The sequence below is a fragment of the Zingiber officinale genome, chromosome 1B (assembly GCF_018446385.1).
Source record: "Zingiber officinale cultivar Zhangliang chromosome 1B, Zo_v1.1, whole genome shotgun sequence".
Classification (NCBI taxonomy): domain Eukaryota; kingdom Viridiplantae; phylum Streptophyta; class Magnoliopsida; order Zingiberales; family Zingiberaceae; genus Zingiber; species Zingiber officinale.
In genome coordinates this window covers 140,259,979-140,331,212 of record NC_055986.1, presented here as the reverse complement: position 1 = coordinate 140,331,212, position 71,234 = coordinate 140,259,979, and the positions used below count along the sequence as shown (strand labels likewise).

Genomic DNA, 71,234 nt, shown 5'->3' with positions numbered 1-71,234 from the left:
TTTACATTATTTATTTTATCGTCTGCAGATATAGTCATACCTTATTAAGTAAATTTGTATGCTTTTATTTTTTACATTAAAAGCACATAATTATTCTCGGATTATAAAATACTAAAGTTATCCATCGACTTTATGTGACTATCATTGGACATTCTCTTTTCCTTAAACCATCGCAATCGTGCCTGACCGCAAGCTCGCAGTTAAACCATCGCAAGTTCTTCTCTTTTCCTTTCCTTTTCTCCATTTTTTTCCTTTTCTTTTTACCGTGAATCTTTTTTCAAGGGTGTTTTTGTTTCTGGATAAAACTTTTAAGTACAACGACTATCGTTCCCCATTAAGCTATATATCATATCTATTTTCAACATCAAACCATGCATTGATGATCTACAAGCGTAGAGCTAGCCACACACCATATATCACAGCAAAGGGAGTTCGACAGATCAGCAGTGCATGAACTCTAGTTTTATACTGCATATATAGATCATTGAACTACTCTTCTTCATACTTGTGTGGCATTGGAGACTTGGGTGGAGTACTGGAGAGCACCGGCAAACTAATGACAGAGAACCTCCCTCCTTCCTCATCATCGACTTCCTCTTTATCAGCTATCTGATTCTGACTCAACTGCCTGATCTCCCTTCTTTTCCCCCAAAGAACCATATACAGCCCTACAACTATCAACACTGATCCTATTGCACTGCCAAAGGAGTACTGATCTCAGATCATAGCCACACTTCAAATTGCACAAATTATATTGCAATATTAATTAATTAACCTTCCCGCGTAGAGCTTCTCATCGAGGATCGCCCAACCGAGGACTGCCACAAGGATCAGTAATAGTGGGCTAAACATGGAGACGAACAGAGGACCTCTTCTCGCTATGCACCATGACATGAGTGACACGGCCAATCCGGAGCCAATCAAACCCTGGAAGAGAGAATGATTCAATTGAGCAGTTTTGGTCTGATTTATTTAGGTTGTGAATGTTAATTTATGGATTAGCGTTTGCTTAATTAATTACAGCGTAGATGGATGCGGCGAGCCTGATGTCCCAACCCATCGCCCAGGCCGAGGCTTTCCTCTCTGTGATAGCTGCCAAAACCAGGCACTGCACGCCGGCCATGAAGCACATCATGGCCGAGCTGGTGTAGGGATAAGAGAAGCTCTCACTCATCTTCGCCTGCGCATATATATATATCTCATGCATGGTTAGCATAGATAGCAGATTGAAAAGTCATATCATTGTTTCTCTCTCGTACATGGATTATGAACCAACTCGACCCGGCCAAGCAACTGGCGATGACCAAGGCAGCACCGAGGGCCATGTTCTGGCCGCCGGCACCGACCTCACTGTTCATCTCTGCGGCGTACCTCCAGTGAATGGGAGAGGGTCGCATTCTGATGAGGCCTCCTCTGTAGAAGGTCATCAGCATGGAACCGCCAACGCATATAACCGTTCCTGCGACCTTGGCCTGGCCTGCGAGTGTTCGAATACCCACCGTCTCCATTCTGCACGCTCGAGGACAAAATTTAACCACCCGGTAAACGTAAATCCTTAACGGTTATTAAAAAGTCAATTTTTCTGTAACAGTACCTGAAAGGGACTGCGATGATGAAGGTGATGGCAGGGAGAGTGTTGTTGAGGGCACACGCTATCGCTGGGGTCGATAATTTAAGCCCGAGAAAGTACGGGACTTGGTTCAATGTAGCCCTGTATCCATCATAAACCCATCGTCATATACTTCCTTCTGCATTAATTTGCATATAATTACAAATCTAGTAGAGTAACTAAATATAACTAAATTCATATTTGCATCTAAAACATAATTATTTTGGCGGTGAATCAATCAACCAATATCAATTCATGCACAACATGCATATGCCACCTCTGACTTCACCAGTTACATGCCATGTAGCCTAGATGGCAGACTGTCACCTACAACCTGCAATGCCACTAACTTTAACATGGAATCAGTGGAAACATATCATAAAATCATCCTCTGCTGCAGACTCACCCAAAGATGGAGCAGAGGAGAATCTGGCTGATGACTTTGCCTGTGATCAACTTGAAAGCTTCTCTGCACATATTAAATGCAACGAATTAAACAACTTTAATTCATAAATCTAAGCCGGCTCGAGAAAAAGTACTGGACGACTCATGAGCAACTGCGTCTGGAGCTCGATTAATTAATTAGATAGCGTACCTCTCGAGGAAGAAGGCAATGGGGAAGAGGATGAGAGTGGCGACGACCTGCCGGTAAGCAGTGATGACAAAAGGACTCATGCCGTCGTCCAACGCCAGCTTGGAAAGCACGTTCATACCTGCGTAACCGGCCTGAACAGCGACCATGGCCAAGGTCAGGATGCAGCCCTCGCCACCCATCTTTAGAATGACAGATATAGAAGAGGAGGAATTAACTTAGCAGGCAATCAACTAATTAAGATATCAATGAAACTAACATATATATAATGGAAGCCGATCGAGAAGGGAAGGGGAAGTTGAGTGCAGAGACGAGAAGGGCTGCAACAGAAAAGCACCGAGGACAACGGGATACAGCTCTGTCGTCCTGTGTACGCGGCTGTTGCTGCCTTGTGCTTGTGATATAAGGAAGTATATGGAAGGGTATATAGAGAGTGAGAACATCTCGATCGAAGAATCGATGTTGCATGTATCAGTTGCTTGTTTCGTTGGGATTTTGGCCGGTTTGTGGGTTGTGGCGTTTAATGCTTTTTTGGCTTTTGCTTTTGCTTTGGAGTTAATTGCGGCAGTGAAACGGGTTAAGGCAGGTTGTTTGTATGTCCATCTGGAGTTGCAGAGAGGACAAATAGCTAGATTGAGATAGAAAGGGGGCTAGGTCATTGGTGGGGTGTGAGATTTCTAGCTCACATACCTAGCTAATAGCTTTAATTTGCGAAAGAATTAAACATGCAGTGTCGAGTCGACAACAAGTCTTTGGCGTGATACTTTTATCGAGGCCAAATTATGGGACTATTTCTGCCTGGATTATACTCATAATTGAACTGGAAGAATGAGGGGAAAGAAATCGGCAAGGTGAGAATAGGGAAAGGAAAAAAGGGTGCTGATGATCCTAAAGATGACGCATAACAACAAAGAACTGACGAGGAGATCGAGGAAAGCTAATCTTTCATGTTCATCAGGCAGACAGAATAAATATCGTCAAAATAACCCTTACAATATATCTCTTAGGACTTAGATATAAGACCAAAGAAAAAGAAAGAAAAACAGAGAGAAAGGACTTACAAAATTATACGTAAAATTTCACCATTTTCTCATTTTTAAAAGCTTCATCATTTAAGTGCCGTATTTTGTCGTCATTTTGTCAGCTTTCCTTCCTATCTTTCACACAAATAAATGGAATGAAAATTATACTAGTAAACATGCATATATGCCACGTCATTTCTTGGTGAAGTAAACTATCTATGTTGGTAGCTAAAGTGGACTCATTTTAGGGGAAAAAATTAAAAACGCATTTTTATTTTTATTATTTTTAAAAGGTACTCTCTGTTTAAAATTTATTAAAAGGACATTTCATGATTTTTTTTATTGTGAAAATAAATTTATTTGAGTGTTATTACAACAATTTTGATCAAGTTAGATGCTTAATGTATAATAATTTTAATTAAATTAAAATAATTACATTAATATTAAAATAAAAAGTATTTTTAGATTAAAACATGATTATATTATAAAAGTAGTAGAAAAAGGATAGCGCCCTTTTAATATTTATCAGAATGAGGCAAGAAAACCCTTTTGATGTTTTTCTAAATTTTAGACATACTAAAAATATTTTTGATATTTTTTAAAAATCTATAGAAAAAGTGTTTTTTTTATATTTATAATTGAAATATTCCGAAATGGATGTCCAATGATTTTAAATTTGTGTGCCTGTTATAAATTTTATAATTTTCAAATCTTACTTTTTTTTTTTATAATTTAAGATTTACCCAAACAGAAAAAATCCATCGACATAGTCATACTTGTGGTCTGAGACTTTCCACCTAAGGAAGAGCAAGATACTCTAGTATATATTTAGTGGATTAGGTTTTAACTACTGTAGTGATTGAAGGGATTGAATGATTCTCATTTATTAAATAAGTAGGGGTCATTCAATTCCTCCCATCATTACCTCTGATCTAAGAGAGGATCAAAACAGACGAGACCAGAGGATCTGGTCTATCTAAGGAGACCTTGGAACAATTTATGTGCCTAAGATTTTCTCACAGTTACATTTTGACATGTAGATTCATTATCTCTCCAAAAAAAATAAAATTGATCTTATATTATGTTTAAAAAAATATCTATTAATATCATTTTTATAAGAAAATATCATGATTTAAAATATTAAAAGAAGGTTAAATATTAAATTTTAAAAATAAATTATATAATAATAAATGAATAAATTAAATAGTAAAATATGAAGTAAAGATGTTAAATTAAAATTGGATTGGATTTAAAGTAAATCTAATAAATAAGCATTATATTAGTTAAGTCAGAATTAATTTAAAATTAATTTAACCAAATTATAACCGAATCAATTTAAGATTTAAAGGGATTTTAGCAAAAGCAGAAGTAACAAACCACATCAAATCTGGAAGATCAACAAAATCAAGAATATATGGCTCTGTCTCGTGCCGAAGAAGTAACAAACCACAGCAATAAATGAAGTTTTATTAGTACGGTGTATTCCAAATACGAAAACTATTAATAGAAGTTAATTTCATCATGGAGTTCTTGGCATTTTCCTAACATTAAGGTATTTGTTAAATATTATTTCCTCCGTAATAATGATAAATTATCTTAAAATTTTCATATAAAGTTTTAATTTTACCATCAATCTCTATGTAATAGAATATTTATTTCAACTATCTAATCTACACCAATTCACTTAATTCATTATCAGTATACAATCTTATACAATTATATCGTATTAAACTACATATATACTTGATTTTAAATATTTTATAGCTAATAAAGTGAATTATGTACTTACATATATATATATACACTACATATTCATATATATAAACGATGTTGATCGATCTGTTATAGATAATGATTAATTGGATAGAAATATATTAGATTCTAGTTTAAATGATGCTGAATTTAAAAAAAAAATTATACCACACTATGAACTTTTTATACCTATATTTTGCCACGTACCTAAACAATGTATGCACAAGAATGATACTTAATTTAGGAGGAATTATATTTCATTATGAACTTCTTGTATCTAAATTTTACCATGTACCTAGCTAAAAATTATATATATAGGTAGTGTACTAGATTTGAGTTTAAATTGTACTAAATTTAGCAGGAATTATACCTTCTTTTGGATGAATGATACCTTCTTTTTAACTTTTTGTATCTATATTTTGTAACAATCCCTTGAAATGTGTGCACATGTAGTGAATTAGGTGAATTGGTGTGGATTAGGGAGTTGAAACAAATATTCTCTATCATAGGGACTAACGACAAAGTTAAAATTTTTTGCATGGGGAGTTTAGGGCAATTTGCCCCTAAAATAACAGAGAAGTAGACGCTTCACAACGTCCCAATGTATCTCTAAAAGAGCATGCATAAACTGTGAGAGCTTGTTGCTCGCAAAGTAAATATCAAGACGAATTATACGGAGATGTTGTAAGCCCCCAACCACCTGTTGGAACTTAGTTGCATCAAAAGACGAAGACTCATCATGCAAAGTAAGACGAGAGCCAACAACAATAAGAGTGGATATTGGCTTTGAGTCAAGCATGTTGTGTTTGAAAAGAAGATCAGTAACATACTTTTGCTAGGACAAAGGAAGACTATTTTAGGTTGGACGAACCTCAACACTACAGAAAAAGGAAAGAGCCCCAAAATCCTTAATCACAAATTTTGCATAAGTTTATATACTATGATGTCAATTGAAGAAGCATCACTCTCTGTAATGATTAGATCATCAATATATATAAGAAAATAGATAACAATATCATCCCGAAGATAAAAAAAAATAAAGAGGTGTCAGCTGGAGATGCAACAAAATCAAGAGTGACCAAGAAGGCGCGAAGCTCCAAATACTAGGCACACGAAGCCTGCTTCAGGACATAAAGCGCCTTATGCAAATGACACACATGATCTTGAACTTCAGCATTGCGCATACTCGAAGGTTGCATCATATAAACCTCATCTGCATGATGACCATTAAGAAACACATTGTTGACATCAAATTAGCGAAGACACTATCCGCGATTCACAGCCAAACTAAGAACAATGTGCATTGTTACTGGATTAATAACATGGCTGAATGTATCATGAAAGTCAATACTAGGACGTTGATGAAAACCCTTTGGCAACAAGGCGAGTCTTATACCGATCAATTAAGCCATCAAAATTACGCTTAATGTAAAATACCCACCTGTTACCCACAAGATTTTGATTTGACGAATGTGGGACAAGAGTCCAAGTCTTATTACAGAGAAAAGCATCATACTCTTTGTGCATAGTCTGCGCCCAATTTGGATCTTTAAGTTTCTGCATGATAGAGGAGGGTTCACAGGGTTGTAAAAGGTTAGTATGAAGAATATACTATGGATTGGGTTTGTAGATGACATTTTTGGAGCGAGTTTACATGGAATGCTAGTTTAGGAAAGCGAGATGGGGGTAGAGAGCCAATGGGCTAGAGGATCGGTCGCCACTAGGCAGTGTGGACAGCTCGACAATATGCGACGGTGATGGCAACAGTGAAGAAGTCAGTTACAGGCGGTTATGACAAGTGGCAGGTTGCTGCATCGATGCCGAAGGGTCCCACGAGAGAACTAGTGAGGTAGAGAGTTCAGTGGAATCTAAGGAGGAGGTGATGACAAATGGAAAAACATGCTCCATAAACTTAACATGACGTGATACAAAGGCTCTTTTGAGAGCAACATCATAGCATAGGAAGACACTCTGGGTGAGAGAATAACCAAGGAAGACATAAGAGGTTGACTTGGAATCAAGCTTGTGGCAAGAGTAGGGGCGTAACCACGGAAAGCATAGGCTCCCGAAGACTCAAAGATTCGAAAAATCAAGAATGATGGTGAACAATTTTTCAAAAGAGGACATATAGGAAAGACTAACCTTAAACATGCGGTTAATCAAAGACTGTTGCAGCAAAAGCATAATGCCATAAAGTAAGTGGAATAGACGCTTTGTGCAACAGAGTGAGACCGGTTTCGACTATATGACGATGACAATGTTCAGACTATTTATTGTGTTCAAGAGCGTACGGAGGAGTGGTAACGTGATTGATACCATAAGTAGTAAGAAAGGATAGAAGGGCTAAGAATTTACCTCCATTTTCAATGAAGAGTGTTTTGATAGTCATTAAGAACTAATTTTCAACAAGACTTTTGAACGCAATTAATATAGAGTATATATCTGATTTTTTGCATAAGGGATAAAGTTATGTATACTTCGTAAAATAATCAACGAAGATAACATAATATTTGAGTCCATCAAATGATGATATAGGAGATGTTTAAACATTAGAAAAGATAATATCCAAAGGAACAAGAGATGAAATACTATATTTATGAAATGGTAATTTATGACTTTTATTAATATTGCATGAAGTGAATGAAAAATTAGACAAAGTATCCTCATAAAATGAAAAAAATATCACAGAACACCTAATGACGGATGACCTAGACGACTATACCATAAGGAAATAGATGACGAGACAGACATAGAAAGGGCAAAAGGGGATGATAGCGTAGACACAAATTTCGACCAATAATAGACACTATCTCTGTGAACCCCGCTGACTAGCGTTGCCTCTATACGACGATCCAACACATGAAAATAGGAATCAAAGAAAATATGTAATGAGATTAGTAGCATAAAGTGCAGCGATAGAAATCAATTTTTTTTAACATAAATGACACATATAAAATATTGGAAAAAACTAAAGGCAAAGATGGAGTGGAGAAAGAGAAAGAACCAATGTGGGTAATGGGTAGTCTAGAACCATCATCAATAACAACGTTATCATTCTCAGAGTAAGGCTCATACAACGAAAGAATAGTGAGGTCAGTGGTGACATGATGAGAGACGCCAAAGTCAACCACCCATTCCTAAGAATCAGACGGAGGTGTAAATAAACGACAGTGTGCTCAAATAATGCACTGTACACGGGATGCAGAGCACGCGGCGGAGCTGGCAGAAGCAAGGCTAGCATCAAGACAGTCATATGACCGCACTAGCGAGTAGAGTGACCTTGGACACCACATATTTGATAGTTTCCAAGATAACGATTGGGACCATACACTGCTGGATGTGCAGGCAACCTCGGGGTAAACATGCACGACTGATGGGACATCAACGAAACCTGCTAGCAACTACCATGATAATTTGAATATCGATTGCGAGAATTCTCTATTCGAGCCACAAGAGCAGTCATTGGCGCCAAAGATAGAGATAATGTCGAAACTTTCAACTGGGCCTCATAACTGAGGAGCTAGTCGAATAGCTCATCAAAGGTAATAGGGATGTCACAAACTTACAGAGCTAGCATATGAGATATTGCAGTATTCTTGGCTAAGACTATTCAAGAAACGAATTAAGAGCTCATCAAAGTCAATTTTGACATTCATAAGTGCAAGAGCATCAATGTTTCTTTTGATGTCTTACATATAATCAGTGATAGATCTGTTACCCTGGTGAGGGTTGGTAAGATTTTAACGATGAGTCATAATCTTACCATGTGAGAGAGCAGTGTAGGTTCTCTCCAACGTCTGTCATGCGTCTCTCGATGAAATTGATGAAGAAATAAATTACACAAGAGTAGGAGACATCAAACCTACAATAGCGCTGAGGAGAAGTTGGTCCTGATAGAACCAAAGAATATGATCAGGATTCACCTGAGGGAGCATGGTGCATGTAGGCGTTATCTGCAGAGGGGGTTGGGATATGAGCCATCAACAAATCCTAGTAAGTCATATCGGAATAGAAAAAATGTGAACTGCAAGCACCGGGCAGAATAATAGGAGGTGACGAGTTTCAACGATACCTGAGCATTGACGTTGAGAACCACAAGGCTAGAAGGTGAATCAAGAGCATTTGTGAGAGATAGTTGACGGATAATGTCGTCGGTGGTATCCATTGTAGAAGGCAGCCGGTGAATATTGTGGGCGGCGATTAGGGTTTGAGGAGAAAAAAATTGCTATAAAGTTTACCACTCTGATACCATGTTGATGATATAATACAATACTTTATTAATGATAATATGTGGTATATAAATACAAGTACAACTGTAAAATAAGAAAATACATAAAATAGAAAAGCACATAAAATACTAGGAAATAAATAAATATTTTCTAATAATAATTATTCCCTAATATCCTATTGATCCGGAGAGTAATTAGTAGACGTCACGTGAATAAAAAAGTTGGTGGCCCTGCTGAGATAGTGGTTCCAATAGAGGAGAAGTTGAGTCGATGCTCGACCCCTTAGCTTCCTGGCCCAGCCACCCAGCTCCTCGTCCTCCCTGTTCTTTGGCTTCCTGACTCCTATCCTTCTAGTTCGTTGAGCTCCCGGTTCCTTAGCCTCTCGACTCCTCGATACCTTTACTCGACCTCCCGTCTCCTTGACGACTCGATTGCAGATGCAAGACCATTTCAAGAAAAGGATAATCATTACGTAGATCTCAAATTATTTCGAAAAGAGGATAATCATCGCACAAACCTCGAATTATTTCAGGAAAAAAAACGTGAATAGTCTTGGATTATTTAAGGAATTAAATAATGGTAACATAAACATCGGAAAGAAAGGAAAAAGTCTATTATCTCTCTATAAAAGGTAGTCCTTTCCGGCATCCAAGGTACATGCACACATACGTCTAAACCCTAATATTGTTCTTTTACTCCTTTATCCTCTAACTTGAGTTTCGGAGTGGCGCTAGAAAACCACCTAGATGTCATTCTAACCTTTTTCCCTCCTATTTGTTGTCATTCAGGCTCGCAAAACCACAACATCCTCGTTGTCATCAAGCGATTAGTGATTAAGTTGGCAAGAGAGCCAACTCACCGGTGATTCACTCGTCGATGTTCATGGACAGGATTAAATTAGCGTTGTTTGTGAGAACACTAAGTTAAAGACTTGAACTAGAACATGAAGATGGATGATGCCAAAAGACCTAACGTCATCACTATGGCAACATAGGATTTCGACAAATTACTAATGTCAACGATACAAGCAGTATTAAAGAGGAAACTCTCGCATCCTCCAATGATGAATCCCTTAACTAAACTGCCACCCTAGTTGGTTGAAGAGACACCGGTGCACCATAAGGTACCTTACCCTACGAGTATGTCATAGACTACTTCTCCCATACTGATTGGTAAGTCTGTTGCATGAGAACATTCTGTAGAATCTTCTGGTCATCGGGATTTTCCAAGGGAAAAGGGCCTTGAATCTAGTGGAACGAAAGCCCTTCGAGGCCCTCCATTTTCGAGGGGCATCTTCTAAGATGAGTTGCCAAGACACTATTGGATGTTGCAGTTTGAGGAATATAATAGTATTACAAATCTTGAATATTACATCTATAAATTTGAAAATGGTTCTTTGTTACATCAATATATGGATCGAGTCAAGTGTTGAGTTTTCTTGACCATGCGTGCTTTTAGGTTCGGTGCAGAGATGGTTTAGTAGACTCGCTGCCTCTTCTATCCGAACTTTCGAGTAGTTTAAAGCTATCTTCATGCAGCACTTTGCAACCATTTGAAAAAATAAAAAAGGTAGATCCGCTACCTTAGCGGCACCCCTAGTGTCAACCCCACGGATATGGAGGGAGGTTCATGCAGGTACACAGGTCATAGGCACATGGCGGAGTAAACCTCAGGTCGTCAGTTCCTGAGAATTGACCCCTGGCCATTACGCCAGAAATACCATGCGCCCACCGTCTGCGCTACGATCTTCATGCAACACTTTGCAACCATTTGAAGATACCAAAATATGTTGCATTATTTACACGCCCTCTGGCAGAAATTTAAAGAATATTTGCAATAGTTTAATAGGGTGAGCATGGATGCTTCTCTAATTACCCCAGAAGTACAGATTAGTACTTTCTCACAAAGCTTGATCAATGAAGATTTTTTTTTTTCAATTCTTTGGTGAAAAAACCCCCAACTAATTTCGAAAGATTACAAGTATGAGCACTTAAGTATATTCAAGTCGAGGAAGCTCAGTCCACGAAGAGAAAGGAAGCTCCAACTCCTGCTCTCGTCCCCACTCATTCAGATTCTAAACCAACGGTTAAATTGCTCCTTGGATGATAACATTTGCTGTTTTTCTTATTTTGTTGACTCAAATTATTCATAAATTGAACATAAGCAATATAAGTCATCTTCATTTCTTGGTGCCCTGCATATCTGTATGTTGGCATGTGATTAAGGAAAGCATGGGCTATTAATGTGTGAATTCATAGTGATAAAGAAGATATCTATGGCTGTTGAAAAGAAATTCATTTGAATTGTTTTTCTGTATTTTTACGTGTTGTCTTTATTCATATTTTCTCACTTTAATTGCAGTTATCAGGGGTTGGATCTGTTCCAAATATGACTAATTTTCCTCCATCAGCTGGCATTGAGGTCCGTGGTAATGAAATACCAATCAGAATATATTTTTGAGCAAGACCAAAACTATCTTTCTGCTGAAAATTGTGGTTATCTTTATACTGGTAAGTTCTATTTTCGATAGCACCTACTTAAGTATAAGGCCTTCAAAATTGGTGGAGCTTATATGTTCACTCTCCATAGTACATATGGTTTAGATAGTCAAGATATCCATTACATGGCAATATCTGAATCTAAGGGACGTTTTGAGTATATATATTTTGGTTAATGCCAGTTACCTATTAACTAGGTGTTTTTTTTATTTTTTTATTTTTGTCAGGGTATGCAAGCTGAAAATATGCCCTTCATGTATTATACATTTATACTCCTGGTTATGGATATTCTCAGATTCCTTATAATCAATATACTTCTTATGTTCCTGGGGCTGCCACTGGCCTTGATGGTCAATTTTTAGGAGTTCAACAGTAGTTGAATATCCCCTCCTACCACATTTCTTCACCTTCTTATGTTCCAGTTATTGTCCAACCTGGTTCAGATTTTGTGCCAACTACCTCTCTGGCTCTATTGATTCCTCTTATGTTGGCAATGGCACTCAAAGTGGTACCAGATCTACTAATGCTGGTTCAAAAATGACATCTAGACAGGCATCTGTCAATTCAGTTCAGTTAGCGACTTCAACACCTCTGTTGGTCCTTGCAAATGTTTCACAGTCATCACAAAACAATCAAACAGTACATGGACCTTTAGAAGCTTCAGAAATCAACATTCGATCAAGTATTCTGTCTATGCCGCAGCAAACTGCAACACAGAGCACATATGTTCTTCCCCATCGGGTAGGATAATTCTATTTGACATTTGAGAATGCTGTAATGTTATCTGCATTTCAGTGTCAAGTGTGTGTTTTTGCTTATTTTCTATTGACTGTTCTAATCCTCAATGCAGTTGGTTTTTTTTTTTTGGTGAGACTGCAATTTCTTTTCAAGTTATCATAGTATTTCTATTCTCAGTGCTAATAATGCTACATTTATGTCTACATCATAATATTATTCTTTTCTGTTTTTTGGTTTCTTTTCCTTATTGCTAATTCTGCTTGTTGATTACTCTGTATTATTTTTGTACTAAAATTTCACTTTATCAATGTTTATACTGTTAGGTTGCAAGTTCCAGTCAGATGCAAGCAGCATTTCAGTATTCAAACCGGAGGATAGATCTTCCAACAGTGGTTTAACTGAGTTATTTAGACTTCTGCTGGAAGACGCTTTCACTGTACATGGAAGGTACTTTCCTTACACATGAAAGGCGCCTTCAACTTATCATGGAAAGCGCCTTCTATGGCTATGGAAGCCACCTTCGACCAGGCTGGTTCGAGTCGTTGCCGCGCTAGAGGCGCCTTCCAAATCTATAGAAGGCGCCTTCAGCCTGCATATAAATTTTTCCATGGACTATAAAAAAATATTGGACCTAAAAAAGATGTAATTTGAGTATTCATTTCCTAACAATAGTCTGAGTTGTTAGTGTGTGTAAAAGGCTTCTCTGCCTTCACCGAAAGAGATTCTTAGTGAACTTTCATCTGCTTTAGATTAATAACTACCCCGGTTGTAACCAAATAAATTCCGCGCATCTTTCTTTTAGTTTCATATTGTTTATTTTTATGCTATTGTTGCTAATCTAAGTTGAAAGACGAGAAAGGTATTTTGTTTTAGTATCTCCAGCAACTCAATCCTCTCCAGCCGACCTACCCGACCTACAATTCCAAGTATCATTGAAACTATAAATAAGCATAAATCATTTTGTGATGTTTATTTACTCAACCAGGAACTGAATAACAGAAAGTTAGAAAAAGGAATCAACTTTTGAAGAAATAGCAACAGTCATCAAGAGCATAACAATAACAGACACAATCGCATCCTTTATCATCCAACCAAGAAGCAAACATATGCAGTAATGTAACAGTAAGATTACCAATTAACAACCATGCAACTCGCAGAAATTTAATAGCATCTCAAACAAGGTTTCACCACGAATATTACTCTTCAGAACAACTAAACAAAGTGAACTGATACTAAATTAAAAAGATGAGTTTTTTTTAGCTTGCTATAGATAAACCTTCATCAAGATGCAGGAATCGCTCACTCGCCTTGAGACTTCTGGTAAACGTAGGTGAGGCCGCACTTGCCGCAGTAGTGGCGATCAAAATGATTGGCCATGAAGGTGCCGGCGCCGCACTCGGCGTTGGGGCACTCCTTCCGGAGCCTGGTGACCTTACCGGTGGCGTCATCAACCTTGTAGAACTGGAGCACGGCGAGCTTGACCTTCTTCTTCTTGTGCTTAATCTTCTTGGGCTTGGTGTATGTCTTCTTCTTGCGCTTCTTGGCTCCACCGCGGAGGCGGAGGACGAGGTGGAGAGTCGACTCCTTCTGGATATTGTAATCCGCAAGGGTGCGACCATCCTCGAGCTGCTTTCCGGCAAAGATAAGGCGTTGCTGGTCAGGCGGAATCCCTTCTTTGTCCTGGATCTTTGCTTTGACATTGTCGATGGTGTCTGAAGATTCCACCTCGAGGGTGATCGTCTTCCCCGTGAGGGTCTTTACGAAGATCTGCATCTTCCCGGCGATTGGTGGTCCGGCGGCACCGTCGCTTTGCGTCGGAGCGATAAGATTAGGGCTTGTGGGGAAGGAGAAGATTATATACGCATACGGTTACTTGTACCGTTAAATCATGACCGTAGATATGGAATGAACGTTTGGATTTTTTTTTTTCGAGCCTTTTAAAAAATGGACAAAAATCAAAAGCACACGCATCATTTTCATTAAAAATAAAAATTTTAAATGAAATATTATTTTACTTTTTTAATATAAAATACATTTTAAACTGTAATGAAAATAGGCGGTCTTTTAATTTTAACCTCAAAAGATTTGATATCCACATTTCAAACAATAATCGAAATTTTATATGAAAATTAAAGAAAATTTAGTCATTTTTTAATATAATAAAAATAATACTCAGCAATAAAATGATTTTACAGTTCAATAAAATTTATATAGTATAAATATTATTTGATAACTAATTTATTGATGGATAGATCCTCTAGTCTATAATTTTTGGTCTCCTTTTAATTCTTTTTACAATTTGTACGTCATATCGTGACTAGAATCCAATTAAAATTAATTATAATCTCTCTTAGATTCACTTACTCATCCACGTTATAGTTTGAATCGAGACAGACGACCAGATGCCTCCAACGGTGGGCAAGTCGTTCCTTGCTCGGCGTCATATAGTCTGCCTATCGTCGGTGACTTTCGGCCACTTGCCTAAACCTAAACTATAACTTGGATGAAAAGGTGAACTTACGAACTATTACAGTTAATTTAACTGGATTCCGACCACGATCCTACGTATAAATTACATAAGTGATCAGAAAAAAAAATTAACTATTACATACTAGAGAATCTGAACTCAACTTCTTATTTCAAAAACTTATTATTTATGTACCAATAATAAAGTTTCATTATTGAAAAAACCCAATACACAAAATGAAATTTAACAAATTACTTGAATACATATATACCACCAAAACCATTGAATAATTAGCATAAAATATTATGGGCACGGCAATATATATGATGAGTTAAAAATGTAAAATTTCTAACTACAATCATATAATACCCATTCAATTAATATTGCAATAATAACATATTAAGAATTCTATAAAATATTAGTAAATAAAAATATTCAAATTATTTTCATAAAAGAACATGTACTTCTAAAATATTCATTCAATTCATAGCACCTTCTATGATTCCAAAGCTCTTCACAGTTTAGTTTTTGTTTTTCAAATGTGAACTTTTAAAAGATTGCTTAATGGAAATTGGATGTTTGAGTTCCTCAAAGGTCTTTTACACTTTAATTCTACATGAACTAATGATCATTTCGAGATCTCTTAAACTTTAATTATGCATTAAGTTAGAGTTTTGAAGATTTTATCTACGAGGTTAAAATATCAAATTCATATAAATTAAGATGCAAAAAAATCCCATTTAATTTAAACACATTAAAAGTGACAATTAATACTACTACAAGATCTACCTTAACTATAATTAGCTCTATTATATATTAATTAATTAATTAATCTCCCCGTTTCTTCTTAGACAACATCGATTGCTTCGATAAGTTTCTTGGCGATCGCACTGGCGTAGACCGAAGAACCATCATGAATCTGCAACCGTCAAATATACAATTTAATCCAAAACGATTCTTAATTAACTAATTAATTCATTTGAAGGTTGTAATTAAGAATCAAAACTAATTAAAAATCAATTAGATCGCATATATGTATTAGTATAATCACCTTGGCGTTGAGCATGAAGATGTTCGATCCTCCCACATTCCCGGCGGACAAATGCAACAGCTCCAGGCGGAGCTCGTCGAGTGCCTTGGCGACGGCAAGCAAGCAGTTCGCCCTCCGCCGGCGGGTCACCTTGATGTTGACCTCGTCGTCGACGATGCGCACGTCCACGAACGTCTCTTTCGACTTCCTCTGTATCCACGAGCTCCGGAGCATCCCGCTGCTCGGTCCGCCCTCGGCCATCGGCGCCGCCACCGCCAGCGAGGAACAGCTCTCCACGTCCCCAGCTGCCGTCGCCGCAACCGCCGCCGCAGCCATTTTCTTCCCCCTCTGCCGCTTCTTCTCGGCCAGCATCTTCAGCTCCTCGACGGTCCTCAGCAGCTCGTTGATGTACTCGATCGTGTCCGCCACAATCGACGCCCTGTAAGGCTGCCGGCGGGAGCAACAAAATGGGAGATAAATAAGACAAAAATTAAATGCGCAAAATGATGAATCAAACCTTGGTGGAGTTCGGAATGAGAGATTTGAGGTCCTCAAACTTCTTCCCGAGCCTTTCTCTCCTTTGCTTCTCATTCTTCTGCCCGCCCTGCTTCAACCCCCACGCATGATGCCTCGTCCTGTTCTCCAGCAGCTTCTGCTCTCCATGCCCGGCCTCAAAGACATACGGCACCTGATTAACCAACGCATCGTAATGAACCGGGTGGTGGTGGTAGAACACGGCATTACTAGAGTCCATCACCGGCGGCAACTCCGCGTATAACATATCAGCAGCCGCCGCCGAGCCGGAAAAGCCGTTGATGGGATCGAAGCACGGCGGCTGTAGCAACTGATGTTGGAGGCCGACGGAGGTTTCATTGATGGTCAGGTCACTGCTGTTATCTCCCATGACCATGAGCGGCAAGTAGTCCGAGTGAGCGGACATGGAACCAACGTTGTGGTACATCCTCCGGCCTCTCTGCATCAATAAAGTAATTCTGAACATACAAAAACATAAACACAGGTGTTAATTAATTACAGCACCGATTAATCAAAACCTGTAGCTGAAAAGTGAAGGAGAGAAGAGGAAAGTAGAGGGGAAAGAGGTTATGTAATATAGAAGAGGCAAGAGTGATATGACTTGGAGAGGAAGAGAGGAGGGGTTGGGTTGTGCTTGAAAGGAAGCGTGGAGAGAAAGAGATGCTGGTGTCTTTCCGAGGCTGAGCCATCCAAGTTAGAGAAACTGGGTTGTTTGTTGCTTTCAGATTCCATTGGCTCTTGGAGTGGGACCACCACGCGGTCCTCTGTGGGCCATCCTTCTGTGCAGCAAAATCTTCCGTAGGACTGGCACTCTTCCAGAACTCACAGTCCTGCAGAGTTAATTATTGTCTGATTGGTTTGATTAACTGGTGCTAATTAAGGCACTAATCCTTAATTTGGTCAAAACTACTGGACCACTGCGACGGACACTGAGGACAACAAATGGACGTGGGAGACAGAGAGAGAGAGAGACAGAGAGACAGAGACATCACTTTCTTCTCTGCACACAGCAGCTTCCCTGCATTGCATGCACATGTAGAGTTGCATCATGCAGAAGAATATCATTAATGGGGATAATTAATTAAAAATCCGAAGACGGATAATTATCGAGTGATACATTTCTGTGATGATTATTCTGTTGAATCATGAGGGACGAGAATCAGTATGATTGGGTTTAAAGTGCGAGGCAGAGAGGGTTTCAGTAACTGATGAGAGGACAGTGTAAGTTACAATGTATCGTGGTGGTCCAGAGAGGGCGACGAGTGCATGCAGTGTGTGATGGTTAACAGCTGCAGCAGCAGTAAGAACAACAACAATGCAGTAAAGATGGAAATATTTTTAACTAGTTATGATTCCTTGAACAGGGGATGACTCAACAGTTTGAAATGCCATGGCCTGCTGCTTCATATATTTTACATGCCCAAATGGACGAGAAACAAGACAAGTTGTGGAGAAATCAATATATGTTAAGTTTACATTCTGAATTATTTGGATTAATTTGTTTTTAGGCCTGTTTGACCCTCAAATTAGTGCGTGTGAAAAGTTAGTAACCATTTGATAACTGAAATAACACAGTTCTCAACCTTTTTTTTTTTAAAAAATACTTTGGCTCATGAGTATGATCAATGGCATCACTAATATAGAACACAACAATTGCACAATTAGTCACTAAAACTTTTTACTGTTTATGTTGTTAATGATATATTTTCTTCATTATTTTGAATTGATGAATGATTAGATGTTAAGTTGAACTATTGAATGATTGAGGAAGCAACTGTCATGTGATTTTAACCTATAAGTTTGCAGTTAATGTAATCTTGTGGAAGTTGGCCCATGCCTTAGACGTGCCTTCATCCCATTTTCACCTAAAAATTAGTACTTTTGGGGTCTGATTATTTGGATGAAATACACGAGGGAGAAAAGAAAGTTAAACAAAAATATACATCAATTGTGGAACTCCATGTGTATTTTCTAGGAAAGCAAATGAAGGCCCTACAATCGGCGAATATCCGGAGGTCGTCTTCTAAGTGTGCATAAGCAAGGGAAGAAATTATTGAGGAGACATCCTCTGCTATCTATGTTGGACATTTGATTCACTATTTAAGGATAATAAAAAGGATGAAATGATCTAATCCAATTTTTTGAGCCTTTGCCCAGGATTACTTCATTGTTGTGCTTATGATCCTCTAGGCAAGTTTTATCCTTAGTGTAATGGCTAGAGAAAATGGAGTTTGTTCATAACAAAGTAGAGTTGAGAGTGTTCATCTCCATTTGAAAAGCTTGGCTCATTTCCCTCCCCTTTCTCTAAGTGAACAAGGTCTATGAAATATATTTTCCTCTTCGCTTCACTTTTGTATAATTCCTTTCTCTTACTCCTCTCAACATAAATAGGATCTTATCAATCATACAATCATATTATATGTCACTTGCGCAAGCTAGACTTGCTAGTACAATCAAGGCTAACATTCAGTTTGTTCATCTACTTAGTTTTATTTTAGCAACAACATTCAATCTTCCTATTTCACAATGAGATCTTTCCTCTCACACGCACGACAATCAACGAAGAATCAGTATCACTCAAAATGTTTAAATTGCTTGATATGACACTATCATTCAAACTACAGGTTGTTCAATGTGAGACTCACTACTTTGGAAACATTTACTGTAAAAAGGATTAATCCTTTCTTGCTTTGTTCTTGAATGAGGAAAAATAGGTTTTCTCATTCCTTGAATTCAAAACTTCCATGAAAGGGAATCCTGAGTACTTATTACTCAGTAGTCAGGATAAAATCCTTCACAGAAAATGTTAGCGAAGGGCCCCTTTCTGGACGTTCTGTTCATCTTCCTTAGTTCCTTCACAGATTGCAGTCTCTTTCTTTCTCCACACATAAAATGGGTGGAGAAGAATTATCACCCATTTAGTTCAAACAAACGGTAGACACAGGAACATCTCCTTTAAAATTGTTGAGTTCTGGCATAGACTCTGCTTTACATATAAGTTGGCTTTTGCAGCCTCCCAAATCATTTGATAGCTTTGTGCACAACTGCAGTCATAAGCAAAAAATGATTTACACCTTCTGATTTGAAGCTTCTTACTATATGAACTGCATCTTCTAAACTTCTCTTATTTTTTTCACTAAGTTCAGATTTAATACCTGTCGATATAACATAGAATCTCCTTGTGATCTTCTTAATTCCACGACATACAAAGATGGACTGAGCTCGAACACCTGATAGGTTATCATAATATGAATTTAGTAAGACAATTTCACACTGAAAAGGTGCATAAAATTATGACGACAAAGAAGTTTTACCTGAGCAGCAACTGAAAGTGACTCTGACCTACCGGGGCATTTTGAAGCCTTGAATTTTTCAATTACTTTCAACTGCAAAATTTAGATATATACTACATTGTGTAAACTTCTCTATTAATAGGCTTAGCTACAATCTGCTATCACAAAATGAAGTAGCAATCCACTTACTTTGCCATGCCCTTTTTGGACTTGGAGCCCCATTTCAGTAACAATAACCTCAATCTTTTCATATAATTCATTTGGTGGGCGATTGGACGCAAACCTTATCTTCCTCTCCGAGACATCCTGCAAAGCCAATTCAGCAGAGGAATATGTATAAATATCATTATTCTCCAGGTTGTGATCTTTTTGCTCACTGAATTAAAGTAATGAAACAGAACAAGGTCCTAATCTAATCATCAGAATTACCTCTTTCTCAAAAAATCCTGAAAGATCAAGTGAGGAAGACATCCCAATCAGTTGAAATGCATTGATGTGTGTAGGTGTATTTCCATTGTCATCTGACTCATTGTGCTTAAACAAACAAAAAAACAAAGGTTAATTCACTATCAACCATCAGAAAATACTAGAAGGCACAAAACTAGTACATTAGCCATTTTGAGGGTCACCTCTTTGATTGAACAAGGTGTATCATCAAGACATAAGTCTTCCTCATCATCGATGGGGACAACAGAAGTGTAGTCTTGGTTGAACCAATCGTGTGCTTTGATTCCAGTTACATTTATCCTTGTGATAGGATTTGGATCAAGGATTCTCTTTAGGATGTCTTGAGCACCAGGTGAGAGCCATTTAGGGAACTTTGTTTCTCCCCTAACGATCTGAACCCATTGAGCAACAAAGCCACTATGAGGAACTGAAACAAACATCATTTGATTTCATTGTCAAGCTTGATACACACCTTCTGATAAAGCACAGCAAGATTTCTGTCATCAAATGGCAGGGAGCCTGTTAAAATAACATATAGGATGACACCACAAGACCATATATCTGATCTAGCACCATCGTATCCTCTATTGGAAAGGACCTATAGATGGTTGATTCCACAGGAAAATTGTCAAAAACATTATTTTTTTAGGAAACAAACTTTTAAATATTTCAAAAGTTATGGGTTTTACCTCAGGAGCAATGTAGTTTGGGCTTCCACAGGTTGTGTGCAGCAACCCATCATTCTGAAATGAAGAGAGAACCAAGTTGAAACATAGCAAATTGTTTGGATCAGTTCTTTTGATGAGCCAAGGCAAACAAAATGCATACCCTTAAATGTTGTGGCAAAGCACTGAGACCAAAATCAGATACTTTTATGTTCCCTTTTGCATCAACAAGAACGTTTTCTGGCTGCAACAAGAAAGGGGAATTCAAGTAGGAACTCAAAAAGTTAAGTAAAATTGGGAGATAATAACTTAAACCTTTGCTTAATGATCACCTTTAGGTCTCTGTGGTAGACACCCTTATCATGGCAGTAACTTACGGCATCAATCAGCTGCTGGAAAAGCTTCCTTCCTTCACGTTCTGAGAGCCTTCCCTTCAATGCCTGCATTATCAGTAATGGCTAAATCAACTTACCATGAAGAACCAACCAAGATTAACTTGTGACAAAGTTCTTACAATTCTGTCGAATAATTCGCCTCCATTAACATATTCAAGGACCATGTAAATCTTGGTTTTGCTCGCCGAGACCTGTAAGTTGCCGAAGTATGGAGCTTAATCAGTGAATTCAAGCAGATAGAAAGCCCAAATAGTTATCCTGTCACCCATCTACCAAATAGATAAGGGAGAACAATTCCAGGGCCTCATGAACATCCAAAAAGTTTTTTTTTTTTTTTTTTGTTTTTCTGCAGACCAATCATTCAGCTCACAAGCTGCAATTATTGGTGGAAAAGCATCCTTCTTTTACGAACATATTCTTAAATCTCAAGAAGAACAACAAGAAGAAAAGTATCGAAGACCATGATCACCATCATATTAATGAAGAACTCGGCCTAAACGATCGATTTAGTTTAAGTTACTACCGAATCAAAAGACAGTAAATAATATATCATACCTCATATAATCTGACGACATGGGGATGCTTCAAGAGCTTCAAGGTGGCGATCTCCCTCTTAATCTGTCACGTAGACAAACATCACCTGTCCTTGAGCATAAACATAAACGCAAACATAATAAATGCATAACAACATAGATATACACACTTGTTCCGTGATTTTGAGGGATTGAATGCGGCGGCGGTCGAGTATCTTGATAGCGTAGGGACGGCCGGAATCGACGTGGAGAGCGTACCTGACCTTGCCGAAGTTTCCCTCGCCGAGAATTTTCCCCAGCTCGTACTTCCCCAGCACTCGCATTCCCTCACCTCCTCCTTCCTTCACCATGTCCATCTTTCGTCTCCTCCTCCTCTTCCTTCTTCTTATGCAATCGTGGAGTATGTTATTTCATAATCGTTGAGTTGGAAATGGGGAGCTCTGGATTGGCTATATAGATGCGGATGGAGGCCATGATCTGGCGAGCCAAGCCATGACTTCTTCTCCAGCTCAAAATTGAGACAGGGGGGAAGGATGAAGGAAGCAGGGAAGAGGTCGGTTTGATCGCTAGCTGCGTATTTGTCAATAAACGACTAGTTAGCCGCAATCATTTTATCCGGTCAACCAACGTGACGCGCGTGAATTTATCCGGTCAGAGGCCGCGCTTTATCTTTTTTTTAGAAGTAATTTAGTTGAAATGAATTCAGTCAATATATAAAATAATTGAATTGCAAAGATGAAATTTGTATCAATCACCAATTGTGCTCTTAATTAATTTAATCGGGGCCTACAGGCACCACCAAAAAAAACTGTTTTAAAAGATTGAGCTGTGTGAAGGGGCAACGATGGCTTCTGGAACAACAGAATTAGGGTTCTTAATCTCTTTTAATGCGCCTACAGGGACAATTTTGAATTAGATAAGTTAATGTGATTGATACTCACAACGAACCTCGTGGTCACAGAAGTCTTCATGGCTCCCAAAGCACCAAGAGTCACATTTTTATTGAGGAAAACAAAGACAAAACGAAGCCGTCCCGTTACATGTCCAATAATTGTTATTATTATTATTATTGTGCATGATAATTGTTTAACGTATGATTGTTCTTTATTGATGTCTGGAGTTTTAAAATCACTTTCACTCATCAATGAGACCACGTTGAAAAATAAATCAGTCACATGAGAAAATACGTTAGTGATGGCTTAGACTCAACGAAAAGCAAATGAGCTGTCACGTCCCGAGGGACCCCCTATCGAAAAAATTTTAGTAACATCTTTTCTGTATCGAAGACAATTTGAAATATTACTATAAATCCCTCGGGACCACACAAACCTCGGTCAACACGGTCGGCACAATAATAATAAAAATATTTAAACAATCACGCAGTTTATAATAAATCAACCTCCGACTGATTACATAACAATTGACAACCACATAGTTTATTTAAATAAACCTACTCCACTAATACGATGGAAAACTTAAACCCACAACAAAAATCTAACGCAGTGGAAAACAAAGACAGTAAACCAAAACTCGATATAGAAATCCTCAAGTACAGCCACACATCATAAGTATGTAACAAGGAAACCAAAAAGCCCAAAATATGTGAACCTGTCGTGACTCATGGTGGGGGACTAGCGACTGGAACCTCCTGACAGCATCAACCTGAAATAGCAATAATAACAGGGTGAGTCCAACACTCAGCGGATATCAAGTTGACATGCATAGTAAAAACTAATCAATAGTAACAATTATACGTACAGTCTCCTGGAATAATAATGGAAAATGCAAAACTGAAAGGAATGGGAGAAGCTGTACTCACCAGGACCTCTTATCAGGATAATAATTAAGGTCGTCAGACCGAAAATATCATATCTCCTGTATGCATGTCAATCATATGCATCCACCAAATATGCAGCAAACAAAGTGCAGCAAACACAAGCAATAAATGCAATCCATGCATATGATACAAATGACATGGTCACCTCTGACGCCAGTCAACCATCTCACACACGATTATGAGACAGAGTGGATAGGGCTATGACAACTGTGCACTCTGCCATCACTGCTTCTGATGAGTGACTGAGTGGGCAGGATGCTGTCGGAGTACACCTATCCTCCTACCCCAAATCATAAGTGGGGGAGTTCAATGCTCTCATCTCCCTGAGATAATCCAGAGGAGGGACCCCTGTCGTGCTACCACGCTGCGTCACGCTACCTATGAGTGGACCAACGGAGCACTAACAGAGCAAACTGTCACACACCCTGCCTGATATACCACTAACCCATGAGTGGTTGTGTGTGCAGATCCATGTAACTAGCGATGAGCTCAACAATAATGGGGCTACCAATCGCTCAACATGCAATCATGCAAGATGGTGCATGACACTAAGTATGTAAATCCTGACCATATCTACCTCCATAAAACATGTACAAAAAATAAATGGCTCGATAAGAAGATCTAGGTACACGTATCACATATGGTAAATGTCTAGTCCGGTATATCATAAGACATGGTATGTCATTACCTCCATGAGCATAAATAATCAAGAGTGTAATGGATGCAAAACAGGTAATAAATAAGCATGCTGAAGAAATTAAGCAATGACATACCGATGCAGATATAACATAATTATTACTACTCATTAAAATCCATTATGCATATCAAATGACAATATCTAGAAGATAAGTCAAGGTACCCGCCTCAAAAATGAAGATTGTATCCAAAAGATCTCACGTTAAGATACTCGTCTCGAATCAAAGTCCTATAATACATGATATACAGATTTAGCTAATTACATATAAATTAATCAGCTAAATCAAATCCCTAAGTGGATCCCTAACCTAATTAGGGGAAACCCTAATTGAAGGATTATTAATTAACCTTAATTAATGATCAACTTCAATTAATCACAGCTCCTTACTAATCAGGTCTAGCCCACACTAGCCCTAATGCTTCTCCAATTCGTCCACATAATTAGATTAATTTTAATTATAACTCATCATGATACTCACCAAGATATGTTGTGGTCCCTAGTGGCTCACAGCTAGATTCAGTGCCTGATCAGAGAAGATAACCGGAGCTCTGGATCACGACGAACAATACTCCTAGAGCTGAAATGACAATCCAAAGAAAGTCTTACAATCCAACACTTAAAATAAAGTCAAGGGAAGAAACGACAAAGCCTCAACTTATTCCTAGCAGTCACCCAATTCTGATGTGGTTGCTGGTGGCTGCAACGGTCAGAGCAAAGGTGACGATTGCTGGTCGCTCAACACAGCCGATAGGCATCAGCACACAGGGAACCCGACAACTCTCACGATGATTGCGGTGTCGCTGATCTAGCCTCGTGAAAAAGACAATGGCACAAAGCGATCAGGACTGTGGCACATACGATCAGCGACACAATGAGATCGCAAGAGATTGGCAGTGATCTACGCTAACAAGGACGAGGAATGAAATTTGGTGTAGCGGAAGAACAATGAACCTTCCTGATGAAATCACTGCTGCTTTGTTCAGATCCGGCAGCAAGAGGGGTTGGTCGCCCTAACCCTTTCATCGACCACTCCCTTCCGGTGACGGCGATGCCAAGCGGAGACAGCGGCAGAGGAGATCGAGGACGACAGAGGGAGAGGAAGAAGTGGCAGCCGGTGAAAGAGATGGCGGCCTCGGTGGTGAGGTCGTACTAGCACGAAATCAGCACCGACTTCACAGTGTCCCTCAGCATCGCATCGCCGAATGCTCGCCGAAGCCTCTACCAAGGCCTCCGCTTGAGCAGCCGCTCCCGCACACTCCTCCTCTGGCCGGATCGGAACGGCGGCCGAGCGTCGGCCGTCTACAACGTTACCGAGAGAAAGGGAAGGGGCGAAGGAAGAGAAAGCAGGGGATAGAGGGGAAGAGGAAAAAGGAATCGACGCAAGGGGGAGGCTCGGGCTCGAAGCTTTTGTACTCGTGGGAGAAGAGGCGTCGCGAGAGGGGAGACGAAGGGATCGGCTCGGGGAAGAGGAAGGCGCTGCGCGCCACGTGAGGGAGAGGTGAAGGATTAGGGTTCGGCGACGAAGAGAAGAAAAAGAAAAGGGAAAAAGGAAAAGAAAAAATAAAATTTTTCCTCATTTAAATGGGTAGCTTAAACAGACTTTCCCGTGACATAATAATTGATCCATCTTAAACTCATCATACGAGCTTCAAAAAATTCCCAGAAAATTTTTTTCGAAAAATTCCCTTAAGGTTATATTTAGGTGTCATATTTTACATTAGTCCTCAACTGTTTATCTGATGGGGTGGTAAAGAGGAGCTCGTCCGGTAAAGGTTCGGTAGAGGTCAACTGTCAAAGTGGAGGTTAAAGTTAAGGTGGCTAATGTCAGGGTGTCAAAGGACTCACCTACAGTGGTCAAGCGGAGGTCGACTACAAGGGTCGATCGGGGCAGACAATGTTCGATCGGAAACAAGCTTGGCTGAGCTAATCGCTCGTCTAGCTCGGAACAGTATGGTAAGATCACCAGACGCTTAGTACAGAGCGGTAGAACACTAAGAAACCGGAGCACTTGTCCGATCGGGAGGCAGCAATCTACTATACTCAATCATTGTAAAGAAGATCAGCCGAGGCCGACTAAGCAGAGAAGTCCTCAGCCAAGCGGCTACCCCACTCAGTCGAGTAGCGAGATCATCGTCATATCTCTTAATATCCTTTTGGGAGATAGATGTCGCTGACACAAGGAATGGTTAACAGGCAGATTGTACGGTGGAAGATTCTACTGTCTTGTTAGGGATATGCACGCCCTATTAAGATATGATGTCAGAGGCACTTTTCTGACAGGTTCTTTCATAGGACATATTGGAGAACGTGCTCATGCCTCGAGGAGCATGCACATCGCCCACTAAAACTCTATATAAAGGGGTACATACACCGGCGGAGGTATGCGTTATTCACTGTTTGCGCTTGTCCTACTGTTGCTCCATATTCTTCTACAGTTTCGATGACTGACTTGAGCATCGGAGGGCCAACGCCGGGGACTCTTTCCCTGGCTTAGCACTGACATTGTTTGTTTTGCAGAGCGGGGCGCGGTCTACATCAAGTCAACGTAGCAGCCACATCCCCAGCTAATCACCTTTCCATTTTCGGACAGGATCATATTAGCGTCGTTTGTGAGAACGTAGCCTGCATCTGAAACGAAAAGATGGAGGACGCTGGATGACTTACCACGGTGACACTGACAAAGGAGGAGCTCGACATGTCGATACAAGCCCAAGCGGCAAAAATAGTGGAGCAACAACAACAACAGATGCTGACCAAACGCTAAGTGCATGAGCCTGCAGCATCAGCAGCGGGTCATCAAGCGGGATACGGAGACCGAGCGAATCACATATCCGTTCGAGGATAAAATAAAAAGTCGACTGACACATATGGGAAGGTACCCAATGCGTCGATCCCCTTTCATCGAGCACTGTTGTAGACTCCATCAGAGGAATAGTGCAGAGTGGACAAGGATCGGGGATATTCCTCGGATGACGTGCCCTTCGGGATGCACGGAAAGGGAAAGCACCAAGGAACAATGATTCGCCCGAGCGGATCAATCAACAATTCTTTCAGGGGATTTTGGATGACCCTCTGTCAAGGCATTACGCTCCGCTAACGATCGGAGAATACAACGGAGCTACCAATCCGGATGACCACTTGACCAAGTTTGACAACGTGGTCACACTTCATTAGTACACCGACAGGGTGAAGTGTTGGGTCTTCCTCACCATCCTCTCCGGATTAGAGCGATGATGGTCTAGATGATTGCCGAGTGGATCGATCCATAGTCTCAAAGACTTTCGAGCAGCGCTTTTACACCACTTCGCCAATAGTCATCGCCATCAGAAGACGAGCGTTAATTTGTTCTCATTGAAGAAAAGGCCTAGGGAGGCATTGAGGGCCTACATCCAGCGCTCCAATCAGGTGACCATGGATATTCCATCGGTCTTCTTAAAAGTATTGGTGAACGCCTCCACCGAAGGTCTCACTGAAGGGAAGTTCTTTCGATCACTCATCCAGAAGCCGCTGAGGGATTTCGACCACTTGCTCAGGAGAACCACAGAATACATAAACATGGAGAAAGCCCAAGCGGCCAAAAGAAAGGAGGTGTCTACTGAGCCCATAGCAGCACCCAAGCAGCGATCATCTAGTAGCCATCAACCCCCCAAGGGACCCCGATCGGGAGGAGCATCAGGAGCCAGGATGTATGTCGTGCAACATGTTGCAGCCGATCGGCCAAAAGTTGCAAAAGGCAAGGCATGGACGTCGCTATTCTGCTCCTTCCACCAATCGACGACACGCAACACGCGATTACTACTGTTGGTGCGGTTAGCACTAACAATTTAACCCAGGTTTTGATGAATGACAAATCAGGTTAAGTTAATCTGTTGTTGTCTGACACTTTGATCGAGTGTGCAGGAGAAGTCCAGACAGGTCGACGGGCTGACCGGATGTCTGGCACGAAGCCCAACTAGGTCGACGGGCTGACCGGATAGCTGGCGAGAAGTCCAAGCGGGTCGACGGGCTGACCGGACGCTTGGCGAGAAGTCCAGCTAGGTCGATGGGCTGACCGGATAGCTGGCGAGAAGTCCAGACGGGTCGAAGGGCTGACCGGACGTCTGGCAGGTGAGTAAAGGTAAGTCACTAGAAGGGAGTGACTGTGAGGACACGTTCACGGGAAGGGAACATTAGGCGTCGATCCGGCTTAGATCCATTTCGGATATCTAAGTCGAGATCGTGACTAGATTCCGGTTTCGGAAAGACGGAATCTAAGTCATACTTTTTCATGTCAAACTCATGAACTGTGCTAACACTTTGTTTTGCAGGAAATTTATTATACTTGCCTCGGACTAACCTTGTCTTGCAGGAGAAGGACCTGTTCTGGAGAAAGGTGGTCCGGGCGTCCGGAGGGGATCCGGGCGGCCGGGAGGCAAGTTTTATCCCGATTGCGCGTCGCCACATGGAGCTCACTGGTTGGACCTGCCACGTCTCACCAGGGCGCCTGGAAGGGATCCGGGGCGCCCTGAGCTTCATATAAAAGAAGGGGCAAGGGTAGAGCTTCGATATAAACTGAGAATCCAAGATCTGTTGCTCTGTGCTCTTGCGACGCCACGAAAAGCTCTCCGACTCAGTGCTGGTTTTGTTTTAATTCTATTGTCGGTATTTTCTTTATCTGTCAATTCTTGTACTTAACTCTGTAATATTCGAATTGATAGTGATTGCCCAACGAAAGTACTCACAGAGTACGGACGTTCGAGTAGGAGTCGTCACAGGCTCCGAACGAAGTAAAAAACACCTTGTTCAGTTTGACTAAGTTTTTTATTATTCCGCTGCGCTTAACTCTTATTAATGTAATTTTTTTGAATCGATATTCACCCCCCCTCAATCGAACGATCACGGTCCTACAACTACGACCTGACATTAATAGCTAGCAGACCGGCCTCACAGGGATATCACTACCGATCACCACCTCCCGATCGATGTCATAGGCGCCGATCATTTGGGCGAAGGGATGAAGAAAGAACGACTGATGAACCACGTCATCATCAGCCCCCAGCAAAGGAACAATGCAAGTCTCGCCAGAGCTTCTACAGAGCGAAACAAACCCTCGGCTCTAGAGGAAGAAAACAGGAGTAACGACGCTCGGGGAGAAATTGGAATGATCGCTGGTGGACTGACCGGCGGTGATTCTAACCGAGCGAGGAAATCCCACGCTCGACGACTGGAGATACACGTTATTAGATGCAGCAAGGAGAAGGCCGAAGGACCTGAGATCAGTTTTGACCCTCTAGACTTAGAGGGAGTGGAGATCTCTCACAACAACACCCTGATCATCCAAGCGGTAATAACTAATTATACTATTTATCGAACTTTTGTTGATACAGGAATCTCAGTGAATATCATATTCAAGAAGGCGTTCAACCAGCAGTAAATTGATCGGAGTGAGTTGTAGCCAATGACGACCTCACTCTACAGATTCAAAGGCAACGAAGTGTTGCCGATCGACCAGGCACAGCTAGCCATTTCGCTCGGAGAGGAGCCGCTCAAGAGGACTAGGACCATGAACTTTATTGTGGTGGATGTGCCGTCCGCCTATAACGTCATATTGGGTTGACCGACCCTCAATGATTTTTGAGCGGTGGTGTCCACCTTCTGTCAGAAGATCAAGTTTCCGATGGGCAATGAAGTGGGCGAAGTCAAAGGCAACCAATTGGCCGCTTAGTGATGCTATGTCAAGATGGTCAAATCCGAAGAAAGGGTCCTGCGGAAGACCCCGCACTTGGAGGTGAATGCTATCATGGAAGAATCTCCTACACTGGTCTATGAAGAAAAGGAAGAGGTTCAGATTCACCCCAGCCGGTCAGAGGCAACTACGTTTGTCGTCGCCGACCTGGAAAGCAAGAAGAAGGCATAGCTGGTCACCTACTTTAGGTGAAACCATGATGTGTTTTCCTGGTCAACGCACGAACTCCCGGACATCTCGTTGAGCATAGCTCAACACGAGTTTCATATCTGACCGGACGCTCAGCCGGTGAAGCAGAAGAAGAGAGACTTCAACACAGAACATAATCAAATCATCCGGGTGGAGATAGAAAAATTACTGGAGGCTGGTTACATCTGTGAAGTTCAATTCTTGAGCTGGCTTGCCAATGTCGTGTTGGTCTCCAAGTCGGGCAATAAGTGGCAAGTCTGCATCGACTTCCGTAATCTAAATAAGGCATGCCCGAAAGACTTCTATCCGCTACCCAGGATAGACCAGATGGTGGATTCCAAGGCGGGCTGTGAGTTAATATGCATGTTCGATGTGTACTAAGGAATAAGGATACTACCAAGTGTCGCTCGTCCAAGAGGATCAAGAGAAGGTCAGCTTCATCATGGTCGACGAAACTTATTGCTACAATATCATGTCGTTCGGATTAAAGAATGCCAACGTCACCTACTAGAGGATGATGAACAAAATGTTCCGTCGGTAGATCGACCGTAACATGGAGGTATATGTCGATGACATATTAATAAAATTTCTCCGAACTGTTGATCTTTGTACAAATATCGAAGAAATATACCAAACTTTAAGGGCATATGGGATAAAGTTGAACCTGAACAAGTGCGTGTTTGGAGCGAAGAGTGGTCGCTTCCTCGGATACATCGTCACTGAACAGGGGATCGAGGTGAATCCAAGTAAGGTAAAGGCGCTACAAGACATGCCCTCACCCTGCAGCTTGAAGGAGGCCCAACAGCTGACCGGACTGATGACTGCACTATCAAGATTCATCTCCAAGACATCAGAGCGATCTCATCCATTTTTCAAAGTGCTGCACTGAGCAACAAGATTCTAATGGGACGTAGAATGCGAGAAGGCGCTGGAGGAGCTCAAGGAGTATCTTAACTCCTTACCTGTATTGGCTAAACCGAGTGTTGGCCAGCCGCCCTGGATCTACTTATTGTCCAACGAGTATACGGTTGGCTCGACATTGGTGAGGAAGAACGACCATGAGCAACAGCCTGTATATTTTCTGAGCCATATATTAAAAGATGCAGAGTCCCGCTACACCTGTCTCGAAAAATTAGCATACGGGCTAGTACTCACCGATCGGAGACTCTGTCCATACTTCCTTTTACATCCAATTGTTACGATGACCAATAGCGCCTTGGGAAGGGTCCTTTTTAACCCAGAGGCTTTTGGACGGCTGATCAAATGAATAATCGAGTTGAGTGAAGGACATACAGTATCAAGCCTGAATGGCGATCAAGGCCCAGACCTTAGTTGATTTCATGACCGAGGTCCAGAACGCTGAACCAGATGCAATTTGGAAAATATATGTAGATAGTTCATCCACTCGGCAACGCAGTGAGATCGACATTGTCTTGATTTCATCTTGAGAGGACAAGATGCAATTGCCCATGCGGCTGAGCCATCGGGCGATAAATAATGAAGCTAAATATGAAGCCTTAATAATTGCTTATAAGTAGCTCGACATGTAGGGGCCACTAGAGTGCTCATCCACTTGGATTCTCAGTTGGCGACCCAATAGCTCTTGGGGACGCTCTAATAAACAGTTTCCGACTCAGGCTGTATGACAAAGCTTTCGAGAAGTTGAAAACCTGTTTCCAAGATCCCCCGAGCGGACAACCTAGCTGCGGATGAGTTGGTTAAATTAGCCAGTTCATTATTGTCGATTGTGATAGAGCAGCTGATCAAGCAACTATAACTGGTGGCGCACATCGACATGATAGATGGGATAACCTTTCCAAGCGACTGGAGGACCCCATTGATAGAGTTCCTCCGATCAGGTAGTACTCCAATCGACTGGGAAGAAGCTCGTCTATTGAAAAAGAGGGTCGGATGGTTCACTCTAATCAAAGACCGGTTATACAAAAGAGCTTTCTCGAGGCCGCTGCTCAAGTGTATCAGACCGGAAGACGTGGAATACATCCTTCAAGAAGTGCATCAAGGCTCCTACGGAAGTCATCCGGGCGACAGATCGCTGGCCCGAAAGATCCTGTTGGCGGGATATTTTTGGCCCACATTGCAAGATGATGTTGCTCGGATAGTAGTCATCTGCCTGTCGTGTCTGTTGGTGCAACCTTAGGTCAAGGTTGACCTGGTTGACCTGACTCGAGTTGACCTGACTCGAGTTGACCTGACTCGAGTTGTATTTTGATGTTTGACGAGAATAGAAAAGTTCTATTCTGATGTTTGACGAGAATAGAAAAGTTGTATTATGATGTTTGATAGAATACAAACTTGGGAGATTGTGGGTGCAATCTTAGGTCAAGGTTGACCAGACATCTGGTGAAAAGTCCAAGCAGGGAGCTTGGCACGAGTAAAGTCCAAGTATGGAGACTTGGCACAAGAAAAGTCCAAGTATGGAGACTTGGCACGGAAAAGTCCAAGCAGGGAGCTTGGCATGGGAAAAGTCCAAGTATGGAGACTTGGCACGGAGAAGTCCAAGTATGGAGACTTGGCACGGAAAAGTCCAAGCAGAGAGCTTGGCACGGGAAAAGTCCAAGTATGGAGACTTGGCACGGAAAAGTCCAAGTATGGAAACTTGGCATGGGAAGTCGGAGAGGGCTTGGGAGCTCGTTCTCTGGACCTGATGAAGTCGGAGAGGGCTCAGTGGCTCGTTCTCCGGACTATGTCAGAGAGGGCTCGGTAGCTCGTTCTCTGGACCGGACGAAGTCGGAGAGGGCTCGGTAGCTCGTTCTTCGGACTAGGTCAGAGAGGGCTCGGGAGCTCGTTCTCTAGACCGGACGAAGTCGGAGAGGGCTCGGTAGCTCGTTCTCCGGACTAGGTCAGAGAGGGCTCGGTAGCTCGTTCTCAGGACCAGGTAGGGTTTAGGGCTGGGAGCTCTAAACCTGGATCGGTCTGGTGACCGATCCAGTGATACGCTGGTTGACTGATCGGTCTGGTGACCGATCAGTAACCAAACAGTGTGTTTCTGTGAATTACCTGATCGGTCTGGTGACCGATCAGTAATCATACAGAAGCGAAGAAGATCGGGAGAAGAAAGAGGGGGATCGGTCTGTGGACCGATCCACCTGAGTCCTGATCGGTCCACAGACCGATCAGAGAGTTGGGAAACTCTCTGTGAAGCTTCTGATCGGTCTGGGGACCGATCAGCATAGGGCCTGATCGGTCTCCCGACCGATCAGATCTTCCCTGGACCGATCAGGGTGGAGCCTGATCGGTCCAGGCCTAGCCGTTGAGACACAACGGCTAGATCTTCTTTGTCTTCTTCGCAGGTGCAGGATATAAGACCTCTACAGTAGACGAAGGAAGTACTACTCTTTCTCACAAGACTGCAATCAGAGCTTTGCTGAGCTCTCATTTTCCTGAAGCTTCGTGGAAGCTTCCTTCGGCTGGTTCCTGCTGTTGTAGGTGTTTCGTGAAGTTGCTGCTTCATCCAGTCGACGAGAAGGCAAGGTGTGTTTTTACATTCTTACTGCCTTTGTATTGTGCTGTATCTTTGTAGTCCTATCTTGCTGTTGTAAGAAGTTTGTGACGAGGTTTCTCCACCCAGAAGGAGTTTCTATTAGTCGATTTTCCGGGGTCTTATCCACCGACGGATTGAGAGGATTCGTCCACCTTACGGACACGCCGAGGAGTAGGAGTTTCATCTCCGAACCTCGTTACATCGCTGTACTTGAGGTTTGATTTCTCCATTTACGTTTCTGTTGTTATTTTTCTGCTGCGCTAACTTGATTTGTAGAAAGAAACGCGAATTTGGGGTCGGCTATTCACACCCCCCTCTCTAGCCGCGTCTGAAGGTCCTAACAGTGTCAAAAATATCACAACATCCTACACCGACCAACCGAGGAGAAGAAGGCGTCCATAGTGTCTTATCCTTTTTACCAATAGGGCATGGATATCGTTGGACCATTCCCAATGATGACTGGTTAGTGTAGACTTCTGCTTGTCGCGGTTGATTATTTCTCGAAGTGGTTGGAAGCCGAGTCACTAGCCAAGATAACCAAACACAAGGTCATCAAGTTTATATGACAGAATATCTTGTGTCGGTTCGGCATCCCTCGCCAGCTGGTCTTGGATAACAGCAGGCAGTTTGCCAGACAGAAGCTCAGAGAGTGGCGTGAAGGATATGACATCGAGCAAGCTTTCACCTCAATGGCCTACTCCCAGAGTAATGGCTAGGCGGAAGTTACCAACTAGGAGATCCTCAGAGGTTTATGGGTACAACTCAACTATGTTTGAGGTAGCTAGGTCGATGAACTCTCTAGTGCCTTGTGGGCTCATCGCACTACACCAAGGGAGGCGACCAACGTCACACCATTTCATCTGGTGTACGATGGTGAAGCGGTGGTTCTAGTGGAAGTCAGAATAGAATCTGACCGGGTGAAATTCTACGATGATGGAAACGCCGAGCGGAGACTCATGGAACTCGACTTGGTAGACGAGGCGCGGGAGAAGGTTGTCATCCGACTGATGGCATACCGGCAGCGCATGAACTAGAACTACTACCGGAGGGTGATTCCGAGGTCATTCCAGGTCGGCGACCTCATGTGGAAAAGAGTGAAGCCGGTCGGCGACGTCTCCAAGCTGGAGGCTCCATGAGGAGGACCTTTTAAAGTCGTGCAAAAGCTCTGATCGGGAGCCCACTACCTGCAAGACGAGAATGAAAGAAAGCTCGATCGGGCTTGGAGCGCAAACCATCTCCAGCCCTATAGGGCGGGGTGAGAGGTATGTGGTTAAATCTAAATAATATTGTATCAGAGTATGTCCTATAAACGTAGGTGAATGATGAATAAAATAAGTATCCAAGATTCTTGTGCCGATCGGTCAAGTTAAAAATCGAGCAACGACTATAAATCCTAGTCTTCACTAACAGTCGAGCGGCGACTATAAACCCTTGTTTACGTCAACAGTCGAGCAGCGACTATAAATCCCTATCTACGTCAACAGTTAAGCAATGACTATAAATCACTGTCTACGTCAGTAGTTGAGCGGCGACTATAAACTTCTATATACGTTAACTACTGAAATGCATTAATGAGACTTAATTAAAAGTGGGGCACGTGGCAGTCGACTACCAGAATGCATTGATGAAGCTTAATTAAAAGGTATGGCCGCATGCTCGGCCATACTTATCGAGGATTTACACGGTTTCTCGAAAATTTAGAGGACGTCAGCCACTATCACAGGGCGGTAACTACCAACCCAGGGTAGCGAAATAAAGCCGAACGACGAAGATAGGCAAGCTGATCAGAAATTCAAGAGCACAGATGGTCTGATTGGGTGTAGAGGTTACCGAAGACGCTATTTGTCTAGTCAGTCGGACTTGTAGCCTCATTCGACTAGACTTGAGGGGAAGACTTGTGATATGGTGATAAAGGGGGGCCCGCTCGATACATGTCAACTGCTAAGGTGGAGGTCAAAATCAAGGTGGTCAACGCCAGGATGTCAAAGGGCTCGCCTATGGTGGTCGAGCGGAGGTCGACTACAAGTGTCGGTTGGGGCAGACAATGTCCTATCGGAAACAGGCTTGGCCGAGTTGACCGCTCGTCTAGCTCAGAACAGTATAGTAAGATCGCCAGACGCTCAGTACAGAGTGGCAAAATGCTAAGAAATCAGAGCGCTTGTCCGATCGAGAGGCAGCAATCTACTCTATATACTCAATCGTCGTAAAGAAAAATAGGCGAGACCGACTAAGTGGAGGAGTCCCCAGCCGAGCGGCTACCCCGCTCAATCGAGTAGCGGGATCATCGTCGTATCTCTCAATATCCTTTTCAGAGATAGTACTGTTGATACAAGGCACGATCAACAAGCGGATCGTACGGCAAAAGCTTCTACTGTTTTGTCAAGGATATGTACGTCGTGCTAAGGTATGGTGTAAAAGACACTTTCCTGACAGATCCTTTCATATGACACATTGGAGAACATGTCCATGCCTCGAGGAGCATGCACATCGCCCACCAGGACTCTATATTAAGGGGTCCATACACTAGTGGAGGTACGCGCTATTTACTGTTTGCACTTGTCCTACTATTGCCCCCACATTCTTCTACAGTTCCGGTGACTAACTTGAGCGTCAAAGGGTCAATGCTGGGGACTCTTTCCCTGGCTCGGTACCGACGTTGCTTGTTTTGCAGAACGGGACGTGATCTACATCAAGTCAATGCAGCAGTCATATCCCTAACTAGCCACTTTCTCATTTTCAAATATGATCAATATTTATTTTTATTTTTTTGTAATCGTATTTAACTCTTGATTAATTTTGAAAACCACCAGTCAATCCCTCAACCATCATGATAAATCGAGAATGATAAATGGATCTTAATGAATGGCCAGCCGTAAGTTTTTTAAACTCCCACGTCTAATTTATCTTAGATGAAATTTGAATTCTTGTTATTTAAGGACTTTGTCCCATTTTTTATCATCACACCATAGCTCGGGGCAATCATCTATCTAATTAATTAATATATTTTGTTAAATTTCTTTTCAGAAATATCCATCAAATTAGTCCTGAAAATTCTGGCAGTTAAATGGTGGACGCATGGAAAGAGATGGAAGGAGTCAAATAGAAATGCTCACCTCCACACATATTGAAGGCTAGCCCAACACTCGTGAACGCATATGAACAAAATGGATGATAGATACAGGTAGAGTCTTGAAGCCAGAGTCAAATCGAATTAAATTTAATATTGTTTAAATTTATTTAATAAAAGTCAAATTAAATTGAGTCTAAAAAATAAATTAAATCACTGAATAGTTGTTCAAATTTGATTTTTTTTCATAAATTTATCCTTGATTTAAATTTAACTTGACCTCAATGAGATATTATTAATATTATTCAGGAATCTATGTTCATCAATATTAACACACGTATTTTTAAATTTATTTATTTAATTAATTTCATCTTACTATTTTATTAAAAATTAATATTTTAATAATTAATTTCGGTAAAATTCAAAATGAAATTAAGTTAATATTTTTTTTACATTAAAAATAATTTTAAACTTTATTAATAATTTTCTTTGATTGTTTTATATAAAAAATATATATTGTCTGGATTCTTTTTAATCCAATATTTATACTGCTAGCGGATAAATTTCTATAAATATCTTGGGCTATGATAATAAAAAGTATTTTTTTCTAATATTTTTTTTGTTAAGATCAAGTGTAATATTAAATTAATCTTTTATGAATGAGAATTCATTACAATAGCTTGTTGCTGGAGTTCTCGAAAAAAGATAGATTCGTTATCTTAACGACCTCTCTAGTCTCGATCACATAGATATAGAGGGAGGTAAATATAGATACACAGACGTTATACGCATAGTGAGGTAAACCCCTTGTAATAAGTTCCTTAAAATCGACACTTGATTATTACACCAGAAATGTTATGCGTCTATCGTCTATACTATACTATGGGAGCTATGCTGTTAGGATTTTCGAGTGTTTTTCTTATGTTGTATTACTGTATGGGCCTGATACACCCTTACCGAATCCTATTTATGACTTTATGTACTAATTTATACGTATTTATGTCTTATATTATACTTACAGCATGTGTGCTTGATAACTAATTTATATAAATAATGAGCATAAATGAATTCTCTCACATTCAAGAACCTCTATATTAGACAAATATCTCTCATTGATTTATCCTCTTCTAAAAGTAGGGAGATCTTCTAAAGAGTATGGAGACCTCTGGAGGGACCATTAAGACGACTAAGATGTCGATTCCATTTTTGCTCCCATAAATGAGTTCTCTCATTCCAAAAGGCTTCCTCAAGAATTGGGCTGGGCTGAGCTGTGCAAAAGTAGGACACAAAAGGTGGGGCTTACTAGATGGAGGAATAAATGGGTTGGAATTGGACCGAGCGCATGTTTAATTAAAAATGAAAATGTTCATTTTAAAGTTTTGGGTGTATATCCTAAGAAATTAAATCTTAATTAATTTTTTTATTAATACCGATTAATTTTTGAGAGGACCGATTCAGCCCATGTAAATTTCCCAATAATGATCAGAACACATCTGAAAACTACAAATGAGTTTTTGATGTACGACTTAATATAACAAATGAGCACTCAATATCACAAATGAGTATATCTTCGCCACGTTTTATTGAAAATTGAAATAAATTTTTTAGGACAAAGGGCATAGGAAAAAAAATTAATCAGGTTGAATAACGTTGAGTTTGGGATGATCAATCTGACCCCACGAAAGTTTTTCATCGATCATCGGGATAAATCGAAAAGTGCTTGTAGCGGGCAGCTCAGGAATCCAACATCCTTTAATTGCGTGTTCTATTTGAAAGAAATTTTTTTATAAATTCATCATAGTTGGGGTTTAAATCGCAAATGTCTAGATGATAACATGAAATTTCATGATTGCATGTACTGTTAAACTAATGCACTAATTTATATTGCTAATTAATATTGTTTAATTTGTGTGATCCAAACTTACAAGGACCACCCATTGTTGAGGTAGTTGGCACACACTAGACAACATGGTATCATTCAACATCATGCTAGATTCTAGCATGACCCAACGAAAAGCAAAAGCCATCGGTGGTGTGTGCTCTATGATATGTCGTTTGACAATATTAAATCGTATCAATTATTACCTTTTTTTAAAAAAAAATAATATCATCAAGACTCATTTTTTCATTTATATATAACAATGTTAATCATCCGGTGTCAAAATGAAGAATAAGTGACCTGACGAGGTAACTTTGTTATTGATTCCGGAGATACTAATACCTTATCATGTGAACCAATCTGCACACGTCATGGAGAGAGTGCAAATGAGAATATTAAAATGAGAATCAGAAAGAGGTCCTTGACATAAGTACTCTTATGCTCAAGTTAAAATAGTAATTGAGCGAAAAAATAAAGAAGATGAATAATAGAATAATAATGTCGATGCGTATATGGACGTGTAGCTTCACGTACATAGCCAACGGAGAAAATCTATTTTATACCGCCTTTAATAAATTCCGCAATAATGAAACGGTAGAAAATCTTTGATGTTAGAGTATGTCAAATTGTGGAGTATGTACAGTAATTTTCTTCCATCTTAATTTTTACCCTAACCCCGAGGAATTATCTTATTTGCCGCATCAATTAATTTGGAAGAAAACAAAACATTTTTGCATAAAATCATGGTGGCATGCAGCACACTCGATCTTACGTTTCATTGACGTAAGCATGATTAAAAACAAATTGTTTTCATTTTTTTAAAATCAAACTATTCCGCTGACAGAATGCCAATAAATTAATTATAAATTAGGGTTTGAAAAATATATATTTACACAAAATCTTACATATAAATCTATCTGATTTAGAATTTCATAATTTGTGTGGAATACTCACATATAAAATAATCCATTTTGACTAAAATAAAATTCCCATAAAATAGTCATATATATTTTCATTTAAATTTTTATACGTATTTTTTGCCAGGTAAATTAATTTAAAATCAGCTTAGGAGATATTTAAGGTTATTTTGATCGGTTGGATTAGAGAGAGATTAATTTAGAATTTTAAGAGAATAAAATGAATGCTCAATGTTTACATGCCAAAGAATAATATATTACGTACGTGCTTAATGTTTACATGCTTCAATATGCGAAGAAAAAAAAAACGATTTTCTTCTTTAGAAAATGCTAAACCAAGAGAGGTTGTGAGTTTAATAACTCAATGTTAAGAGAGGGTGAGTTTTCTTACCCATTTCACTGTCTAAGATCATGACGAAGACAATTAATTTTCTCTAAAAAAATAGCGACGCCACTTGTATTATTTACGTCTTGAAGGAAAATAATTTCACATCTTAGCAAATAATAGAATTAAAGGGAAGCCTTTAGTGCAATGGTACAATTGTTGTATGTAAAGGTCAAGGTTTCGAGTAAAAAAAACAGCTTCTAGATGGTGTAAAATAGATCCTTCCTCAGGATCGAAGTTTCCTTTTTAGCAAATATGATTAATATCTGCAACAATTAATAAAAAAGTTTCACAAACAGTTGATGATTAGACATAAAGAATCGCGTACCCCGATCATGAGGTTGGTGGCATTGCAATTGCAACCTTCCATTACAATCTCTTCAACCATGGCTTCTAAGGTAAGGGATGCCATCTGAGTACGAAGGTAGAACAACCAGACCTGTGATAATGAGGGCTCAATTTGGTCCCCGTAAATCTCACTTCTTCTGAGAAAGAAGTCATGCCGACATCATCATTCTTCCTAGTTTTGTTTCATCACCTAGAACCTTTCCCACCCATTTTTTCTGCTTGTTTTGATGCTTTAAAAGAAGTCATGACCATCCGCTTGGTTTTCATCCACTATCTTCTTGCCTATGGGCGATTGCTCTTTTTATCGGTGAGTTTGCTTTGCAGGTCGAGACGAGTAATAATTATGATTTTTCTTTTTCTCTTCTTTTTGATTCTTTGTTGTCAGTAAGCTTTGTTTTATCTGCAACTTCTGTGCCAATATGTTGATGTTTGTTTGCTTCTTTTCCTGCTCTTCTTTGTTTGCACTCTTCTGATTTCATGTAACTTCGATGAGCTTCCTGGTTCCGTGATTCCACTTTGTTTCTTGTTCCAGCATCAGGATTGTTCTGCAACTTCGATGAGGCTCAGTGTTCATAATTGTTTCTTCTGCTGTTCTGTGTATCAGCCCAGGTCAGAACTGAAAAATTCAGTAACTCCACGTAAGAACACTTACAGATCAGATGGAGCTTGAAGGCAAAGAGGGAGTCGTACCTACTGGTTTTGTGGGGTCTGAAGAGAATAGTAAATCCATGGGCAAGGACAAGATTCAAGATGATAACAAGAACACCGTTCCATTCTACAAGCTCTTCTCATTCGCGGACTCCGTGGACATAATTCTGATGATTCTTGGATCACTAGGCGCTCTGGGGAATGGGATTGCTCTGCCTCTCATGACTGTCTTGTTTGGAGGTTTGATACAGGCCTTTGGAGGAGCTTCAGACTTTCATGATGTGCTTGGTAGAGTTACCAAGGTAAGTTGATCATCACACTCGAGCTAGGCTTAATCATAAACATGTTACAGTTATCTCATTTAGTGAGTACTCTAGTGGAACTCGAATCCTCTCATTTCTCTTTTATTAGTGAAAGAGCAAGTAAACCTACTGAATAATTAGTGATGTATTTCCACTCAGGTAGCGTTGGAATTCGTGTACTTGGCTGTAGGAGCAGGCGTGGCATCATTCCTCCGTAAGAATACTTTCCCTATCATGCGCACAAGGAACAAATTTGATCTAATGCTTGCACAGAACAGAATGCTCAGCTTTCTAATTCCTGTCAGAGGTGGCTTGCTGGATGACTACTGGGGAAAGGCAATCTTCTAGAATAAGAAATATGTACCTGAAGACAATTCTACGGCAAGAAATAGCATTCTTTGACATGGAAACCAATACTGGTGAAGTCGTTGAGAGAATGTCCGGTGACACTGTCTTTATTCAGGACGCCATGGGCGAGAAGGTAACTGCTTCAAGTTTACTTACCTCCGTCTCACATGATTACTATGTACTGATAACTCCTTGGTGTGCATGCTCCCCTCTGTTGTTATAGGTTGGTAAGTTCATCCAGCTACTATCCACATTCTTTGGGGGATTCACAGTTGCGTTTGCCCAAGGTTGGCTTCTCACTCTTGTCATGCTCAGTGTCATCCCCCCCTTGGTTGTTGCGGGAGGAGTCGTGGCCAATGTTGTGGCCAAGATGGCGTCAAGGGGACAGGCAGCTTATGGGGAAGCTGCTAACATTGTTGAACAGACGATTGGTTCAATTAGGACAGTTAAGTTTTTTTTTCCCTTTCTAGAGCACAGCATGAAGTCAAGTTGTCAATTGAGCCTGTTTTTATGCAGGTTGCTTCTTTTACTGGGGAACGAGTGGCAGTGAAGAAGTATGAAAACTCATTGGTGAGTGCCTACGATGCGAGCGTGCAAGAGGGACTTGTTACTGGATTAGGACTTGGCACGGTTGTGCTATTCATGTTTGGTGGGTATTCATTGGGAGTATGGTATGGAGCAAAACTGATACTTTCAAAAGGTTACACAGGTGGCAGGGTGCTCAATGTTATATTTGCCATCCTCACTGGATCCTTGTAAGTTGAACTTGTATTTTTGTCTTCATTTTTTTTTCCTTCATTGATGAATCAAAAATCAAGCATAGTTGTACAATTAAAGCATATTTACTCTAAAGATTAACAACTTTGGTACCTATTTCTTTAGTTATAAAATTTCATTCACCATTTCGTACTAGCTTTTGAGAATTTTGATCTGATTGTCCAGTTCGTTAGGCCAGTTAGCACCCTGCATGAAAGCTTTTGCTGCAGGACAAGCTGCTGCTTACAAGATGTTTGAGACAATCAACAGGAAACCAGAAATAGATGCCTATGATGACAAAGGAAAGATGCTTGATGACATTCAAGGGAATATTGAATTTAGAGATGTTTATTTTAGCTATCCAGCCAGACCAAATGAACAAATCTTTCACGGATTTACTCTAGTCATTCAGCAAGGAACAACTGTTGCATTGGTTGGTGAAAGCGGAAGCGGAAAGTCGACTGTCATCAGTTTGATCGAGAGGTTTTATGATCCACAAGGCGGAGAAGTTCTCATAGATGACATAAACCTCAAGGAATTCCAATTAAGGTGGATTAGAGGAAAAATCGGGCTCGTGAGTCAAGAACCAGTCCTATTTGCTACTAGCATTGGAAATAACATAGCCTATGGCAAGGATAATGCAACTATTGAGGAAATCCGAGCTGCTGCAGAGCTTGCTAATGTTGCCAAATTTGTAGATAAGTTGCCCAAGGTAAGAGTTAGCATCTTACATCTTTCAAAAGTGCTTCCATTTCTGTAGGATCAGTTTGATAGATTGCCATTTCAGCAATTTTATATCCTGTCTGAAACTACTGATGGATTTTCAGGGTCTTGATACTGTGGTCGGTGAACATGGAACACAGCTATCCGGAGGTCAAAAGCAAAGGGTTGCCATAGCCAGAGCAATTCTGAAAAATCCTCGCATTTTACTCTTAGATGAGGCTACAAGTGCCCTTGATGCAGAATCAGAGAGGACAGTACAAGAAGCACTTGATAGAGTCATGGCAAACCGTACTACTGTTGTGGTTGCTCATCGATTGAGTACTATACGAAATGCCGATACCATTGCTGTTATACGTCAAGGATCAATAGTTGAACAAGGTAAGTCGAACCACAGATGAGAAAAAATGCAGCTAGTTTGCAATGAATCTAACTGCTTTTTTAACTTCCAGGTTCACATTCAGAGTTACTAAAGGATCCGCATGGAGCTTATAGCCAATTAATACGCTTGCAAGAAGTGAACCAGGATTCAGATAGTATAAATGGACATGAATTGCACAAAGAGAATAAGTTCTCAGGAAGAACATTATCCTTTCACCATTCCAGCAGCCGGGGTTCATCTGGAAGACACAGCAACAGCCACGCATTACGAATAACACATGGTTTTGATGTTGGAGCAGATGTACAAGACATTATAACTCATAAAGCAGATCCTGAAATCCTCACTCAAGACTTGAAAGAAGTACCTCTACGTCGATTATCTTATCTTAATAAACCGGAGACACCAATGCTGATTCTTGGGTCAATTGCTGCCATAGCTAATGGGATCATATTTCCCGTATTAGGAATACTCATATCAAATGTGATCGAAGCATTCTACGAGCCACCAAACAAGCTCAAAAAGGACTCAAATTTTTGGTCATTAATGTTCCTGGTATTTGGTGGGTTATCGTTAGTTTCCCTCCCAGCCAGATCTTACTTCTTTGTAGTCGCAGGATCCAAGTTGATTAGGAGGATTAGACTAATGACATTAGAGAAGGTGGTTAACATGGAAATAGCATGGTTTGATAATCCAGAGAATTCAAGTGGTGCGATTGGAGCAAGACTATCAGCAGATGCAGCTACATTGAGGAGTCTTGTGGGTGATGCACTCGGATTAACTGTTGAAAACATCACAACATTAGTTGCTGGGTTGCTGATTGCTTTCCTTGCAAATTGGCAACTCTCTTTGATTATCCTAGCTTTGGTGCCTCTTCTTGTTCTAAACGGATTCGTCCAAATGAAGTTTGTAAAAGGATTTAGCAAGGATGCAAAGGTATATATGGTTTTTGGAAAGGGTTTTTTTTTCTTAATTATTTTGTTCCTTTTTACAGTGACAACTGATACTGTAATTGGATGTAGATAATGTATGAAGAAGCAAGTCAAGTTGCTAACGATGCAGTGGGGAGTATCAGAACAGTTGCTTCATTTTCAGCCGAAGAGAAGGTTATGCAAATATATAAGCAGAAATGTGAAGGTCCGATGAGTAAAGGAATCCGACAAGGGATTGTCAGTGGTGCTGGATTCGGTCTTTCCATATTCTTATTGTTTTGTGTCTATGCAGCTAGTTTTTACGTCGGAGCACGGCTAGTTAACAACGGAAAAACCACTTTTGACAAAGTATTTAGGGTATGTGACTTCTATACTAGGTTGTGTTTGCTTGTTGGGCACAGTAAATTTCTATAATCGCAGTGTTTTTCATCTCCTAATTTTGTTTTTTGAACTTTTTTTTGGAAGGTCTTCCTTGCTCTCTCAATGGCAGCTGTTGGAATTTCTCAGTCAAGCTCCTATGCACCAGATTCCTCGAAGGCCAGATCTGCTTCAGCTTCCATATTTGCCATTCTAGATGGAAAATCTAGAATAGATCCAAGTGATGATTCAGGCATGACCTTAGAAAGATTGGAAGGCAGCATCGAGTTTCGACATGTCAGCTTCCGGTACCCTTCGAGACCGGATATCCAAATTTTTCAAGATCTTTGCTTGACTATCCAATCCGGCAAGGTAACTCAAAATGGTGGTTGTTAAAGAACCTTGCCCTATCTGTCTGATAGGGAGATTTGACACTCTCTTTTCCTCAGACAGTTGCACTCGTCGGGGAGAGCGGCAGTGGAAAATCAACTGCCATATCATTGTTACAGAGGTTTTACTCCCCTGATTCTGGTGATATACTTCTAGATGGAATTGAAATCCAAAGGTTACAGCTCAGGTGGCTGAGGCAGCAGATGGGGCTAGTGAGTCAAGAACCGATTCTGTTTAACGATACAATTCGAGCTAACATTGCTTATGGAAAGGAGGGGATGGCTAGTGAAAGTGAAATCACAGCTGCTGCAGAACTAGCAAACGCCCATAGATTTATTAGCAGTTTGCAAAAGGTATGAATATGATGATGCTTTGCATCCAAAACACAGCTTTAGCTCTATCTTTCTGTGTGTTCTTCAATGCAGGGCTATGAAACATTGGTCGGGGAACGAGGAGTGCAGTTATCAGGCGGCCAAAAGCAACGCGTTGCGATTGCTCGTGCGATAGTGAAGGAGCCCAGAATCTTGCTACTGGATGAGGCAACCAGTGCTCTTGATGCTGAATCTGAAAGAGCAGTGCAAGATGCTCTGGATCGTGTCATGGTCGATCGAACCACGGTGGTTGTGGCGCACAGATTGTCGACCATAAGAGGTGCTGATGTTATTGCCGTTGTCAAGAATGGAATGATCGTCGAAAAAGGGAAGCATGAATCTTTGATCAACGTTAAGGATGGGGTTTATGCATCCTTGGTGGCACTTCACCTGACTGCCTGCTCATGATCGTTTTATTTATTTGTCTTTAATCTTTCTGCCTGCATCCACAATTCCAGTTCTGAGACTTGTGTTTTTCTAATTAATCACTACTGTGTTCGGTTTTCTGATAAACAAATTAAAGCAAATAAATAAGTGAAATGTTCTTTATATAATAATTACTGCGATGTCAGAAAAAACATGGCGATATGATCAACAAGATCTACTATACGTAGTTCCCAAAGAAATCAATATCCAAATAGATGATAAAAAATAACTGCAATTTTGAAATGACAATGAAATCGACACGTAATCGACGATAAATTTATAGCATCAGTTATCCTTGAGTTGGCGCCTTCAATTGCTTGCGAACTCTGTCAATGAATTCCTTGGCTTTCCGGTCGACGTCCGGCTCTACATACCAGTGCCGGTACTCATTGTCCTCCTCCTCGTCGTCGCTTGGTCGAACCTTCCTCGGCCTCGGCGGCTCTTCTTCTCCCCCGTGATTGTGTTCTCTCTTGAAGCCAAAGAGAGAGAGAAACGATCTCCTTCTTCCCATGATCTGAACTACTCTATCAGAGCAACCTGCTTCGTACAATGATCATGGTGCAGCGGTACGTATTTATACATTAATTGGTCTTAAACGCGTGTTCAAGATGCATGGATGAGTTTCTTACAACGAAAACTTTGGAGGAACAGTCAAAAAGGAAATTAAACTCTGAGGAAAAGGGGAAGTTTGCGAATCTTTCTTAAATCTTTAGTCCTGAGCTTCTCCGACATGGTGGCAGTTGCTTCTTCCATGTAACTGACACATGGTTCAAGTAATTGTGCACTTGTCCACTGTTAGGTCTATGAACTTGTCCTTTAATTATTAAACGGAGTTCAATTGAGAACGTTTTTTTTTCCCTTGTTTTTTTAGTCAAAAGTTGATGGTACTAGGAGATCTATCAATCATGATCTCCCATTAATTGGTCTGTCAAAGGATGCTTTTTTGACGGATCGTGATTATTAAATCAGAATTATTCTGGCATTAATATAATTAGCTACACATTGAGAATATACAACACTCTCACGCAAGAGAATTAATTAACTATAAGCTTGTGATTACAGGACGATTGCCCTAAATAAATTGATACAACTCAGATATAATCATTGTATTTCCAAAATATTAAACTTATAACTTTAAATGAGAATCGTCTTTTTACCCAATTGCAGGGTTGGTGGTCAAAGACAAAAAAAAAAAAAAAAAGAGTAATAACCATCAAATGCTTGACTTGCCAACCTCTTTTAACATACAGTCTAATGATTCCCCAACCTTTAGACCACTACAAAACAAAATAAATTTTGTTCAACTCGATCACAATTTCAAAACATTCAATGACAAAGCAAAATTACTGATTTCGTGCCCTTTGCAGTACAAAAATCATGAATTTTCTGATGTCAAAACTCAAAACCCGGCTGTTTTATAGACCATGCTTTTGTGTTAAAATACCTATGACTGTTCTGGTCCCTTCACCTGCAGGAGAACCATCCGGCCTGTCTCATGCACTGGCTTGAACATGCATGCACTATCACAATCAAACACCGCAAGATTCCAAATTACACATCAACCTTTTTTGGGGGTAAAAATTAAAAAGTATTTTTTTGTAAAACCTATGCACGAACTGAAGGTTAATTAATTTCAAAGAGGATGAAATCTAAATTAATCCGGATAGTGATAATTGATACAGTTGCATCACCACAAGAATATAACTGCGACCTGAGAGTATGAATCAAACTGCATCTACCAAATGAGTACAATTAAAGCCATGCAACTTTTGCACGCAGTACAGTAGTCTTGGGAGCATACGCTCGCTCATTTGTTCTACCTCATGAGTTTTGTGGCTTTGGACCATTAATGGCTGTGGCGAAGAACTCATCGATCTCGGGGGACTTGAAGAAGCCCACAGATGGCGCCGTGCCACGGTTCTTTGGTCTCAATTTCCGTGGTGGCGGAGGTAAGCAAGGAGGATGCTCAGGGATCCTGCAGTTCGCTCCCTTGGGCGTCCTGCACTTCTCATCCTGCTCCTCCTCTGCCTCCTCCAGTCCTCGACACGGCATGTTAATTGACTCCCTGAGCAAGGATTAGCTCGAAGAAGGTGAGGTAGAAAGAAATGATGTATATGGAAGAAGGAGAAGAATAGTTGGGAGAATAGTTAGAACAGATAATAACGATGCAAGGATAACTCAACTTGTATTACATGACAATTTGCATGATACATTTTAGCTCCAGCTGTTGTTTTCGGCGTGACTCGTAATTGGGCCCCTGATAACGAAATTTACAAATGGGCTGGGCTTGATCGATCCCTCTACTTCTTTAGTTGGATCCATCAACCCAATCAATTTGTTTGTAAGTTTTCAATTGACTCGTTTATCCTGTACATGAGCTTAGGAATACAAGAAGTCGAGCAAAAGACGCAGCTAGCGAGAAGAACGACACGGAAGAGAGCCGACGGGCTCGGTCGTCCGACGGACGAGGTGCTGTGGAAAAGTACGCGGGCGGACGAGAAGGAAGCACGCGACGTTTTCGAAAGACGAGAAGTCAGAGCGGAAGGTTGCTCTAGCAAGCCGAAATTTGGTTCGGGTGAGCCTTATTTTGGTTAGCTGAAATCACCCAAACGAACGGAGCCGGAGTGGAAGACCAGGATCGAGGCGAGCAGCACCGGAGCAGAGGGTTCGGATCGAAAAAAGTCAATTGTGTTGACTTTAGTGGTCAGGGCACCTGGAGCAATTCTAGGCACCCGGAACCCGATTTTGACCGGATCACGTTTGACTGCAATCAGTTGCGAAGGAGATAATACTTTATCCCCTTCCAACCGCCTGGAACCCTCCAGGCACCCCGACCAAGGCTATAAATACAGTCTTGGTCCAGAAGCTTTTCAATTCAACAAGCATTTGTAACAACACTTGTGCGCTTTCCTGTTTTGTTTAGCTTTTTTCTTTCTGTGCTTACACTGTTGTAAAAGAGGCTTCTCCGCCTGAAGGAGAATTTAGTGCGATCATCTTCCTGTTGGAACCCCAAGGTGCTTTGATGTGATCAAACAAGTTAAGTTAGGTTCTGTTTTGTCTAACCCTTGTGTCTAAGTGTGCAAGAGCTTATGAACATAGGAAGTCGAGCGGAAGATGCGGCTAGCGAGAAGGACGGCACGGAGAGAGAGCCGACGGGTTCGGTGTGTCCGAGGGACGAGGTGACCGCGGAAGAGTACACCGATGGACGAGAAGAACGTGCGCGGCGTTCGAGGGACGAGAAACCGGGGAGGAAGGCTGCTCGAGGAGAAGGCCGGAACTTGGGTTCGAGTGAGCCCTATTCCGGATGACCGAGATCACCCAAACTAGCGGAGCTGGAACAAAAGACCCGGACCGAGACGTGCTGAACCGGAGCAGCCCGGGGCCCCCGGAACAGCCCGGGGCGCCCGGAACCCTTCCGAGCGCCCGGAATGAAGATTTTGACTGGATCGAAGCTTATTGCGATCTGAACGTTGGGGATAAAATTTTATACCCCCAGGGCGCCCGAAACCCTTCAGGGTGCCCCGACCAGTGCTATAAATATAGCACTAGTTTGCATAGATCATTCAACTCACTTGTAATCAGTTTTATCTTTGCTTTCATTTTTGTTTCTTTTATTTGTGCTGTATCATCAGATAGTGCACTTACTTTCCTTGGATTAGCAATCTCTTGATTGCAAACCAAGTAAACCTCTGTGCCTGATTTGCATTTTATTAGTCTCTTTATTTTGATTACAAGTTCTTTTGAATTAATTGAATATCCGAGAAAGGTTTGTGTCTTTTTTTGTAGGGCAATTCACCCCTCCCCTCTTGCCGGCCTCCAAAGTGACCATCAAGTGGTATCAGAGCAAGGCGCTTCAGGAGCACTAACCGTCGATCGAAGCAACGAGAGTATTACAAAGAGGAATAAAAAACTTCTCTCACAAGAAGAGAAGATTGTCCCTCTTGTTTAAAAAAAAAAAATGTGGAACCGCCACATCAGCGCCCCCCCTAGAGCCGGTTCTACGGATATGGAGAGAGGTAAATGCAGGTACACAGCTGAAAGCGCATAGCCGGGACGCTAATATCAACTTTAACTGTATGGGTAAACTTTTTATAGTGACCGATACCACCGCCGAAACGACCCCTTATCAGAAACCCCCGAAGGGATTTTTGGGTGAACTGTACCACTTAATTGATAAGAGCCTGCGCAGGGGGGTGCTCGAACCTGGCACCTTAGTTAAAGGGTACAACGTCATAACCAGAGCACCCCTGATTCGGTTGTCTCTTGTTTGAGGATAAGAAACGTGGAGAAGGAGATGCTTAGCCTTTTTGTAGAAAATAGAGAATCGAAAAATAGAATTTCTTAATTCATCCAATGAGAGATGCAACTCCCATTTTATAAATGATGAAATGATTATTTAGCCGTTGTCATCCAGCCAAATATTAATTATATTATAGCCAAAATAATGGCAAGCAATTAATGGCTGATGTGACACCAATTAATAGCTGATAAACTTACCAAAAGAAGCTGATTTGACAACTAAACAATGTCTAGGTGGCTAGCTAAATAATGATTTGCATAATGGTGGATTTCCATCTGTTTTATCTTCCTTATTTTCAACACTCCCCCTCAAATTTGGCGCATAGATATCCATAGAGCCCAACTTGATGAGGATATTCTGTATATGGTTAACTGTAGTCCCCTTAGTAAAGATGTCAGCAAACTTCTCATGACTCCGTATATAAGGAGTGATTATGGTTTTGTCTTCTATCTTTTGACGCACAACATCTCAATCAACTTCGATGTGTTTGATTCGCTCATGAAAGACTGGATTTGAAGCAATATGGATGGTTGATTGGTTGTCGCAATATAGTTTAATAGGAGTGGTGACCATAAATCCCAACTCTTCGACTAAAGCCTTCAACCAGACTATTTCACTAGTTGCAGTTGTCATTGCCCTATATTCTGCCTCTGCGCTTAATCAAGATACAACTGATTGCTTTTTACTTTTCCAAGATATTAGATTTCCTCCAACAAACATGCAGTATCCTGTAGTTGATTTTCTGTCTTGAGTGTCTCCAGCCCAGTCTGCATCACAGTAGCCCACAATCTTTGAGCTTTTGTTGTTCTTCATGCATATCCCTCTTCCTGGAGATTGTTTGAGATATCTGAGGATCCTTTCAATGGCCTTCCAGTGGCTCATCTTAGGTGTGTGCATATGCTGGCTGATTTGGCCAACTGCATATGCAATATCTGATCTGGTAATAGTCAGGTAGATGAGTTTGCCAACCAACCTCTGGTACCTCTGTATGTCATCAAAAAGCTCATCCTTATCTTTTTCTTCATTATACGTAGAGAATGGACTGTTGGCTGGCTTTGCTCCCAGCTTACCTGTCTTTTGTAAAAGGTCAAGAGCATATTTTCTTTGGGATAGAACTAGCCCTTTAGGGGAATAGGCTAATTCTATACCTAGAAAATACTTTAATTTTCCCAAATCTTTAATTTCAAATTTAGACATTAAGAAATTTCTAGCTTGATTAATGCAGTTCATACTACTTCCAGTAATAATTATGTCATCTACGTATATAAGTACTATAGTGGTTTCCCTATCATTATTTTTAATAAAAAGAGAAGAATCACTATAACATTTTCTGAAATTGAGACAAATAAGTGCAGAACTTAATTTTGCATACCAAGCTCAAGGAGATTGTTTCAGCCTATAAATAGCCTTTCTTAATCGACAAACCTTTCCTTCCTCTCTTGAATGAATCCCTTGAGGTAATTGCATATATATACTTCTTCTTCTAACTCCCCCTGGAGAAAGGCATTTTTGACGTCCATTTGATACATTGACCATCTATTGTTGGTGGCCAATGATAAAAGAACCCTTACTGTGTTCATTTTAACCACGAGAGCAAATGTTTCTATATAATTTACACCGTAAGTTTGAGTATATCCTTTGGCCACTAGTCTGGCTTTAAAGCGATCTATTGAACCGTCACTTTTATGTTTGTCTTTGTAGATCCATTTACACCCTACTGTCTTTTTGCCCTCGGGTAAGGTTGTAATTTCCCATGTTCTATTTTTTATAAGTGTTGGGACCGATTATATAGCTAGAGGGGGGGGGGGTGAATAGCTCGGTGCGCTCATCTTGCTCTTCGTTGCTTGTTTCTTCAAGATATGCAGTGGAAAATACAAAGAAACAAAATACACAACGCTAACAAGAGGATTTACTTGGTACCCACCTCACAAGAGGTGACTAATCCAAGGATCCACACACTCATGCACCCTCCACTAATAAAACACTCTTTTTCGGTAACTACCGAAGGCGGAGAACCCCTACAATACTCTCAGTACAAGAAGAAGACAAGGGGAAAACAAATACAAGAATTCTTATAGGTTTGAGAACTGAAAACCCTATCCCTAGTTTCTCCTTCTTGCTTTTGATCCGCCTCTTGACTTGGAAAACTTCCAAGAACCTTCAAGAACTGGCGATCTAAAATTCAGAGAGATGTTGTGGAGTCGCTGGTGAAGATCGGAGCTGAACAGTGTAAGAGTTGGCGAAGAAAGAGCTCGACAACGGCTTTAATCGACGCCAACGGTTGGTTCCCGATCGATTGGATTGCTCCCAATCGATCGGGGAGGCTTTGGATCGATCGGCTGATCGATCCAGAGCACCTTTGTGCTCTCGGGAAATTGCTTGGATCGATCGGCTGATCGATCCAGGGCTTATCGCACGAAATCGTAGCTCCCAATTGATCCACTGATAGATTGGGGGATCTAGATCGATCGACTGATCGATCCAGCGCTGTTATGTGCGATCGTGCACTTGTCCCAATCGATCCACTGATCGATTGGGAGGAGGTTTGTCGCGAAGACTTGCCCAATCGATCGTCCAATCGATTGGGCATGAGCCAATCGATCGGCTGATCAATCCAGCTCATGATTTCTCCCTAAAATCAAGTCTAAAGTCTCCTAAATCAACATCTGGTCAACCATGACCTGTTGGTTCATCGTGCCTAGCATCCGGTCACCCCTTGACCTGCTAGAACTCGCTCACCAAGTGTCCGGTCAACCTTGACCCACTTTGACTTATCTTCACCAGGTGTCCGATCAACCTTGATCCACCTGAATTTTCCTTGTGTCAAGTATCCGGTCAATCCGTTTGACCTACTTGGACTTCCCAACACTAGATGTCCGATCATCCTTGATCCATCTAGATTTTCCTTTCCTGGCTTCACTCACCAGGACTTCCCTTCTGCCTAGCTTCACTCACTAAGACTTCATGTCTGTCTGGCTTCACTCACCAGGACTTCCCTTTTGTCTAGCTTCACTCACTAGGACTTTATATCTTCCTGGCTTCACTCACCAGGACTTTCCTTCTGCCTAGCTTCACTCACTAGGTCTTTCACCTGGCTTCACTCACCAGGATTTCTCTTCTGCCTAGCTTCACTCACTAGGTCTTTCACCTGGCTTCACTCACCAGGATTTCCCTTCTGTCTAGCTTCACTCACTAGGACTTTCACCTGGCTTCACTCACCAGGATTTCCAGTCAAGTATCCAGTCAATCTTGACCTACTTGACTCTCCTTCACACATGAATAATTGCACCTGCAATCTTCATGTATTGTCAAACATCGAAACCACAACATCAAGACTCTAGCTTGACTCAATTCAGGCTCAGTCAACATGGTCAATCTTGACCTGGGGAATATTGCACTAATAATCTCCCCTTTTTTGATGTTTGACAATACCTTCTTTAAGTTAGGCTAATCCCATAGCCTCAACCTTCTTCATGCCACTAGGTAATGAAGACGTAAGTTAAACCCTACATTCTCCCCCTAAGAGGACAAACTCCCTCTTAGATAATGAAGGTCTAACTTAAACCCTTCATTCTCCCCCTATTGGCACACCAAATTCATTCCCAATCTTTGGGCACTCATAAAAAAAAAAAATAAACTCTCCTCCTGAAGAGTTACTCTTCGTTGTTTACAACTTCACTCGTTGCTCACAACACAATAATGAAGGTCCCATACCCTTCATTATTCTCAACGCTCATCCTTGAGCATATGCCACTTGGTATATTTACTTGTTGTGTTCACACACGATTCCACTTGTTGTGTGAATACAATTTGTTGTGTCAGAGCCACTTGTTGTGTTCACACACGATTCAAATGAAATTCCCATACCCTTCATTATCATCACATGCTTATCCATGAGCATGCATCACTTGAACAATGAAGATATCCACTCTCCATTGTAGTCAAATGCCCAACCTTGAGCATTTTCACGACAGAAGGTTAACCACCTTCCAAGGTGTATGAAAATTAGATTTTCATGTCCTTAAAGAGTAACTCCCCCTAAAGACATGCACGTAACTTCTGTCATTGCACCAACAATGACTTGGAATCCCTAAACCTTTAGGAAACCCAAAATAGAAGTTTTGAGGTTCATAAATTCAATAATGAAACCAAACCTCAACCTAAACCTCTACTTAGTCTTCCTTAACCAATCCATCTTTGTTTTCATCATGAAAACTCCCCTTAAATGTATACAAATGTGTTTTGAGGGGTTAGGAATGGTTACCTAGACTAAAGATGGTCCAAAATGCTGAAATCAAGCTTTACCAGCCAAAATCAGCATTCCCAATCGATTGGAGTTGGGTCCCAATCGATTGAACCTGCTTGAATCGATCCACTGATCGATTCAGGAGGGCTGGATCGATCAGTGGATCGATCCAGGAAGCTTCTGTTCGCAAGAAGCTTGCTCTCAATCGATCGCCCGATCGATTGAGACCCTTCAATCGATCGGGTGATCGATTGAAGCTCTGAAAAAGCTGAAATTTCATTTCAGTCAAGTTCAGAAACCCCTAGAAAAATCTACAAAATTTTAAAAATCATAAAAATCGTTGTAGACATTATTTAGGGCATATAGTATCATGGAAAAATAGTTTTCTAAGAAAATACTTCATATTTTCTAAGATTGACACAAACTAGAAAACTTGTAAAAACTTTAGTGTTTTCTTCTAGTTTGTGCTCAATTATTCAATGATGATTACTATCACAAGATAACCTTCACCAAGGTTTTCCAAAAACATTTTAAAACCATTTTCAAAACCAATATCCAACCATGTTCCTTGGGCTTAATGCACATGACTTGTACATTAGCTTTCCCAATGATTGGAAAACACATAACTATGTGTTTCGATGAACTTAAAACTCACAAGAATGCACTAAATCAACATCTTGAGTTTTGTTCATCATCCTAACATCTCACTTGTATTTAATGTGTACTAAAAATACATACAAGTCACCTTATAGTTTATGTGAGATGTAAAGTTTTGGTTTTGTCCTAATCTAGGGATCATGCATATCTATCTAGGCATTTTGAGGTTATGAACATCCACCAAGAATATTACTTGTTAATAAATGTCATTAATTGGTCCTTAATTTACAAGGAAATAAAATAATGTATGATGATGTTATGGCATACATCAAAAAAAATAATTTTCAAAAGAAAATTTCCTATAACTATATGATGTATGCATGACATGACATGGTATTTTTGTATTTTTCATAATAAGGAATGAATGCAAAAGTAAATATGATGTCATGGCATATAATGGGCAAATAAAGCATGAAAAATTAGCATAAAAGAAATACCTAGATTATCTATCTAAGTAACCTTAACCCTTAGCTAAATTAAAGTTTAAACCCTACATTGCCCAAAATGTCTCAAGAAATGCCAAAATCTAATTTTGACATTTTTCTCCCTTTTTCCAATTTGTGCCAATTTAAATTAAACATATTCCTCAATTTTTGGCACAAATTACTCTCTCAAGGAGTAACCACTTAAGTTAAGGCATATATTGCCTTTAATTTCCTAAGAACATACCAAAATCTCAACTTGGTAGTTCTTTTGATTTTCCCTATTTGTGTCACTTAGAATATTATCCAATTTCTCAAAATGTGACACATTTTACTCTTCCCAAGAGTAAACATATACCCCTTATCATTTTCAAAGGTTAACAATAACCTTGAAAATGCTCTTGGAGTGCCAACTTTATCATGATTAGGTTAACTACCCTTTCAATTAGAGTTGACACTCTCTAACCCATTTATGGGGTAGAGAAAATGCTCCTAGGAACTCAAAACCTATTGGTGCTCCTTGGATGCTCTAGGTATTCACTAGGGATAACTTCCCTAGATACTTTCCTAGTGACCTTGTTAGGCTTCTTAGAAGCCTTGGTCACATTTTCTAGGTCAACCCTAGGAATTTCTTCCCTTGTGACCTTTTTAGTGACTTTGTTAGACTTTTTAGAAGTCTTAGTCACTTTAGTTGCAAAAATATTCCTAGGGATAACTTTTCTTGTACTTTTAACTTGACCCTTAGACCTAGACTCGGTTCCATAGCTATATGGAACCCTATGGTAAGAAGTTACATCCTTCTTAGCCTTGAGTTTGTATCCCAAACCTCTATGACCATTGGATGACCTTTATTGTACTCCTAGACCTACGTTTTGCTCATTTTGCCCTTTTAGGATATTTTCCATCCTTTTTAGGGTCTTTTCCATTTTATCAAGCCTTGACCTCAAGACATGATTTTCTATCATTAAATCCTTAGTTTTTGATTTTTCATTAATTCTTTAAGTATTTTTATTTTTAGGCTTATAACTATGGTTCTTAGTGTTATTGCCTAAATTCTTATCTACCTTCCTAAACCTAGGTGTGGTAGTTTTAGCATGTAGAGCCATATATTTTTCTTTAAAGCTCTCATACTTTCTATTCTTATGGTAAATAGCATTAAAATGATAAATATTAGAATTAGCATGTTTTTTTACCATTATTCAAGGGAGTAGGCTCAATAAATGATACCTTCCTTTTTACCTTGGAGGCTCCCCCTTGATTTGTGCTTCCTCCAAGAGCCTTGACCGCCTTCTTCCCCTTGAGACATTGGCTCCGGTAATGTCCCTTTTGATTGCACAAAAAGCACACAATGTGCTCCTTGCTCTTCTTTGTTGAGGGAGCGGTCTCTTTGAGCTTTTCTTTGTCCTTTAGTGCCACTTGACCCTTCTTCTTGGCCAACTTAGGGCACTTGCTCTTATAATGCCCATGCTCTCTACACTCAAAACATATGATATGATTTTTATTTTTAATTGAAATGTTTATACCTTCATGTGTAGGGATGGCATCTTCTCCTTTTGATCCGAAGGTAGAGACTTCCTCTTGATCCGATAATGATGCTCCTCCTATAAATTCGGCTTGACTTGTGGAGGTGGAAGCTTCTTCATCCTCTTCTTCTCTTGACCCGGATGTGGAGACTTCTCCTTCTTCTTGATCCGGTGTCGTCGAAAATTGCTCCCCCTCAATCCTAGAGGTGGAGGCTTCTTCATCTTCATCTTGTACATGGAACAAGGAGTATGCCCTCTCCTTGCCCTCTTCATTGCATTCCTTTGAAGATGAGGCTTCTTGGACTTCTTCTTCTTCGGAAGTTGAGCATCTCTCAATTTCGGAGACCTCTTGATTTTGATCCATCGAGTCACCCTCTTTGAATTCTTCGTGATTTGGTACAGTGGAGGGGATCTCATGAATCTTAGCCAATTTGCTCCATAGCTCTTTGGCATCCTTGAATTCCCCAACTTGAGCCAAAATGTTGCTCGACAATAGATTGACCAAAAGCTTGGTCACTTTATTATTTGCCTCACATCTTTGGATTTGTTCTTGGCTCCATTTGCTTTTCTTGAGAGGCTTGCCCTTGGAGTTTGTTGGAGCTTCAAATCCTTCCATGAGAGCAAACCATTGCTCTATCTCCATCATCAAGAAATTCTCGATCCTTGATTTCCAAAGATCGAAGCTTGTTGAAATAAATGATGGAGGCACCCTTGTATCGAATCCAAACCCGTCTTGGAATTCCATTTGAAGTTGAGCTTCTTGTGATGAAGTCTTCGACTTGTAGAATTGCTTTAACTTCTTCACCCTCTAGCTCTTTGCCCCTTCCGGCGATGATTCCGGTGAAGAGCGGCCTCGCTCTGATACCACTTGTTGGGACCGATTATATAGCTAGAGGGGGGTGAATAGCTCGGTGCACTCGTCTTGCTCTTCGTTGCTTGTTTCTTCAAGATATGCAGCGGAAAATACAAAGAAACAAAATATACAACGCTAACAAGAGGATTTACTTGGTATCCACCTAACAAGAGGTGACTAATCCAAGGATCCACATATTCACGCACCCTCCACTAATAAAACACTCCTTTTTGGTAACTACCGAAGGCGGAGAAGTCCTACAATACTCTCAGTACAAGAAGAAGACAAGGGGAAAATAAATACAAGAATTCTTACAGGTTTGACAACTGAAAACTCTAACCCTAGTTTCTCCTTCTTGCTTTTGATCCGCCTCTTGACTTGGAAAACTTCCAAGAACCTTCAAGAACTAGCGATCTAAACTTCAGAGAGATGCTGTGGAGTCGCTGGTGAAGATCGGAGCTGAACAGTGTAAGAGTTGGCGAAGAAAGAGCTCGACAACAGCTTTAATCGACGCCAACGGTCGGATCCCGATCGATTGGATTGCTCCCAATCGATCGGGGAGGCTTTGGATCGATCGGCTGATTGATCTAGAGCGCCTCTGTGCTCTCGGGAAATTGCCTGGATCGATCGGCTGATCGATCCAGGGCTTATCGCACGAAATCGTAACTCCCAATTGATTCACTGATCGATTGAGGGATCTGGATCGATCGACCGATCGATCCAGCGCTGTTCTGTGCAATCGTGCACTTGTCCCAATCGATCCACTGATCGATTGGGAGGAGGTTTGTCGCAAAGACTCGCCCAATCGATCGGCCGATCGATTGGGCATGAGCCAATCGATTGGTTGATTGATCCAGCTCATGATTTCTCCTTAAAATCAAGTCTAAAGCCTCCTAAACCAACATCTGGTCAACCATAACATGTTGGTTCATCGTGCCTAGCATCCGGTCACCCTTGACCTGCTAGAACTCGCTCACCAAGTGTCCGGTCAACCTTGACCCACTTGGACTTATCTTCACCAGGTGTCCGATCAACCTTGATCCACCTGGATTTTCCTTGTGCCAAGTATCCGATCAATCTGTTTGACCTACTTGGACTTCCCAACACCAGATGTCCGATCATCCTTGATCCATCTGGATTTTCCTTGCCCGGCTTCACTCACCAGGACTTCCCTTCTGCCTAGCTTCACTCACTAGGACTTCATGTCTGCCTGGCTTCACTCACCAGGACTTCCCTTCTGCCTAGCTTCACTCACTAGGTCTTTCACCTGGCTTCACTCACCAAGATTTCTTTTCTGCCTATCTTCACTCACTAGGTCTTTCACCTGACTTCACTCACCAAGATTTCCCTTCTGCCTAGCTTCACTTACTAGGACTTTCACCTGGCTTCACTCACCAGGATTTTCAATCAAGTATCCAGTCAATCTTGACCTACTTGACTCTCCTTCACACATGAACAATTGCACCTGTAATCTTCATGTATTGACTACATGTATTGTCAAACATCGAAATCACAACATCAAGACTCGAGCTTGACTCAATTCAAGCTCAGTCAACACGGTCAACCTTGACCTGGGGAATATTGCACCAACAATAAGGGCATCTAGCTCTTCTTGCATTGCCTTTTTCCATTCTGGATTTTCATTGGCTTCATTATAATTCTTGGGTTCCTGTACTTGATCAATGCCACTCAAGAATACTTGATGACTTAGGGAAGTATTATTAGTAGTATAATAATTAGCAATTGGATGAGATATAGCTTTAAGATTGTAATAATCTACCCATTTAGATGAAGGGAACCTTTGCCTCATGGATCTTCTGAGGGAAGGTAGAGTTGAACCAGAAGTTTCATTTTCTGATGGTGTTGAGAAACTTTGAGATTGATCTCTCTCTTGCTCATTTCTTGTTTCAATCTCTAAGGAGTTTGGTTCATCATTTTCTCTTTGTTCAAGAGTGTTGTGTCTTCCTTCCTCAGAGTTTGTAATATTTTCCTCCTTGCTTGATTGTGGAGGAAGAATAGTTGGCTCTTCTGGAGTATATAGGAACATTTGAAAGTCCTCTTTTTCTTGTTCTTGCTCCTTTTCTTGTTGGTTGCTACTCGGAAAACCTAGAGGTTCCACTGTACAAAAATTTTGTACAAAGGTCTGAACTTTTTCCTAGCTACCATGTGTTCTTTTAAATTAAATTTTGGATCGCCTGCGGAACTTAACACGTTTGATCCAAAACTTAATCTATTTGTTCTTTTAGGTTTTGACTTGGGTCTCCTGCGGAACTTAACACGTTTGACCCAAATCACCTTAAGTTATTAATTCCATTAAATATTAATTTCCATAATTGGTTCCCAGTACTGACGTGGCAAGGCACACCGCCTTCTTGGATATAGGAGCAACCACCACCGACTAGACAAAACCTTTTATAGAAAGCTAATATTTAATTTCCTAAAATAACTTTAGGTCAACCGAAAAGAACAATCAAATCACAAGAAAAAAAACAAAGAAACACTATATCGAAAACAAATTCGAAACACTAGAATCGTATGCCTCTTGTATTTAGTATTATTTCCAAAAATAACTAGTATGATGCGGAAAGAAAAATTACTAGTTATACCTTTTAGAAAGACCTCTTGATCTTCTACCGTATTCCTCTTCTAACCTCAGACGTTGTGTGGGCAACGATCTTCCGAGATGAGAACCACCAAGCACCTTCTTCTTCCTTACAAGTTTCGGCCATCAAAACTTCTCCTAGGATGAAGAGGTTCGGCCACCACCACCATGCTCCAAGGGATGCTAGAAAAGAGGCTTCTTTTCTCTCCTTCTTCTCCTTCTTAGATCCGGCCACCAAAGCTATCTCCACTATGAGAAGGTTTCGGCCACACAAAGGAGAGGAGAGGAAAGAAAGGACCGGCCACACCCAAGGAGAAAAGAGAGGAAAAATAGAATAGAGTCGTTCACCTTGAAGCCTCCTCTACCCCCTCTTTTATAATCCTTGGTCTTGGCAAATAAGGAAAATTTAATAAAAACTTCCTTAATTCTTTTGCCATTGAAAAGGAAAATTTATTTAATTAAAATAATTTTCTCTTTTCAATTTCTAATAATGGCCACCTCTTTCCCCAAAACAAGGAGAGTTTTAATTAAAACAAAAATTAAAACTTCCTAATTTGTTTCTAGAAATTTATAAAAATTTCTCCAATAATTTTAATCCCTTCATGATTGGTTAATAAAAAGAAATTTTATAAATTAAAATCTTTCTTTTAAACATATGGATAATTTCCAAAAAGAAAAGTTATCTCTAAAAATTAAAATATCCTTTCAATCTACAAATAAGGAAAGATATTAAATCTTTTCTTAATCTATTGTAGAAACTAATAAAAGAGAATTTTTAATTTTTAAACTTTCTTTTAAATCATGAATATAATTAAAAGGAAAGTTTTTACCAAAATTAAAATCAACCTTTTAATCTACAAATAAGGAAAGAGATTTTAACTCTTCTCTTAATCTTTTGTAGAATCTTATAAAAAGAAGGATTTAAATTTTTAAACTCTCTTTTAAATTATATTATCCACATAAGAAAAATTTTAAAATTTAAAATTCCTTTTTATTTAATAGGGCCGGCCACATGAATTCACCTATGAACATACCCATGGCCGGCCCTAGCTTAGTCTCCAAGCTAGCTTGGCACGTCCCTATAGGATGGGTAAGAAGGTGGGTATAGGTGGGTATAGTACTCTATAATTAAGAGGCTACGATAGGGACCGAGAGGAGGAATTGGTTTTGGTCTCCCGATAAAATTAAGCATCCCGTGCTCGCCCCGAACACACAACTTAATTTTATCAATAATAATTCATTCCATTAGAGAACTATTATTGAACTACTGCACCAATCTCAAATTACATTTTGGGCTCCTTCTTATCATGAGTGTGTTAATCTCCCTGTGTTTAAGATAACAAATGTCCACTAATTAAGTAAGTTACTGACAACTCGCTTAATTAATATCTAGCTCCAAGAGTAGTACCACTCAACTTCATCATCATGTCGGACTAAGTCCACCTGCAGGGTTTAACATGACAATCCTTATGAGCTCCTCTTGGGGACATTCTCAACCTAGATCACTAGGACACAGTTTCCTTCTATAATCAACAACACACTATAAGTGATATCATTTCCCAACTTATCGGGCTTATTAATTTATCGAACTAAATCTCACCCATTGATAAATTAAAGAAATAAATATCAAATATATGTGCTTGTTATTATATTAGGATTAAGAGCACACACTTCCATAATAACTGAGGTCTTTGTTCCTTTATTAAGTCAGTATAAAAGGAACGACCTCAAATGGTCCTACTCAATACACTTTAAGTGTACTAGTGTAATTATATAGTTAAGATAAACTAATACCTAATTACACTACGACCTTCCAATGGTTTGTTCTTTTCCATATTGGTCGTGAGCTACTGTTTATAATTTATAAGGTATTGATAACATGATCTTCTGTGTGTGACACCACACACCATGTTATCTACAATATAAATTAATTGAACAACTACATTTATCATAAATGTAGTCATTTGACCAATGTGATTCTTATTTCTAGATAAATGTTTATACCGAAAGCTAGGCTTTTAGTATACGCTCTAACATTTCTTGACCTGTAAAGTAAAACTTATTTTCTACAAATATCACATCCTTCGATGTGTATACTTTATTAGTAACAGGATCATGACATATATATCCTTTCTGAAATGAACCATATCCAATAAAAACACAACGTCTACCCTTTTTATCGAGTTTGTCCCTAAGTTGTTCAGGTACATGAACATTACAAACACAACCAAATACTTTCAAGTGTGAGATGTTTGGTTTAATGTTAGTGAGTAGTTCCAAAGGAGATTTACCTTTGAGTACTCTGGAGGGTAAATAATTGATAAGATGAGCAGATGTACTAACTGCATCACTCCAATAACTTTTTGAAATGTTTGCATGAAATAGAATGGTTCTAGCTATTTCTAATAAGTGTTGATTCTTTCTTTCTGCTACGCCATTTTGTTGTGGGGTATACGGACAAGATGTTTGATGAATAATCCCCCTTTCTTCTAGATAATTTTTAAATTCATGACTCGTATATTCTCCTCCATTATCAGTTCTAAGTATTTTGATATTAGCATTATATTGCTTAGAAGTGTATCGAAAGAAATGCTTAAATGCCTCGAATGCTTGTCCTTTAAATGTAAGTATGTATGTTCAAGTGTACCTAGTTACATGATCAATAAAAGATATAAAAATTTAAAACCTCTTCTAGACACAATCGGAGAGGTCCATATATCAGAGTGAATAAGATCAAAGGCATTTTTACATATTGTTTCAGAAATAGGATAGTACGTTCGAGTCTCCTTTCCAAAAATACAAGCTTCACATGATCTTTCTTCATAAATATTAGATGTGAACAAGTTTTGTAAAGCTTGTTTATGTGGGTGACCTAATCTAGCATGCCATAAAGAGTAATTATCTGTTTGACATGTTATGAGCGCATGACTATGTTGGTCCAAAAAATAAAGATTATTTCTTCTGGATCCATTACCAATCACCTTGTTCGTTTTGAGATCCTGAAAAGTAACAAAGTTAGAATAAAATATAACCTTGCAATTATGATCTTTAGTGATTTTGCTAATAGATAGTAGATCAGAAGTAAATTGAGGAGCATATAACGCATTAGTATTTTTTTCCAAAAAGTTCTATCTCTCCTAGTTCTTTAATTTTTAAATTATGTCCGTTAGCTACTTTTACCGTCATATGGTTGACTAGTGGTTTGAGATTACTAAGTTTATTCTTATCCCTTACCATATGATAATCACAACCTGAATCAATTAGCCAACTTTGAGAACTAAAAAATTTAGAAGAGTTTGAGCAATTAACTTGATCATTTATAGATGTTTTTATTTGCTCGAGTAGTTTTGAGACTGTTGGTGCAACCTTAGGTCAAGGTTGACCTGGTTGACCCAACTCGAGTTGACCTGACTCGAGTTGTATTTTGATGTTTGACGAGAATAGAAAAGTTGTATCTTGATGTTTGACAAGAATACAAACTTGGGAGATTGTGGGTGCAACCTTCGGTCAAGGTTGACCTGGTTGACCCGACTTGAGTTGACTTGATTCAGAAAAGTCCAAGCATGGAGACTTGGCACGGAAAAGTCCAAGCAGGGAGCTTGGCACGGGAAAAGTCCAAGTATGGAGACTTGGCACGGAAAAGTCTAAGCAGGGAGCTTGGCACGGGAAAAGTCCAAGTATGGAGACTTGGCACGGAAAAGTCCAAGCAGGGAGCTTGGGACGGGAGAAGTCCAAGTATGGAAGCTTGACATGGGAAGTCGGAGAGGGCTTGGTAGCTCGTTCTCCGGACTAGGTCAGAGAGGACTCGGGAGCTCGTTCTCTGGACCGGACGAAGTCGGAGAGGGCTCGGTAGCTCGTTCTCTAGACTAGGTCAGAGAGGGCTCGGGAGCTCGTTCTTTGGACCGGACGTGGAAGTCGGAGAGGGCTCGGTAGCTCGTTTTCCGGACTAGGTCAGAGAGGGCTCGGGAGCTCGTTCTCTAGACCGGATGAAGTCGGAGAGGGATCGGTAGCTCGTTCTCTGGACTAGGTCAGAGAGGGCTCGGGAGCTCGTTCTCTGGACCGGACGTGGAAGTCGGAGAGGGCTCGGTAGCTCGTTCTCCGGACTAAGTCAGAGAGGGCTCGGGAGCTCATTCTCTGGACCAGACGAAGTCGGAGAGGGCTCGGTAGCTCGTTCTCCGGATTAGGTCAGAGAGGGCTCGGTAGCTCGTTCTCTGGACCGGATGAAGTCAGAGAGGGCTCGGTAGCTCGTTCTCCAGACTAGGTCAGAGAGGGCTCGGTAGCTCGTTCTCTGGACCGGACATGGGAAGTCGGAGAGGGCTCGGTAGCTCGTTATCCGGACTAGGTCTGAGAGGGCTCGGTAGCTCGTTCTCAGGACCAGGTAGGGTTTAGGGCTGGGAGCTCTAAACCTGGATCGGTCTGGTGACCGATCCAGTGATACGCTGGTTGACTGATCGGTCTGGTGACCGATCAGTAACCAAACAGTGTATTTCTATGAATTACCTGATCGGTCTGGTGACCGATCAGTAATCATACAGAAGCGAAGAAGATCGGGAGAAGAAAGAGGGGGCATTACAAGAAAATTGGGATTCTACAACACTTAGACGACGCTTTTAGTGAAAAGCGTTGTCTATTTCATTGTTTTCTTATTAATAGACAACGTTTTTCTAAAAACCGTTGTCTATTAGTGATTTTTATGGGTCAAAGACAACGCTTCATAAAAAGCGTTGTCTATTAGGCTTTTTTTTAGTGTCTACGACAACGCTTTTTAAAAAGCGTTGTCTACTATCAAGTTATCATCTCAATCTTAAGTGATCTAGACCGCTTATCTCAAGATCTGACGGTTGAATCTTCATCCATCTTCATCACAATATGGACGACCCAGATTAAAGGAGGAGAAAACTTCGTTTCTTTTACCCATGCGACGACACAGTGCTGGTGTTTCCTTTCTGTTCGCGACATCTCCTCTCGCGCGGCTAGGGCACGCGACCTCCCACCGCCAGCTGTCTCTTCTTCCTCACCACCAGCCAGCAGCTCTTCACTGCCGCACAGACCCCTCTCAGGAATCGGGAAGTGCGGTGGTGGATTTCGCCGGCGATGACGACGCCCAACAACCTTCCCAATGGCGGCCACCACCAGCGCCCACACCCTCCGCCCGACACTCGGAGGCAGCGCCACTACCTCGGCACGCCCATCGCCACCCCTTTCTCCTCTTCCTCCGCCGCCTCCTTCAAGGGTTGTTGCTGTTGCCTCTTCCTACTCCTCACCTTCCTCGCCCTCCTCGCCGTCGCCGTCGCTCTCGTCATCGTCCTCGTCCTCAAGCCCAAGAAGCCCTAGTTCGACCTCCAACAGGTGGTCGTGCAGTACCTCCTCGTCGCCCCAGTTTCAGCTGAATCAGGATGAAAGCTGAATAGATAATGGTTGAGATGGAAAATGAAAGCTGCATGATCGGTAGCTGGCTTCCTCCAAATCCAAGCTCAAGAACCCTATTGTCAAGCTCTTCGGCTGAAGATTTTGGCTCTAGATCGTTACCAACTTTCTTGGTAGAGAATGGAAATTTGGGGCTTTCATGGAACCCTAGAAACCAAACGGTGGGTGTGAGCTCAAAAACAGAAGGTGAGGTTGGAGCCATTTTCTCTACAATATGAACCTTCTTGGGCTCAAAAACGAGGTGGTTCTTTCTTCTCTTCTCTCCATTTTCTCTACAATATGAACCTTCTTCTGTTCTCGCATGATCCTTCTTCTGTTCTCGCATCTGATTGCTTTAAATTTGCATTTTAATTTCTATTTGGCTCACTTTTAGTCATCATCTGTTCAGGAGTCGAGGAAAGTCTTCAAGTATAAACAAAAAGGAACAAAAAAAAATCATGGATTATACTTGCTCCAAAACATGTTTGTGTGTGTGTATGCATGTCAGTATTTTACAATTCTACTAATAGCTTTTGCTGATCGGACTTTGCATTGTTAATCAATCTTCTCCCATCTCAACTTCTGTGATTGCCAAAATGCCTTCAATAAGCATTTCCTATGCACTAAGCAGAGGTGTTTATTTGCTTCAATAACCTTTCCAGGCAGAAAACTACATACTTGAGGTCGTGGGAACTGATGTCTCCATTTTGATTCAGCAATTTCAATTGATAGTTGTTCATGCTGTATTTAACCATTTGCAGCAAATTTGTTGTAATAACTAAGAACTAAGATCAAATTTTGATCGTGAGTCCGTGATACAAAGAAGAATTAGGATTAACATCATGATTATATCTTTCTTTTTTATTTTCCGAGTGTAAACATGGATGAATTCTACTGTTTCAGTGTCCAATTCCAATCAAAAGTGCAATCCTACAAAGTTTGTGACAGGGGACTGTGGTGGATCTACCAACAAATATCGCACTCTTATTGCTGGTAATTTTCCTTGTTTCTGCTAGCTTATGTAGTGTTGTGTTACTGGTTGTAGTGTTGTGTTACTGATTGAAGGGGATGTTCATTATTTTTAAATAATATAATCTGTAGATGTATCTTACTGTTGCTTTTTCAATAGACGAGGACTACTTATTATCTTGTCAAACATTTGACAATGAGAAAGAATTTCAGTAATGCGAGAAGAATATATCTATGTGATTTATAGTATTAATATGTCTGTTAAAGAAATGTAGCCAATAAAATATAAAACCAATCCAAAATATCATTCTAGGTTCTATGTATAGAATCATGTGTGGCTTTGGTTGCCTTTTTTCTTGCGCACTAATTTACCTGCCAAAGATCCATTTCTTTCTTCTATCTTTCTCAATCCAAATTTTTTCATTGCTGTATGGTGTGAACTGTGACATTTGTTTTCAACTTTAAGAGTGAAAATTTCTTTTGCATAATACTGATGGTATTATTTTCTGTGGCAGATACACAATGGTAGGTGTTTTGTCCAAGTCTCAAGCCAACAATCCTTTTTGATCAGTATATCTAGTAGAAGTAAGCATGCAGATCGTTGTCTTCGAGGCCGACTAGTTATTTTGTGATTTTTTTTGTTTTAAATTCGAATGTCACTATCTACTTTGAAACAGAACTATTTAGTCTTTGTGTATAGTTGAATTCTCCTGTAAATACTAATACTTTGTAATTGAATTCTATTGTTTTGGTACGAGTTTGAAATCATTAGTTGAGCTAATTAATGTTATTTTATATGTCAAATTCAAATCTAGACATGGTAAAATAAAATTAATAATTTTGTAAATATAAAAAAAATGATTTTGTAAATAGATTTTTTTTAAAATTTTATTTTAAAAAGACAATGCTTTTAAAGCGTTGCACAAGTGTTGTCTTTGCCAAAAACAACAACGCTTTTAAAGCGTTGTAAAGATGATATTTTTGCAAAAAATACACAACGCTTTTAAAGCGTTGTCTTTGCTACAAACGACAACGCTTTAAAAGCGTTGTCGTTGAGCAGACTTTTAACAACAGTGCCTTTAACAACGCTTTTTCAGGCACAAAGACAAAGCTTTAAAAGCGTTGTCTATTAGCTTTTTTCTTGTAGTGGGGATCGGTCTGTGGACCGATCCACCTGAGTCCTGATCGGTCCACAGACCGATCAGAACACTCCTGGACCGATCAGGAGTGTGCCTGATCGGTCCAAGCCCTAGCCGTTGCGACACAATGGCTAGTTTATGTGTCTTCTTCTTCGCAGGTTATATAACAGGTCGAGGGCTACAGGAGTCTGGCTGCCACAGTGCTGCTTCTTGTTCCTCACTCTTGCGATCTGAGCTTTGCTGAGCTCCCTATTCCTGAAGCTTCGTGTGAGCTTCCCTCGACTGGGTGATCAGCTGCTGTTGACATCGTGAAGTTGCTGCTTCATCGAACTCCAGTCGACGAGAAGACAAGCAAAGTGTTTTTACATTTATATTGTTCTTGTTTTCTTTCTCTATTTGTTGTACTCCATTCTTGCTGTTGCAAGAGAGATTGTGGCGAGGTTTCTCCACCCAGAAGGAGTTCATATTAGCCGGTTATTCGGGGTCTCATCCATCGACGGATTGATAGGCTTCGTCCACCTTACGGACACGCCGAGGAGTAGGAGTATCATCTCCGAACCTCGTTACATCATCGTGTTTGAGGTTTGATCTTCTCCACTTTCGTTTCTACATTGTATTTCCGCTGCGCTAACCTAAATTGTAGGAAGAAACGATAATTTGAGGTCGGCTATTCACACCCCCCCTCTCTAGCCTCGACCGTCGATCCTAACAAGTGGTATCAGAGTAAGGTTGCTCTTCGTCGGATTAACACCCGGGGGAGCACGAGCTAGAGAATGGATCTACTTGGAGAAGACATCACGATTCCACCCTTCTACGATCGCGATGACTTCGCGTATTGGAAGGTAAGAATGAAGTATTTTCTTATGACTAACCTAGTGAATTGGAATTGTGTACGAGTAGGTTTTACTCCTCTGGTGGATAAAAAGGGAGAACCTCTCGAGAAGAAGAAGTGAACGAAGGAACAAATCCACCAATCCACAATCAACGACGAGGTAACGAAAATTCTTGAATTTTCATTACCTAATGATATCTTGTGTAAGTTAGGTGGATACAATGATGCCAAGGAGTTGTGGAACAACTTGGCTAAGTTCCATGAGGAGAGCTTCACTTCAAGTCATGAAGAGGAGTCAAGTGAGCCTAGTAGCTCACATCATGGAGGAAAGGAATTAGAAGTTGAGGGCTACTCAACATCTAAGAAAGAGGAGGAGGAGAGTTCTTCTTCAAGATTGGAGCAAGAAGAAGAAGCCTCTACTTCTGGAAGGGATGAAGAAGAAAGCATACAACCATCCTCAACCCTAGGTAACTCAAACAATTTACTTTCAAAAAAATTACATATAATGTGCTTTGAGTGTAGGGAATTTGGGCATTACAAGAGTAAATGTCCAAAGAGGATTAGGAAGACTCCACCGGCGCCAAAGGTCAAGGAAGCCGGAGTCCCGATACGCAAGGGTAAGGAGCACGTGGTGTGTTTCCAATGCAAGCAAAGGGGACACTATAGGAGCCAGTGTCCGAGGGGGAAGCAACCTCACAAGGACAAGAGACCGAGCACATCGATAGGGGGAGCTAAGGCAAACCCTAAGGTAACCTTTAAGGCACATTCTTGCAATTTGAATAAGACACATGTTAATAGTAGTTTTGTTGCAATTGTCAATAAAGATAGGCATGATAACAATAGAAATCAATACATGTGCTTAGGTGCCAAACATGTTAGCCTAGGTAAGGACAATTCTAGAAATGCTAACCCTAGAATTAACTCATCTAAGGCTAAGGAGAACCTAGGTAGAAATCCCAAAACAACTAGACATATGCCTAGGAATACCTCAAAGATAAATGACAAATTAAAACTTAAGGTATTAGAAAAGGAAAATCAAGTCTTGAGGTCAAGACTTGACAATTTAGAAAAGGCCCTTAAGAATTTAGAGAAGTCAACTCTAGGGTCTAAGGGTCAAAAACCAAAGCCCAAGGACATGAGAGGTTTGTGTCACAAACCTAAGTCTCAAGTAGTCAAGCCCACTTATCATGATGTTCCATTCGATTATGGAACAAGACCTAGGGCTAAGAAGACCATCACCAAGGTCACAAGGGGAGTCACCCCTAGAGTTGATCTTGATGAGTCTCAAATGATCAAGGCTTTAAAGCCTAGGAGGGTCATTAGGAGGGTTGCTAGGGAAGTCATCCCTAGTGAATATTTAGTGAACCCAATGAGCTCAAATAGGTATTGGGTTCCTAGGAGCGTGATTCCATCACACTAGATGAATTAGGGTGTGCCAACCTTAATTGAATAGGTAGTTAACCTAATCATGGGAAAAGGTGGCACTTTAGGAATGTTCAAGGTGTAATCAAGCCTTGAAAATGAGATTAAGAAATTATTCCTAAGGTGATTAGCATGTGCCAACCATATTCGAGGAATTCTCTAGGATCAATCTAATTAGCACATAGTGATCTAAAAATCTTTAGTATATGATTTTAGGTGTATTACACTTAGGAATATGGAATTTATGGCAAAATGATCAAAATTATCAAAAATGGCAACTAAGACTAGAATTAGGTATTTTCTATACCTTTATATATTATTTGTCATGTATTGTTTGCCATATGCCATGTCATGACATCATATTTAATTTATTATCATTTGAAATGTCATGATAATGCTTAGGTTAGTTATATGTCATGCCTTATTTAAGTTTCATACTTTATGACATGACATCATGACATTGGCACATGTTTTCACTTATGATATTATTTTATGCCATGTCATCATCTCTTGCATGTATGATCAATTAAATTGATTTAAGGATAAAAACACAATTTGATATAGAGATCAAATTGTTGTTTAGAAAATGCATGAGAACTTAGCTTAAGATGACCTAAACTCATATCTCACATCAAAATTGACTTGGATGTGTTTGATACACCTTAGATGTGTGTGAGATATTAGGATTATGAGTTAGGATCAAGGTGCATAGTTCTTGTACCTAGATGAGCCTAATTCGAAATGGAGGATCATAGGGAAAGCTTGTGTACAAGTCATGTACATTTAGCCCTAAGATTATGGTCCTAAATTGAATGGTTTAAAATCATTTCAAAATTGATTTTAAAAACCTTGATGAAGCTTTTCTAGTGATAGCATTCATCATT

At 40.5% G+C, this 71,234-nt stretch overlaps 5 protein-coding genes across 10 annotated transcripts; 1 reads left to right on the top strand and 4 right to left on the bottom strand.

Annotated features, from left to right (window-relative positions):
* Positions 1–364: 364 nt before the first annotated feature.
* LOC122004298 (WAT1-related protein At1g09380-like) lies at positions 365–2,383 on the bottom strand. The gene is made up of 7 exons (XM_042559231.1): positions 2,205–2,383; positions 2,016–2,078; positions 1,595–1,711; positions 1,260–1,509; positions 1,022–1,180; positions 776–927; positions 365–697 (listed from the first exon to the last, which is right to left on the bottom strand). The coding sequence occupies exons 1-7, from the start codon at positions 2,381–2,383 to the stop codon at positions 490–492; spliced, it is 1,128 nt and encodes a 375-aa protein (XP_042415165.1). The 3' UTR covers positions 365–489.
* Positions 2,384–13,493: 11,110 nt separating this feature from the next.
* On the bottom strand, positions 13,494–14,264 carry LOC121982335 (ubiquitin-40S ribosomal protein S27a-1). The gene has a single exon (XM_042535355.1). It carries the CDS (start codon positions 14,211–14,213, stop codon positions 13,740–13,742), a length of 474 nt encoding a protein of 157 aa, XP_042391289.1. The 5' UTR covers positions 14,214–14,264; the 3' UTR covers positions 13,494–13,739.
* A 1,421-nt stretch (positions 14,265–15,685) lies between these two features.
* Positions 15,686–17,388, bottom strand: LOC121982324 (transcription factor TIP2-like). The gene is made up of 3 exons (XM_042535344.1): positions 16,455–17,388; positions 15,959–16,384; positions 15,686–15,826 (listed from the first exon to the last, which is right to left on the bottom strand). The coding sequence occupies exons 1-3, from the start codon at positions 16,935–16,937 to the stop codon at positions 15,755–15,757; spliced, it is 981 nt and encodes a 326-aa protein (XP_042391278.1). The 5' UTR covers positions 16,938–17,388; the 3' UTR covers positions 15,686–15,754.
* Positions 17,389–19,042: 1,654 nt separating this feature from the next.
* LOC121982311 (CBL-interacting protein kinase 21-like) lies at positions 19,043–22,337 on the bottom strand. Of its 2 annotated transcripts, none has more exons than XM_042535324.1 (13): positions 21,975–22,337; positions 21,827–21,889; positions 21,391–21,462; positions 21,209–21,316; positions 21,040–21,120; positions 20,901–20,954; positions 20,684–20,809; positions 20,373–20,603; positions 20,194–20,298; positions 19,954–20,070; positions 19,786–19,857; positions 19,627–19,701; positions 19,043–19,515 (listed from the first exon to the last, which is right to left on the bottom strand). In XM_042535324.1, the coding sequence occupies exons 1-13, from the start codon at positions 22,158–22,160 to the stop codon at positions 19,390–19,392; spliced, it is 1,416 nt and encodes a 471-aa protein (XP_042391258.1). In that variant the 5' UTR covers positions 22,161–22,337; the 3' UTR covers positions 19,043–19,389. The 2 variants fall into 2 exon arrangements, with proteins under 2 accessions (XP_042391258.1, XP_042391266.1); XM_042535332.1 differs by having other exon boundaries at positions 20,394–20,603; positions 21,975–22,330.
* An 18,018-nt stretch (positions 22,338–40,355) lies between these two features.
* On the top strand, positions 40,356–46,110 carry LOC121982288 (ABC transporter B family member 4-like). Of its 5 annotated transcripts, none has more exons than XM_042535287.1 (13): positions 40,356–40,657; positions 40,955–41,300; positions 41,460–41,514; positions 41,606–41,781; positions 41,872–42,093; positions 42,165–42,403; positions 42,591–43,116; positions 43,232–43,505; positions 43,577–44,439; positions 44,526–44,792; positions 44,901–45,164; positions 45,242–45,535; positions 45,608–46,110. In XM_042535287.1, the coding sequence occupies exons 2-13, from the start codon at positions 41,010–41,012 to the stop codon at positions 45,959–45,961; spliced, it is 3,825 nt and encodes a 1,274-aa protein (XP_042391221.1). In that variant the 5' UTR covers positions 40,356–40,657; positions 40,955–41,009; the 3' UTR covers positions 45,962–46,110. The 5 variants fall into 5 exon arrangements, with proteins under 5 accessions (XP_042391221.1, XP_042391230.1, XP_042391213.1 ...); XM_042535296.1 differs by having other exon boundaries at positions 40,365–40,657; positions 40,960–41,300; XM_042535279.1 differs by having other exon boundaries at positions 40,365–40,657; positions 40,883–41,300.
* The last annotated feature ends 25,124 nt before the right edge of the window (positions 46,111–71,234 follow it).

Bases quoted from the DNA above. Each gene is read 5' to 3' on its own strand.
- LOC122004298 (XM_042559231.1), bottom strand. From the start codon at position 2,383: ATGGGTGGCGAGGGCTGCATCCTGACCTTGGCCATGGTCGCTGTTCAG. The intron at 2,079-2,204 runs GTACGCTATCTA...TAATATGTGCAG, and splicing joins ATTGCCTTCTTCCTCGAGAG to AGAAGCTTTCAAGTTGATCA. The intron at 928-1,021 runs GTAATTAATTAA...TCTCTCTTCCAG, and splicing joins TCGCCGCATCCATCTACGCT to GGTTTGATTGGCTCCGGATT.
- LOC121982288 (XM_042535287.1), top strand. From the start codon at position 41,010: ATGGAGCTTGAAGGCAAAGAGGGAGTCGTACCTACTGGTTTTGTGGGG. The intron at 43,506-43,576 runs GTAAGTCGAACC...TTTAACTTCCAG, and splicing joins AGGATCAATAGTTGAACAAG to GTTCACATTCAGAGTTACTA. The intron at 45,536-45,607 runs GTATGAATATGA...TCTTCAATGCAG, and splicing joins TTATTAGCAGTTTGCAAAAG to GGCTATGAAACATTGGTCGG.
- LOC121982335 (XM_042535355.1), bottom strand. From the start codon at position 14,213: ATGCAGATCTTCGTAAAGACCCTCACGGGGAAGACGATCACCCTCGAG.
- LOC121982311 (XM_042535324.1), bottom strand. From the start codon at position 22,160: ATGGACATGGTGAAGGAAGGAGGAGGTGAGGGAATGCGAGTGCTGGGG. The intron at 21,463-21,826 runs GTATGATATATT...GGCAACTTACAG, and splicing joins ATGTCGTCAGATTATATGAG to GTCTCGGCGAGCAAAACCAA. The intron at 21,317-21,390 runs GTAAGAACTTTG...CTGATAATGCAG, and splicing joins GCGAATTATTCGACAGAATT to GCATTGAAGGGAAGGCTCTC.
- LOC121982324 (XM_042535344.1), bottom strand. From the start codon at position 16,937: ATGTTCAGAATTACTTTATTGATGCAGAGAGGCCGGAGGATGTACCAC. The intron at 16,385-16,454 runs GTTTGATTCATC...TCCCGCCGGCAG, and splicing joins TCATTCCGAACTCCACCAAG to CCTTACAGGGCGTCGATTGT. The intron at 15,827-15,958 runs GTGATTATACTA...TGACGGTTGCAG, and splicing joins TCTTCATGCTCAACGCCAAG to ATTCATGATGGTTCTTCGGT.